Source organism: Netta rufina (genome assembly GCF_964035555.1).
Source record: "Netta rufina genome assembly, chromosome: 1".
Lineage (NCBI taxonomy): Eukaryota > Metazoa > Chordata > Aves > Anseriformes > Anatidae > Netta > Netta rufina.
The window spans coordinates 110311736-110372023 of NC_140123.1; the positions used below are offsets into that span (position 1 = coordinate 110311736).

At 46.3% G+C, this 60288-nt stretch overlaps 3 protein-coding genes across 3 annotated transcripts; 2 read left to right on the plus strand and 1 right to left on the minus strand.

Annotated features, from left to right (window-relative positions):
• Positions 1-7299: 7299 nt before the first annotated feature.
• On the plus strand, positions 7300-22974 carry POGLUT1 (protein O-glucosyltransferase 1). The gene is made up of 11 exons (XM_084281577.1): positions 7300-7420; positions 7569-7659; positions 10118-10261; positions 10707-10842; positions 13462-13583; positions 15124-15183; positions 16102-16201; positions 16989-17047; positions 19367-19534; positions 20062-20118; positions 20750-22974. The coding sequence occupies exons 1-11, from the start codon at positions 7324-7326 to the stop codon at positions 20904-20906; spliced, it is 1191 nt and encodes a 396-aa protein (XP_084137703.1). The 5' UTR covers positions 7300-7323; the 3' UTR covers positions 20907-22974.
• A 529-nt stretch (positions 22975-23503) lies between these two features.
• Positions 23504-31007, plus strand: TIMMDC1 (translocase of inner mitochondrial membrane domain containing 1). Its single transcript, XM_084287602.1, has 7 exons — positions 23504-23611; positions 23869-24034; positions 25356-25444; positions 27262-27329; positions 28283-28361; positions 29357-29467; positions 30016-31007. The coding sequence occupies exons 1-7, from the start codon at positions 23535-23537 to the stop codon at positions 30113-30115; spliced, it is 690 nt and encodes a 229-aa protein (XP_084143728.1). The 5' UTR covers positions 23504-23534; the 3' UTR covers positions 30116-31007.
• Positions 31008-36728: 5721 nt separating this feature from the next.
• On the minus strand, positions 36729-56004 carry CD80 (CD80 molecule; the record flags this gene model as incomplete). Its single annotated transcript, XM_084292575.1, has 5 exons — positions 36729-36835; positions 39608-39733; positions 41767-42048; positions 44598-44939; positions 55938-56004. 5 exons carry the CDS (start codon positions 56002-56004, stop codon positions 36729-36731), a joined length of 924 nt encoding a protein of 307 aa, XP_084148701.1.
• Positions 56005-60288: the final 4284 nt, after the last annotated feature.

Below are 60288 nucleotides of genomic sequence, written 5' to 3' on the forward strand. Positions count from 1 at the left end.
GCAATGGGCATTGTTAAGGAACCATTTTTATAAGACAAACACCGAATGTGTGCACATTAGAAGAGTTCTCCCATGATTAGAAATCACAGCACAACTCATTTTATCCCATCCCTAAATTAGAAACTTAATGCCTCATTTTATTAGCAGAAGGAAATTCTATTACATCCAAGCAACGTTAAGATAGAGAAATGCACTATTTTTTGCAGAGCTGCAAAAAAAAAAAAAAAAAAAAAAAAAAAAGCAGTTGAAACAAAGCTAGTCAATTACAGTTCAATGCTTCAATGATTTAACAACTTGAATGAATTAACATCTCCGGAGTCACAACCATCTAGGAATTCTCCAGCGACAACGGTTTGCAGGAAGGAAAGGAGTGGAAGCAGCAATGGCAGTGGGAGCGACAAGTGCTGGGGCCTGAGGAGGAAGGGCAGCCCTCTGAACACACCGCCCTGTGCAGGAACACGCCGCTTGCTGTCAGTGAGCTAGCAGGCAAGAGGTCCCACAGTCCACACTGTTAAGGATTTACTCCGAGCCAGAACCCTGAAGAGCTTCGCATTAATCACTGTCTGATCTCGAGCTATCAGTGCTGGTCTGCACAACGGCACCTCCTGGGAGAGCTTCTGAATATTGCAGCTCCCCGGGCTTGAACTCGCATTCAGCTGCGCTCACCTAATGGGCAATGCCAAGTACATACAAGCTGCCTACTCCCTCAAACAGCCCTGTCCCAGATGTCTGGAGCCACCTCCTGCGTCCTCTGGAAATCCCACAGCATGGCCAGTTAGCAGAAAGCCCACTGTTTCAAGTTGTTTGCTTCTCTGGACTACAGCCACCCTAACCTGATGCATTTATCACCCGAGACCACCACCATGAAAGGCAGCAATTTACACCCTCCCACTGCCCTCTGGGGTTTGGGAAATGAGAATCTATTTCTCCACAGCACACACTGTCTGCAACAACCTCCTCACACGAGCATGAGGCCTCCACAGAGCACACCTTGTCTGTAATTGCTGCCTCTCGCTGTCACACAAACCATCTGTGAAGCAGCGGCAGTCCCAAGCTACAAATCCCCATGAAGTTTTTCGCTCGACTTTCTGTTTACTCATCTCAGCAAACCCACACAGATGAGATCAGTTTCTGCTAACACAGGCATGACAACCCATTGCAACTGAGTAGGGATGGAAGTGCAACAGATAGATGGACACTGCCCCCTTTCTGGTGGTTTTTTTTTTTTTTTTTTTTTTTTGACACGGCTTTCCACCAGCATGGTACATAAAGGCACTGGGACCAGCTGCCATAAACCTCAGCTTGTACTAAGCTGTGGTCCACTGATATATACATATTGAATTGCACACCCACACGTATATAAAATCCATTGTTAGCAGATACAAGAGTCCTGCTCCCTTATAGTGCCTTCCAAGAAAGGCTTCCCAGCGATATGAAAACGGCTGGGGAGGACTTTCACATCGAGCTGACATGAGACAGTCACCTTCCTTCTGGAGGATGAGAGTTTTCCACCAGCATATGCTCCTCCATCTACCCTCACCTGTATTTCTGACCACGGAGGGAGGCAGAGATGGCTCGCGTTGCCTTCAGGCTCTAAATGGCTTTCTGTGCCTTTAAACTATTTTCCTGCAGCGGGATCAGTTTTCTTCATGCCTCAAAGAAGTGGTATCTAAATCGTTTTAAACTGAAACAGGGACAGAATAAGCTGTGCAAATCATTTTCTAGCAGAACCTTAATTACATCCTGCAGTGTCTCGTCCTCAGCAAACCACTGGCAATAAAAGTCTGCATTTCATTTGAGAACCGACAGGGCTGGGTTTTTTTGTTTTGTTTTCCCCAATTGACATATACATAATCTAGCCTGGGACTTTGTTCCACAGCATTTTTGTCAAAGGCACTAGAGAGTACGCCTGCAACTACTAAATCTTTCTCAGGTTCGCATTCAATTTGCAAGTTATACAACTCTAGCTAAAGAAAGAGACGTTCTGTTTGCAGGAAGGTGTTTGCCAGATCCCCACTGGCAATGGCAAAAAGTGATTTATGATCAGCTTTAGTTAACATGGCCTCTCAAACAGATCTTAAAAAGTCTTTACAGCCATGGCCTAACGCCAAGGCCTTTTCTATAGGAATATAGTCGATTTTAGTTTGTGTTGGTGCCATGCGATGCAAAGGCAAATGGGTTCAATATTGAATGCATCCTTTTGATGAGGGGAAGGACCCGATACCTTCTGAATCTACCACATCTCTCCCCATGCCCTGCCATTACACACCCATACCTTTTCCAGTCTGTTGTTCATTCAGGAATGATTTAATCCCTCATCCATCCCTTGTACAAAATAAATAATAATAATGAAGTCCTAAATTCTTTCTACTCAAAGTAAAGTGGATTTCCTTGTTACCTTTTTAGGGGTACAAATAAAAAGGCTCCAATATATGCCTGACCCCACATTTATAAGTGCACTTACACATACAGTTCACACTAACCAGGTGTCTCCCTTCCTTTTGGGGGCTGCTGTAATCTGTTGCCATTGTGAGAAATTCTTTATAATACTGTCATCGCTGTCACAGGCACCCCCTGGCACATACAAATTCAAGGGGTGAAACCACTGAAGCTCTTGCATCTTCTCTCAAGCAAGAGATGTAGCTGGTTTATTGCTCCCAGCGCATACACAAGCCCTTAGATTGACCCCAGGCTTGAGCTGCTGATGCCTCGCTTTTTCTTGGATCCTCCATCATTTCCATTCCTAAAGCCTGGCCTCTCTTCACAGGCCCTTGGGCTAGCTGAGGGCTGAGTTAATGACTCTCTTTGCTGGCAGATTCAGACAGGGCTTCACCAAGACTGAACTCTGGGTTCTCCTGTGCTTGTTTTGCCCCATCCAGCTCAGTAGCTCTGCAGCCCCTGCAGAACTTCTGAATCCTAGTTTAAGAGCCCAGCCTTTACTGGGTCTCACTCTGGTACTACATTTCTCATGCAGTATGCTCCAGTTGCTCTAACGCTTCCATAATTAGCCTCCTTCGCTTAAAATAATTGAATATTCAGTAGCAAACATCCCCAAGCCAGGTACTGCAGATGTGACCAGATTTCCTGAACCTTACCAGCCACAGGGTGGAGTGTTACAGGACACAGCTCAGAGCCAAGGGGAAAATAAGCTCCACGAGCAGCTCTCCAACAGGAAGCAGTCTTAACTCTCTAGAAGCCACGTGGCTTCTTATGGGAACGGCTGAGCTCAGCCCCAGAGGCCCCACTAATGCCAATCACAAATTCTGAACCTCAGCAGCCTGCAGAGCTTCCTCCCTCCCTCCAATGAGTCCACATAACATTTGTGCCTCACTACCCCACTGATGGTCACTGGTAAAAGCTATAGGAAGCTTTTTTTTTTTATACCTTAGCTACTTCACATCTACTTGAAGCTTCATTTATAACACCTGGAGATTTTCCCTTTAACTAGCACCACCTTTACTATCTGCACATAAACCTCCTTTAGTTCTCCATACTTCTGGAGACCTTCAATGCAGGTAGGATGACCAGCCTTCACTCATCATTGTCCTGCTCTGAGCAAAACTTCCTGCACTAAAACTGTCCTGCACTAAACAAAACTTGCTCACAGCAAATTAGTGAGTATGGCACAGCACAAACTAGTGCGTAGCACAGCCAGGTCCAGGCAGCTACAGAAAGTCTTGTAAAGTTACCCGTCCCAGATGCTGGGGCTCAAAGATCCTCTTAGAGCACACCACCTTGACAACACAGGAGGAGAGGGGAAGGTAGATTCAAAAGCTCACACTCTCAGAGTCAGAAGAGGTGGTAGTGATGGAATTCGTCTCAACTAACGAGCTTTGGAAGCTGGTAATGCTCTGCCACCTCAAAAGCACTTTGACAGCAAGTGGAATAGGACTGATAAAAAAAAAATCACTGTTTTTCAAGGAGTTCAGAAAACCTAGGACTTCCACTTAGCACAAAAGGATGAATTGAGAAAATCCTCCACCAACAGCCCTGCACACACAGGGAGTAGCAAGTAGAAAAGCCAGACTATAGCTTTGAGAGAAACTCAAGATCAAGAAAGAGTGCTTTCCTGAGCTCAGTCTTAGAGCCAGCTTAGAGAACCAAACTCTTTCCCAAGCACCCTTCTTCTAACCTATGTTGAATATGTAAAGCAAGGACACCAGACTTACAGCCAAGTGATTTTCCACTCCAGGCATATGGAACACGATGAAAGTAAATTTGTGGGTGTTTGTGCTTGATTTGGCAGGGAAAAAAAATGAGGGAGGGACTGTGATTGAGGGAAGGTATCAAAGATCAGAGCCAGATGCTCCTTCACAGAGCTCTGGATTTGCAGGAAATTAAGAAGGTAGAGAAGGTGAGGCAAAAGGTGTGTTTGAAGTGAGAGTCAAGGGGTTCTGAAGCCTACAACCATCCAACATGCTTGGGGGAAACTGCAGCACATGCCAAAACCACACCACAGTAGCCTGGGGTGCTTTCATTATACAAAGCCTGGGAGAGCAGAGACTGTAAATGTAGCTTCAAAAGGAGCTTCATCTTAAAGTCTTAGCTCTCAGGGCCTATTAAACATTTATGCTGACTACCACTCCTACTCTTTGCCTCAGAGAAAGCACCCGAAATAACCTTTGCTACAGAGCAAACTACAACAGTCCTACTGGCTGTGTAACAGACTAGCAGGGAGCTGTGAGAAACAACCAGAAAGAGTGTTGGAACAGCACGCTGATGTCTCCATCAGTGAGCCGGGGAAGAAGCAGGAAATTCTGGTCTGGAACTTGAGGGAGACAGAAAACAATGCTAGAAATAACGGCTGGATTAGTTTTTGTAGAAATGGCTAAGAGTGAGTGAGACCATCAGAGGCAAATACACGTATTTTGGCAATTTTTGTATCGTGTTACTTACTGAAGGTTCATACTTTTGGGCAAGTCTTAAGGCTAGCCTCCAGTTTGGGATCTACAACTGCTGTAGCTGTAGAAGGGCCAGTAGAGGGAAAAAGTAAGTCCTGTGCAGAAAGGAAAACAGAGGGACCCTAGCAGAAAACAAATTTCCTCTTTCACTCAAAAACTCTTTGGCTATGCAACACAAGTTTGGGATGAGATAGCCAGAAATACTCAAGTTTTTCACTCTAGGAAGCTATTAGTACCGACAGCAGATAATACAACATGCACTTATTCCCTTATATTTCACTCATACAGTCACCCAGCTACCCAGCTGGAGCAACTCTCAGAGGACAATGCCAGCTGTACACTCAGGGGTTGTGGTGACCCACAGGTGTCCATGCAGCTGTTCAGAAAGTCCCTCAAAGTCATTTATTTCAATGGATGCACATACAAGCCACCAGTCTTAGCCTGCAAATAGGATCCCCTGTCCTCTAGTCATGCAACCATCTGTTGATAATAGCATCTACTGGCCTTGCACAGATTTAGGCAATGCTTGGTGCCCATGTTAATCAGCTCTTGCAGAGTCAGCAGAACTACTAATCTCCAGAAATCATCAGTCCTGGGGGAACCTTCAATATTCTTCCTCAGCACATGCTTTTTCTCTTGGGTCTGCTTTCTGGTAACTGCTTCTCCACCCAAACCTACAGTTACCTACATAACCATTTCAGTCTCACAAAAAAAAAAAAAAAAAGCCTTCATACCCAGTTGGTGGCTTGTGTGGCTAATCACTCAGCCTTCACATTATAGATACCAGCTTAATGTAAATGTGTCTCCTTCCTCTTAATGAGGGGCCACAGCACCTCCTCCTGGCATCAAAGAACACCAAAATAAATCTGGACCAGGAAAGATGAAGGTTTAGCATTCACAGTTTGATACAGAGAGACAATGAAGATGGGACAGGCCTTCCCACACTTAACCTGGGAAGAAAGATCAATCAAATGGCCTGGATTCATGTTAGGATAGCGTCTGCTTAGCCCAAAGCACTATAACCTGTATTAATTTGGCTGCTTATCAGCATGGTTATTATATCCAGCAGTGGATTAATGAGCCTGTCTCCTGAAGGCTGGATAAATACGACTGAGCTGACCAAAACATTAAGCAGGAGGTAGTTCTGAAGACTGTATTCTTAGAAACCATTCTGAATAGAGCAGGTCCTACATGGTACACTGGTGGCACTCAGTCCTATTGTTTCCCTCTTTTCTTTTAGTCCACTTTCCCAAAGCTGCAGAAAAGTTTACACAAACTAATCTCAACTATTATCCCTAAGCAGTGACAGCCATGTCTTAATTCTAAATGATCAAATTGAATAAAGCAGAGGCAACAGCATGGGCTTCTATTTTTCTTTCCTCTTGGGTACTTCCCTGCAGCTCTTTTTGGCTTCCTACCGTGCACAAAGGCAGCAACTGTTACTCTTTGGCCAGAACAAGCCTAGAGCTACTGATGAGTGTTAGTGAAGACAGCTGATAAAACCACCATCTCCAGACATCCTCTGTGGTAAAACCCACCTCCACTCTCTTCATCTGAGATTGCTTCCCCCTCCCCATCCACCCCTGAAGTTATAACAGGAGGAGCCTCTTACTTACAGTCTGGATGAAGTGCTTGATGAATTCAGGTGTCCAGGGAAGTTCCAAAAACCCCTCAGGCTGACTGAGGTCTGCTAGGTACGCAACAGCTGCATAACGCTCATGAGACTCCTGAGCTGTAAATGAGTAAAGCTAAGAGGTTCGGAGGAAGTATCATAAACACACACAGCTCTTCTCTAGGCATTGGTTATTTTTTCAGTAGATGGCCCTGTTTTACTCCAAGTAACGCAGTCGAAGTTCCTGCATTTGAGGAGAAACAGACACCGGGATGGCTGCCGTGCAATAGGCAGGTCTCATGCTGGGGAAACCAGGGTCCTGACAACACTCTCTGCCACATCGGCGCCCTTATTCCTGTGGGCTAAAGCTGCCACGACGTGACCCACGAGAGCCCCACAGAGGGTCGCACACACTGGAGGGCAGCCTCCAGTGACAACCAGCAGCTCCACCACCAGTTTCAGGGGCAGCAGCCACCACTCCCTGTAGGGCAGCAGGGGCAGATTGGGCCCAAGCACCTCAACGCAGCCGCCCCATGGCTCAACACCGCGCCTGGCCACTGCAGGCAACCCACTCCTGGGAGCACACGGCAGGGGGAGGCACGCAGGACCCTGCCCACCGGGTCCCGGCCACACTCAGCCCTCGGCTGTGGTGTGGGAGCAGCGCCGCCACGGAGCGCGGCCGGGCCGAGGCACGGCAAAAACTACAGCTCCCATGGCGCCCGACGCCATTTTGAGGGGGGGGCCAGCGGTGGCCGCGGCCGCCATTTGTAGCCGGGCCGTCTCCGCCCCCCCCGGCGGCACGGCGGCGCCATGGGGCGGGCGGCGCTGCCCCTCTGGGCGCTGCTGGCCCTGGGGGCGCTGCGGGCACCGGCACCGGCACCGGGGGTGGCGGCGGGCGGCCCGGCAGGTGAGCGCGGCTGCAGGGGGGTCGGGCTGGGTGATGCTGGTCCGCTGCGCGGCTGCTGCCAGCCGGAGCACAAGTGCTGCTCGGCACCCGCAGGTCGCCCCGGTGGTTTCACGAATGAGCTTTGGCTTTTCCTTCCTGTGTGTTTCAGATGCCAAATGGAAGACGATAACTGACCGCATTAACAGAGCCGTGGAAGCCTATAAGCCATGTGTAAAGGAGAATTGCAGCTGCCACCAGAGGTGAGACACTGCTTTCCTTGTTACCGGACAGGACTCTGGCCACGAGCGGGAATACTTCTGGCAGCACTGATGGATGAGAGTTAGCTGTAGAGTATTTGGGCTCTAAAGTATCATATCTGCAGCCATCGTAGATCACAGTGCTTGCAAGAAGGAGATTATTAACGGCATTGTGTGAAATAGGCCTCCGTAGTTCTAATAGAAGGTGTGTCCAGCTGCAGATCGATCACAGTCCTCTGCAACTGAACAACATAAACTGTGTCAGCATCTCATACCTGAGTACACAGTAATCCCCCACACAGCTGGTGATATTTCTGTGTTAAAAATCCACTTCTGCCTTCTCTCTCAGTGGGACACTGCTAACAAGTTTTTCTGATGGGCTTTTGAAAGTGGAAGAAATCAAGTACATGCAAAATATTTTCAGATAGGTAGGTTAAGAAGAATCATTACAGAAAGCACATTCATTTGGTCTGATGCTGTGTTGTACCTTGTGCACTGCCTGTGCCTGGACAGGGCTTCCAGTGGGAGAAGGGAGGGGAGAACTGGAAGAGCACTCTTTCTGGGGAGTTTAGTTCACTGCTTGTCAGAACTGGAGTAGCAGTGCGTATTTAACTGCCTGACTTTTGCATGACCTCAGATGGTCCAAGAGAAGCTCATTCAGGAAGTATTCCTCTGCCTTTAGGATTAGGCTTCCAAATGTAGAAATGCAGATGTCCCATTTTCAGACTCCTGTTTAAAAAATAGATGTGCTCATTCATTTTGGAGGTGAGATTGAGCACCAGACAGGCTTTTTAAAATCAGATGAGTCATATTGGGCCAACCATTGGTATACTGTTTGGAGGTTTTGATCTTCATTGCTCTTTATATATTTATGACAAGTCTCTTCTAGTTTAGTCTTCCAGTCTTTTTCCTCAGTTACAATTCAAATACAGCCTAAAGACGTCTCCTAATCTTTAAACATACTCTCCACTATCTCCTACCCGCCTTTGGGTATGACTTCCACACCTGCTTCAGAACATGATAATTGATAGTAACAGAAAGTTACAGTTGCTGTGATTCTCCAAACCTAGCTCTCATTACAGCAGCATTTCATTTAAGGGTTGTTTAAAGAGCAGTTTTATTCAGTAGTGACAGGCTTTACAAAAGAATCTGGAAAGATGATACAACATGTATCCACTGTGCAGCTAAAAGACTCTTTTCATTTTGATAGCTGATTTGGAGATATGTAAGTGTGCAGCAGAACACTGAAAGCCAGTACTTTTTCCCAGATAACAGATTCTACTTGTGCCAGGTTTTCTGGTGGCCAAGAACTGAAAAGAACTTTCAGAGACTACTGAAAGGTAGCAATATAGGCGAGAATGACATGGACATGCTATAAAACTCTCCAACTTTCTTCATGATCTCCAGCTCATTAGATTTGAGTCCCTGTCACACAGCTTATCCCCTGATCAGTCCATCTGTACTGGGACAATTCTTTATGTAGTTTACAATTTTGTATCTGATACAGAATAACAGAATTATTGAGGTAGGAGGGGAACCTGTTGAGATCATCAGGTCCAACCTCCTTGTTCAAGCAGGGACACCTAGAGTAAGTTGCCAGGACCATGTACAGCCAAGATATGAATATCTCCAAAGATGTGAACCCCACAACCTCTCTGGGTAACCTGTGCCAGGGTTTGATCATGCTCATAGTGGGTTCACCCCTTAGGTATGTGCAGTGTTGTATGAAGCCAAGGCATTGATGCAGTGTCTACCAAAAAGTAGTGGAGTGGTTTTTGTGGCTCTTACAGTCCAGCAGCACTTACTAACTGCTCCAAGCAATTAGATCTGGGAGCCATTACAGTGAATTAATATAAGCTGTATACTCCATCTGTATTTTCTTGTATAGGTTAGGGTTATATTTTCATACTGCATTCCTGGAGCTCACTGGTAATGTGCAGATGTCACAGAACAGACTTTGCTTATGCTTGTTCTCCTGAACTAGCTTTCATTGCATACAGCATTACTGGGTGATGCTTCTCCTCACAACTAAACTCTTCTTTTCTATGTCCAAATAGCATTTTGTGAGGAATTTGGTCTTGGTTTGGCCCATCATCCTTGGAAATCTTCAAGCTTCAGAACTCTGGTTAAGTGAACTGAAGGCTTTATCCACAACCTGCCAGGGTGTGTGAGGTGTTTTCTAGGATAATGACTACCATTGACAGTGTTGATTTAGCCTGTGCTGGGTTTTCTGTTCAGGCAAACAGCACATAGATCATCAAAGAGCAAAGCTTGGACCTTTGAGTCTCTGAGTAGCGGCTGTTTCAAGTGACTGAAATTGAATCCTCCGATATGCCACGTGTAGCAGAGCTGGGAGCTATATGGAACTTGTCAGAGCTAGAAGCCTCTCCTGTATGTTGCAGTAATTCATGTGCAGTATCCTCCCTGCTGCACTCAGTTCTGGCTGATTGTTTTGTTTCAGTGTCTGGAAGCAGGACCTGGCTCCTTTTCGAGATGGCATTTCCAAGGAGATAATGTCAGATGTGGTGAGCCGCAAGCTCGGGACGCACTACCAAATCGTTAAGAACAAGCTGTACCGTGAGCATGACTGCATGTTCCCTGCAAGGTAAGAGCCGTGCAGAAGATCCTGTCTCCCTTGCTGGGACACAGGAGTACTTCCAGCCCTGCCACATTGAAAGTCACTGAGCACAATGATATTTCATTTCCTTACCAACTCCTTGTCATGGCAGGAGCCTAGAAAATTCTGTATGAGCCTTAAATGTGAGCAGGAAGTGAGTGTCATTGTTGCACCTTGGTGTAGAAAGAGCTCGTTGATTCTGGGGTCCCAGAGAAAGCTGCAGACCAAGTCAGGTTTAAGAGGATGGGTTGCTTCACTGGTGTCTATACTGCACTGCGGCTTAGAGGCTGCTGGAGGCAGTCCCCAGCCTGCACCATGGCGTGTCTCAGGCTCACCATCTCTTCTGCTGCTGCACAGAGAGAGGGGCCCGCAAGAGGCTCTGTGATTCTGCTTCTCCTTATGGTTCTTTGCCATATGTGTCATTTCTCCACAGATGTAGTGGAGTCGAGCATTTCCTTCAGGGGATCATCAGCCGCCTCCCCGACATGGAAATGGTGATCAATGTGCGAGACTACCCGCAGGTCCCCAAGTGGATGAAACCCATTGTCCCAGTCTTCTCCTTCAGTAAGGTGAGCACACTATTAAAAGCTGAGCATTTCTGAGACATGCATGTCCTCCTTTTTCTTGCTAACACATATTTTGGAGGATGGTTCCCCCAAGATTTCCCGTGTGTCAAAATTGCTTGCTCTTTTTCACTCGTTATGCTGCTTTTTGTTTCCAGTTTTCTGGCAGACAGACTTACAGATTTATTTAATAGAACAGTTTTTCCCCTCATTAGCTCCTCTTCCAGGTCAAAAAGTGTACCTCTGCTACAGCAGAATGATGCACAGCTGGATGGGATATGTGCCAGCATCACTGTGATTTGTTACAATGCCTCTGTTAAAATTGTAGCCACAGCTTATCAGCATTGTTAAGGATTTTTCATCATCAGTCAGCTGTCATAGCTGATCTCAGCTAATATGAATATTTCAGTCCTTTTTTTTTTGGCACCACAGATAACTGTTCCTTATCTTCATTTCTGTAATAGTGCTGTCTCCTGTGAACTCCTTTCCCGTGGATTTCTTTTTCCATCTCCAAACATGCTCATACGCACAGAGGCAGACACACACACAGACATTTGCTCTCTCCTTCTCTATTTCCAGACTGGAGAGAACTCATGTATTTTTTCCTGCCTTTCCATTGTTAAACCTGACTGTAGGCCAGTGCCTTTCCAGCATTTCCAATAAAATGTCCTTACATCTCAAACTTCAGGAAATCTTGCTGTGCCTTAGTGCATGCCCAACATGCCCAAATTCTACAGCTTTGCCACCTAACTCTGATCATGACCCTGTCCTTGGCTGAAGGCCAGCAGACTGTAGGATGCAAATAGAAGCAATAAATCATTTGCTCTTGCAAGCTCTGGCTGTACTTTGATTCTGCTAAATTATAGTATCTTACCCTAAACCCAGGCCTTCAGCTCATGCAGTCTGAACTCTAATGTGATCCACCAGTGCCTAATCCCCAGCCATTCTAAAACTATTTCCAGAATTCCAGCACAGCATTGCAAGTGCTGTCATTCAACAACTTTGTTCACTGCTAGATGTATTAGTAAAGGTGTCTGTCTTGCCCCTGAACCATAGCACATCCTTTACTCTCGCCAGCAGAACCCAAATGAACGCAGACCAGGTTGCAGGAGTTTAATCTCTGCAGTCATATTCATCATCCTGCCCCTGGCTCCCTTGCAGGACTCTGCAGGAAACTTGAGTTTCCCAGTCACTGCTGTCCAGTATCTGAACTGTAATCTCAGCCCTGTCCTTAGCTGAAACCCAGTGACCCAGGCACAGCTTTTATTTGCACAGACTGCGTTAGTCCCTGCCAGAATGAGGAGGGTTCAGGATGCTGGTCCATGGTGCTTGAAACATAAGGATTGCAGGATTGTTGTATTCTGCATCTTGTAAGGGTGGTGGCTGGAGTTGTCATGGTTTGTTACCCATGCCTGCTTTTAGCAAGGCTGGGAAGGAGCAGACTGTAGAAGCACACGCTCATTTAAGTTGGAAAGCACCTCAGGAGGTTGTTAAACCACTACACCAGTGCAGCACCTCACTCATAGCAGGACCAACTAGATGGGGGTGCCAGAGGCTGCATCCTGCCCAGTTCTGAGCATTTCCAAGAACAGGGTGTCCATGGCCCCCCTGGGCACATGCCCTAGTGTTTCGCTTCCCTCAGAATGAAAACAGGTTTCCCAGTTTTTAATTGGATTTTTTTTTTTTGTAATCAAAGTCTGTTGCCGCACATTCTGTCTTAGTGCACTTCTGAAAAGAGCCTGCCTCTATCTTCCCTAAATTCTTCCATTAGGTTGCAGAAGACAACATTTAGATTCCTGCAAGCCTTCCTGTGCATGAACAAACGCAGTTCTCAAGTTTCTTTTCATATATCTTGTGCACCAGCCTCCTTACTACTTTCGTGGACTTGGCTCTCCAGTATTTCCAGGTGACAGGCAGATGGAGAAGTTGGATAGTAAGTTTGTTACTAGTGCAGAGAAGTGCCCTGTAATATGGTTTCATGAAAGAATTTACTCTTAGGTACTGTTTTTCCCCTTGATTAAAAGAGAATTTAAGCATCCAGATAGGAATGAGGAATTGAAATTCTTACATGACTGGGATGTTTGTTACAGTGAATTGTCAAGTGATTTCTGAGAAGGCCGGAATGATACGAAGTACTGGAAACCTAAATGTCAAAGGGCCTAGAAGGGCTTCTGTCACAGAGGAGATAGTAATGCCTCATAAGTTACGGTCAGTAGAACACACTTTAGAAAGGTATATGGAGCTCAGGTTTTACAATATTTACTAATTAGCTATATCATAGATCTTCTTTGTTACTTTCTAACATGGAATTGCCGTGTTATCATGTAGCAAGGCACAGCCTTTTTGAAATCATTGAAACATTTTGGTTGGAAAGGACCTTCAGAAGCCAGTGGCCCACTCAAAGCAGGTATGCCTGCTGAAATACACCGGCTCTCTTCAGCTGAGTTGTGTTCATGTGGCCCCTTGCAACCTTGTGGTGACCACAAAGCTCTCACGGCTCTCTTACGGAGGGAGCAGTGAGGGAGAAACCAGACAGAATGCCCTGAAAGGACATCGCTGCTGGTGGGCTGAGGGAACCGAAGTAAATGCTACACTTACTCTTAAATTATTCTCGTTTTTCTTAAGACACACGAATACAATGACATCATGTATCCTGCCTGGACGTTTTGGGAAGGAGGACCAGCTGTTTGGCCAATTTACCCAACCGGTTTAGGGCGCTGGGACCTCATGAGAGAGGACCTCAGAAGGTATGTTTTAGAAATGAATATTTTGGGGGAGGCTGAATGGAAAACAAAAATCACAGTGAAAGTCATCTAGCATTGAGCAGCATTAGGGCAACGTTGAAGTCTTAAGACCGTAGGTCTGTCAGTCTGTTATCTGTCCTGCTGCCTCATTAACTACGTACAGCCTATCTGCTGTATAAGAACTCTCCATGGAAACCTTGGATGATGTAACTAAAAGTTATAATTAGCTTCCCTGTTTCCAACACTTTAGTAAGGAATGCAGAGGACAAAGTATGCGCATCGGGCTGTCAGGGCGAGATTACTATCATTTTCAGTGGAACAGGGTTTGTCAATAAAGCAGGAATTATCTTTTGCCTGCAGAAATCTCCCCTGACACATAGAAATATTTTTCTTTGTTTACACCTGCTTCTCTAGGAGCTGTGTTTTTTTTTGTTGTTTTTTTTTGTTGTTGTTTGTTTTTTTACTGCAGAGGTGATCCAGGCTATTTGTGTAAGCTTCTGAAAGGGTAAAGGAAAGCCTTCTTTAGGTCTGCTTTTACTTGAGTATTGTACAATAGAGGAATCTGGAATCATTCCCACAAAGCAAGAATGATTACTGTGCTGAGAGTAAGACAGAATATGTTTCTGATTGGGAGTCTTCCTTTTCACAGGATTTTTGACTATTAGCAGAGTAAGGGGCTGTTTCCTCTGGAGAGTGACAAATAAAGTATGTAACAGTTAATGAACATGGAAACGTAACAAGAAAAAAAACACACAATACCTTGATGTGAAACAGTTAGCATGAGCGTGTGAGGTTGAATGTTTCCTTCTACAAAATCCTAAGCCAAATGTCCTATAATATAATGCAGTGAAGGTTCAAAGTACTTGTTTATCCTTGCTTCACCACTGAGCCCCGCTTATGTCACTGGGTTACAAGCAGATGCAAAGCTTAACCTGCACGGATCAGGCTGGAGATCAGGATGTCAAGCCAAGTGCAACAGAAACGTACAATAAACAGCTCCCTAGAGGGAGGCAGGTGACTGCATTGGCAAAAATAAAGCGTGTGAACAGTTATTTTGAAGAGCTCACAAATTCAAATTGAAATTTATTTGGGGAAATGACGAGCCCCTGTGTTTTCAAAACATGGGGCTTTTTTATTTCTAAGTGGGAAATGATGATGGCTAAAAACTCTGTAGTCATTTTGCACCATCCATAGTCAGCGAAGTATAGAAAAATAAAGCAACAATGTAAAAAGTGGATTAAAATTTTAGGTTAATTTTAATACCCTTAAAGACTAATGTTTGGTAGGTGTGTGTGTGTGTAATTTATTGTTTTCACTGAAAAATGTTCCGAAAAGTAGCCTATATCATGTGGTCTTGACCACAGTATTCGCAGGAAAACATATTTCATTGGATCTGGCAGAGAAATTTTCCTGCTATACTGAAGAAAATGATTTCCATCAAAAATGAAGAATTGTAAAATGAGACCATGCTGTGAAAACTGATGAGATTACTGTTTCATGGTTTTATTAAATCATTTATTGCCATGTATAAACAATATTTCAGATCTGCAGAAAAATGGCCATGGACGAAAAAAATCTCTAAAGGATATTTCCGAGGATCCAGGTGAGCATATCTTCCTAAAGAAGTGTAATCTAGAATATCTTCTTTAAAAGTATGGAAAGTGAGACATTTTCTACAGCTAAATTTCGCCACAGTAAGACTAGTTTGCAACTAGTTTATTATAGTAAGCTTAATGTTAGAAACAGAGGTTATTATGGATTTGCTGCTTTATTTCTTAATGAGTCAAGTTTCTTAGAACCAGTTCTTTTGTTCTGTGAAAGGAACTGCAGGTGCATAATGTAAATCTAAAGATTTGATACTGATGAGCATGCCTCTTGCCAATGTGAATACTTTATTCTCTATAGAAGTGCTTATCAGTGAATCAACAAGTATTCTTCTGTTAGTTACCCGAGTGATGGGGGTTAAGAGGATAGATTATTTTTCTCCCCAGAGACAGTTTGAACCATATTAACCGCTGCTCCTCTCTGTTCCTCCAACATCATTGAGTTTCAGGGGTGGACTTGACATCCTGCTATTAATAGGTAGGTTCAGGAGATGATGAGGAGTGAGCCTCGGGGATGTCATAACCTTTTTTATCGGTAGGGGTCAGAGGGATCAGATCTGGAGATGCTTACCATCTTTTAGCTCTCTCTGACTTAGGGAGCTGAAGTATTTGGTACCCGTCAGGGTAAGGCCTAAAGGAAAGAGCATCTCTGCTGATATGTCCTGGGAATTACTTAAATAATACTATTAAACATTTACTGTTTTTTCATAAGTGAAACAAAGAAATGTGGCTTCAGATCATTTTTCTTCTGCTAGTATACCCTTGGACAGATGTCTACTGTATGGTAGGCACTCAGTAATGTTTTCTGGGGACACACTGAGGTCAGTTCCATAAAGAGGCAGGGTTTCGAGTCCTGTAGTTGGGTAGCTGTGTCAGGTGAGATGGTTTGGCAATGACTGAGGTCATTTCTTTTGCAGAACAAGCCCTGAGAGAGATCCCCTCATTCTGCTGTCCCGAGAAGACCCAGAACTCGTTGATGCTGAGTACACTAAAAATCAGGCTTGGAAATCTGAGAAGGTGAGTGGGTGTTGCCTCTCCTCTGAGCATGAGGGCCAGAAAGGGTAGCATTGCAAGATGGCTTTGATGATTGAGATGCATCTTGTTGGAGAGCTGAGTGGTGTAGCATGGGGGAGGCTTGCAGGTCTGTTGAGGGTAGGGCTCTCTGGTGAATGAAAGGAAGAGTCTCTAGAGCCTGCCAGGACCACCTTTTTTTTTTTTTCTTTCCATCTATGCTTTTTGTTGAAAAAAGCCAGCACAGATAAGAAAATGAACTTATGCCAATCCCCTCCTCTCCCATTACTGAAAATTTAGCCAACTTCCCCTTCTAGCCCCAAGCTGCTTGTGTGTTGCTGTCAGTCTTTCTAAACCTTTTTCTGTCATCCCCATCTCTTTGTCTTGCTGCTGATAGCGTTCTGATAATTGCTGCTGGTAACTTTTTAGCTCCATATTAGTGCACAGTCCAGCTCTCTCCAGACAGTCTTGGCTAATCCAGTTACACTTGGCTTCACAGAGTCCATTGTCCCAAGCTGTTTTCAGCTCTGTAGCTGCCAACTAAACATTATCATTTAATGTGTTTGCACTGGCATTTGCTTACAGGCAATGTGTAATTTACTGAACTTTTTTTTTTCTTGTTTGAAGGGCTCCAAATTCTTTATAATACTTCTAAAAGCCCACCAGGGAAGGTTTTCTCAGAAGTGAGATGGAGAGCTTTGAGGCTTCAGATTTATTTGTAACTGAGAAGGAAAATGAGTTTGAAATAACCATATAAAACTTACTTATTTTTTTTAATTCTCTTTACTTTAAGGACACCTTAGGGAAGCCTCCTGCAAAGGAAATTCCACTGGTTGATCACTGCAAATACAAGTAAGAATTTTGAAAAGTAAAGCTGTTCAAGGGCTATGGGCTATTTCTTTCCTTGCATGGTGCATCGTCTCAATTTATTTTAAGATCTAATTCCAGCAACCAGCTCTGTGCAGACAGGGAGGTTTGTGAACAGACATAGAGCAGCTGAAAATTTGGGAGCTTACTGTGGCCTGTGTCAGTGTCAGCTTTCCCCTGTCAGGTCAGGAGAAATAAAGTGCTTTGGGGAAAGTAAAGATCTTAGATCACTAATTAGCATATAGATAGAAAATACATTTACTTTTACGTGTTTTTTGTTTTTTTTTTTTTTTTTTGAGAAAAACTTTCTATAAATTTTTCTTTATGTTCCTATGTCAAGCTGTAAGTTCAAAATTGTTGCATTTTGGTGCTACGGGGATAGCATTAGTGTCTTCGAGGACATAAGGAAGGAAGGAATCATGTCTTCATATGCATATTGGTGCAAGGGTTGCTGTTGAATGTATATAGTAAAAGAGAAAACCTGGAATATGACTGAGCAGATATAGTACTGATTCATACTTTATATGTTGCTTGGGAGAATGTGGTTTTGATTTACAAAGGATTTTATTTTTTAACTACTTTGGGGAGGCTTTGTTAGTGTAATATTCTCGTGGCTTTCTCTGTAGAAATACAGACTTGGCTTGCGTGTACTTGTATGTCTAATGTTTTGATTTTTCTTTTGCTTTAAAAGTTTGCATTTAGTTGCAATTCCACCAGCTAGAATCTGCTGTTACAAGAGCTCAGTCACTTGGCTGAAGCTATGTTTTTGTGCAAATGTGATTGACTTGTCTCATTTTATATTTCACTAGACTGTTGCCCAGATTTCTCCCTTCTGTTACACATAGGCTTCCCCAAACTCCTGATGCCTCCTCAGCCCCTCCATACAGTGTGGGCCAAGACATTCTCTCACACTTTTGTCATAGCCCCATTTAGGAATAATCATCAATAGCTGTTGTCAGCAGCATCATATGGACTCCGTGGAGTCTGTTATGGGCAACTGTCCCCTACAGTGGTCCCGTGGCATATTATTGACTTCAGACTGTCATTGGGAAAACACAGGTACGAAAAGAGGGGCTGTAATCACACTACCTAACCTAGAAGCCGCACCTCCATCTGTCCATGGGCTGTGAGACACAGGGTCTGGTAGGCTCAACAGGAATTTCTCACTGTGTCCTTCAGTGCTGTACAGAATTGTATACAGAAGTCTGAGAGCAGCCCTTAGTGACTTGGATGAGGTCACAGGCGATGGGAGACACAGCTTGAAATGGACAGAGGCATTTTCTTGCTTCCACACCACTGTTTACGTTGTTGTTCAGTTAGTGTGCTCCTCATCCCTGCCTCAGGCTCCTATGTAATACAAGGAATGCAAAATAATATCAGATTTACTCCCTTTCACTTGCTGCTGAACCAAGTTTAGCTATAGTCCCCATCTCACCCAAAATAGCTGTGTTAAAGGGAGAAATCCCCTCCCCCAGCCCAAAATGTTTGACTTCAAAGATTAGTTCGATGTACTGCGGGGTTTTACCCACAGGAAAAACAGCTTTCCATATAATTGGAGAAACATGGGTATGAAAAAGCAAGAAAGCAAACAAACAAACATGCCTCTGAGATACAGTTTGCAAAGCAAAATCTGTCCCCCTCCCCCAGTCAAGCCCATTTTACTAACTTGGCAGAAAATACTGAAAACAAAATTGTTGATTCTTTGTTATCTGCAAAGTCCATCTGTTTTGTGCTAGCCTGTTTAACCTCCTAGGGTTACATTCCCAAGTTAATATGAAACAATTAGATTCAGATTAAAGCAGGATCCCAGAAGAAAAAAAAAAAAAAAAGAAAAAAAGGCTAAATAGATATGTCAAAGAAGAACAATGAAAGAAAAAGCTCATTGCAAGACAACAGAATTGGGAAAATCTCCTCATGGGAACAGAGTCTCTGGAGCAGCGTAGAGTCCCAGGAGCAGCATCCATGTTGTGACCTTCCATGCCTTTCTGGCTGTGGTCTGTGAGACAAGCCTTCGTTGGTTTTCCATAAGCAGGTGTCTTTGTTGGAGGTAAAGCTTCACTTGCTAAGTTTTGATAGGCACTGGAAACTCTCCTAGCACCTCCGTAACTCCTTTGCAATGAGGAGCTTCAAATAAATGTGCTCCCTCTTTTAGTGAGAAGTGCTTAGCTTGGTGTGAGAGAGATCCCTATGCCCTCACACATTCCCTGTGAGAGAAGGTTGATCACTATTCAAAGTCCAGTTTCTTACTGTCTTTCTCCATAAAATTACAGATGTGATCAGCTCTTCTCCTTTCTTCTTTTACAGGTATCTGTTTAATTTCCGGGGAGTGGCTGCCAGTTTCCGTTTGAAACACCTCTTCTTGTGTGGTTCGCTTGTCTTTCATGTCGGAGAAGAATGGTTGGAGTTCTTCTACCCCCAGCTGAAGCCTTGGGTCCACTATGTCCCAGTCAGATCAGACCTCTCTGATGTCAGGTGTGAGACCCTAAGAGTGCTCAGCAGGGCACTGCATGCCAGGGGAAAACACTGCTGCGTTTTATTTGGTTTGTATTACATGTACACTAGGAAGAGCCTCCACTCATCAGTCAAATGCTCTTGGAGGTCATTTTCTTCTCTCTTTATTACCACACCCGGAGAATCTTTTGCATGTGGTACTTACACAATACAGTTTCACTGGGGTATGTAGGTCTCAGCCTCACTGAAATCAGCAGGCACTACATCCTTAAATATCTTTGCAAGTGGCCACTGCAACATGGATAAGGAGAAGAGGACCATATTACTGGGCTAAAAACATGTCAGCTCCTGGATTTCAGCATGCTGTCCAGGACTTACATGGAACAACTGACAGTGATAAGTATCTTCTGTGCACTGAAATGAGGAGCACCAATCCCTTGCTCAGCTCTAAATCTTTAATCTCATCCTCCACAATATTTTAGCTAAGTTTAGCAATAGTTCTCCACTGAACTAGTTGTTTCATAGCATTTTTTTTTTTGTTATTTTAGGGAGCTGTTGCAGTTTGTAAAGGAAAATGATAACATAGCACAAGAAATTGCAGAGAGGTAAGTCGTGTGTCCTTTCTGTCTGTCAAGCACTCTTATCTAAAACATTTTCTTAGGCAGCTTTTGAAGGGGTTACCTGTCAAAGACAGCCTGGTATTAATAGGGTAAAGTATATTTTTCTTCTGCAATAACAGCAGGAGGGTTGGAAGACTTAATACAAGCAGGGGGAACTGGATAACAAGATTACATGTTTAGGTCTTCGGTTCAGATGTGACCCATGTCAGGAACCCCACTGAAAGCCATCAGAAGTTCAGAGCTTTCGTCTCGGTGTGAAGCGAGTTGACCCCTGGGAACTGTGTCTGCATTATAACTATTATATACCCAGGCTGGCAGGGACTGGCTTCTGAAGCAGCAGGCACCACTGTAGCTCAGGCTGTATCTGATACGTGAAATCTGATATTTATTATCCCAGATAACAAATACCATCTTGAGGATAACAAAAGCACTGCAAGTGTCAGAGCTATGAGACTGAATGAAAGTTGTGAAATTGAAATAGATGGTACAGAGCAATGCGTGTTGTTTCTCATTTGAAAAAAAGCAGAGGAGTGAAAGTTGATACACATATAAAACAGAACCAAAGACTCTTGCAGGAACTGGAAATTGGTTCTGACTGTGCCTTGTGTGTCTCTAGGGGACGCCAATTCATCACTGAACACTTGCAGATGGAGGATGTCTCTTGCTACTGGGAGCATCTGTTGTCAGAATATTCCCAAGCCTTGACTTACAAAGTAAAAAGGAGGAAGAACTACAGTGAGATCACTTCTGAATGGCCAAAAACCGAACTGTAGAGACTTCTTCGTTTTTCTCTTCAGCTCAAACTGATCTCTGGAAATCTGAAGATTGGTGTATCTTCTTCCTTGTTCTTAGATCTATTATCCTTTGTACTAAGACTACAGAGAACAGCAATAGGCTAACTTGAAAATTGTTCCCACACAGCCATGCAGTGGGACCCAGTTACTGTTGCCGTAAGAACATTAAGTAGGATGTTGGATTATGGCTATTTAGTGGGGTTGTTATGCCTGTGCCTGGAAGAGCATAGTTAGCATTTGGGACTTTGTTACCACCTGTCTAAGAATGATCCTAAATCCCATTCAGTTAATGAGATGCCTTCATGTTAAATTTACTTGACCTTTTGCTGGGTCCTCTGTACTCACAGGCAAGGTAGTATCCGCTACGCTCAGCTGGGAGATGCACATCTGTTTTTGGCAGTGATCAGTGTTTTCTCATCTGTGTGATGACACTTGGGATATTAGGAGTTCTCTGACAGAAGCAGGTGCTGGGATTTGGGGTAGCCTTTTTAGATAGCTTATAGCTTACTTTTCTGATGTTTGTGTCAGGTTTTTAAAGAGGTTGATGGCAAGGCTTTGATGGGCTGTTAAGAGGACAAATTATCCTTGCACAGATAAATTACCTACCTCATAGGAGAACGTCTGGTGATGATAATGTTACCACAGTACTTAGCCTGAGTAGCAGACAGTCAAGCAGTTGAGATAAGCAGTGTTTGTCCTCTGTTGTGGGGGCAATGAGGTGGATGCATGGCTGTGCAAAACTGAGCCCCTGTTAGCAAGCTCTCACCAGTCCACTGGCCAGATGTCCTGGGACCCTTAAGAACCTAGAGGAAGTATACACAGAGGTAGATTCAGCTCTTAGGTTCTTTTTCTTTTTTTTTTTCTTTTTTTTTTTCTTTTATTTTTCCCAGATGTTCACAGATTCTCTGCTCTGATCCCCTTCTGCAACCTTACTAGGGTATTTTACTTTAAAGGGGGTAACACCTCTTCACTCCATCATCATCTTTTCTTTCACCCAGCTGTTATGTTCCTTTTCTGATCTTCCTCAGTCTGTCTGAGGGAATGTCTTCAATCACACAATGGCAGCTATTCGTGATATTATTCATTTTAAGTTCAAGTCACAGGTTCTTTAGGCTGACTGTATTTATGCCAACTACAGGCTGCTCAGCTCATAAGGAGTGCAGTTTCTAAAATGCTCTGTTGCCCCTGAACTGAGAGGCCTGGTATGAAGCAGCACATTCTCTGGCATACAGATAGGCTTAGTTTCTCCTACTTACTGTTTGCTCGGTAATGTCAAAGTCTTGTATTAAAACAAGTTTTCTAGTGGCAAAGAGCTAGACTGTGCTGGTTCCTAGCCTGTCTAGTCCCCTTCTGCTGTGAGCTGCTTGCCCTTATGCTTTGGGATCACTGCTCCTTCTGTGTTGCAGCTCGTCTGTGTGAGCAGGGTCAGAGCGGCCGCTGTCCCAGATATGTCCTTTGGGTGTCAGTGGACATCTGTCAGTTGAGCACAGTCCTTGGCACTCCTGGCATGTGGGTGCTCAAGTCTTCAGAAGCTGGAGTGCAGAGAAGCAAACTGCTCCTGCTGGCCTGAGCCAGCAGCGTGGGATCCCAGTGTGGCCTCTGCAGCCCTGGTGGGCTCCCTTGGTTATGAAGGGAGCCCACTCGTGTCATAGGAAACAGCACAGTAATAGAAGGGATGATAACACCTCATACTCTTGTCTGTAGTCAGTTTGGATCAGAGAACACGCTACCAAGGACAATAATGCCGAGTACATGCACAACAGGAATGCATTTGGAGGCCTCAGCAGCACTGCCAGCCCCTGGTACAGGGAAATAACTGCCAGACCCAGTAGTCAAGCACCAGCTGCTGGAGCAGCGCACCACTTGTGTGACCACTGGCTGGGTTCTCCCAGCGGGCAAAGAAAATAAATTAGGGTATTAAAATAGCTTGGTTTCTGAGGAAGAGTTGAATAAGAGTGGAAGGGGTTTTGTGGTCTTGTATTCTTAGCCAATGAAGAGACAGCAGCCTGAGAAACTGAAACAGCAATGTATACTTTTTTTAAACCATTTTTAATGATGTGCTTTTGGATTAAAATAACCAAAAATGAAGTCTTGTCGGATGCATCATTTCTTAATCAGAATGGTAAGAAAAGGTCTGGATAGCCCCCAGCTGTTTCACCAGAGAAGGTGAAGCGTGTCTTTCTGTTTTTTCCTCTTCGACAGTAACTTTTAGGGTGTCTCAGTGGAATCTGTGAAATACTCCTGTCCAAGCCACCACTGCAAGTCCTGAGTGATGCTGACTGAAAACTTTTCCTGGTGGACAGCTTGCACGGGCTGGGCACTTCCCAGCCTGCTTCCCTCCTCGCTGTACCACAACAGCCGCGACCACTCGATCCCCCGGCCGCCGGGCTTCGTAAACAGGACAAGGCCCGAACTGGCCGGCGGGTCCCTTGTAGAGGTGCTGGGACCTCCAGCAGGGCGGGGACTCGTGTGGAGGAGAGGAGCCTTCAGGCTGGGAGCCCCCCGGCTCCCCTCCCGCCGCCTCAGGGGGCGGGCGGCAGCCCGGGGCCGCGCCGTGCCCCGCCGGGCGGGCAGGGGGCGCTGCCGCCGCCCCGCAGCGCCGCGGCCATGGCGGGCGGGTTCGGGCGCCCCGCGCCGCCGCCGGAGACGGGCTGGGAGCGGCTGCGGGAGCTGTGGCGGCGCGGGTGAGGGGGGCGAGGGCGGCCCCGGGGCGGGGGGGACCTCCCCGCGGTGGCGGAGGGCGAGGCTTGTCCCGGGGCTGCCGCCGAGCCCGGGGAGGAGGTGGCGTGCCCGTCCCTGCGGGTGCTGAAGGAGAGGCTGGAGCTGGCGCACGGGGACGTGGCTCGGGGGGTGACGGGGTGGCCGGGGGCGGCGGGGCCGGGCGGTCGCGGAGCGCTGCTCCGAGCCTAATGCCGTGACTCTGCGGTTCGTGCCCTCGCAGCGATCAGCAGCAGTACCCGGAGGAGGTGGTGAACATCGTCAAGTCGGCCTTCACCGGCGGCGTGGTGGGCTGGGTGTACGGCGGCGTGCCCGCCTTCCAGCAGGCGCGGAGAGCCTTCATCGAGCGCAGCCAGGGCGAGCTCTTCCAGAACCGAGCCGATGCGGTGGTACGGCACCTCGACACCCCGGCCCCGGGGATGTGACCGCGGGGAACGGCACAGCTTGCCCCGAGGGATGCGCTGGGCATCTCCTGCCCCCACAGCGTGCTCGTGGGCCCGCAGTTCCTCAAGGAAAGGTTGGGCGTGTTGGCCAAAGCCAAAGCCTGATAGCGTTGGGCCGCTTGGCTTACCTCTCGTGGGCGCTGCCCCACAGAGCCAGACACAAAATGCAGTCATTTAGAGACTGAAAGCCATCTCCAGCGCCCACATGCTTGCAGGGCGCTCACTGCCTGCCCTTCCTCGTGGGCAGGCCGGGTGTTTGTTACCTGAGTTATTTGGAAAAAAAAAATCCTTAAAAATCTGCCTAATTTTACATCCATCCTTATTTGGATAGGGTCCCTGACTTTGCTTTCTACAAGGCGTTAGTGTCAGACTATACTCAGTCCTGCAGACTGTCCTGTGTATGTGCACCAGTGCTAAGCACTTACACCATAGTCACGGGAAAAGAGAATTTATTTTCTTTCTTGATATCAGCTGCAATATTTTTAATTATTATGAAGCTTCTTTTTACTGCAGTTTTTAAAAAGCATCTTATTGTCAAACTTCGAAGTGCCAGTGCTAAGCTGTAGAGCTTGATGGCCTCTTAACACTTTAACGTAGAAGGTTATTATTTATGTATTTAAAATATATCAATATATATAATATATAAATATAATATAATAAACACAATAAAATACTATATATAATATAGTATATATATTATATCATTGTATTATATTACATATATAATATAATATGTATATACATATATATAATATATATAATAAATATATATTATATATATTTTAATATATCTTATTATATAATATATTATTATATTATATACTAATATAATGATACATAATATTAATATAATATTTATATTTATATAATGTATATAAATAAAAATATATATAATATATCAACTCATAATAATTAAAAACTAGTTACCAGTTTGTCCCCTCTTCTCTATTAGTCCCCCATATCATTCTCAGAAAGCTGTTGCTGTCTCCCCCAGATGTGTTGCAGCACATGCTGATCTTTAGTAAGACCAAGTTGACATTACAAACTGGATTTAATTAATGGTTTTCCTGTTCATGGCTGGGATGAACATGAGCTCCCTTTCCTCTGACGAGGGTTGACTTTGTCTGTACGGGTCAGGGTGCCATTCCCAGTGGTTTGAGTGATGTCAGTCTCACAAACCATCACCTGTACCCTGGAATACAGTGTGGTGGTGCTGGTAAAAAGGAGCAGGTCTGTGACCAGTAACCTTTCTCCTCTCTTGCTCTAGCAATCTGCGCATCGTGCGGGTCTCAGGAGTTTCATCCGCTATGGCTGGCGCTGGAGCTGGAGAGTAGCAGCTTTTGTGGCACTATTCAAGTAAGTGTTTCCTTAGTAGTAATAGTGGGAGGAAAAACTGGCTTAAGTTTGAACATCAGCAGCAAGGAGCCTTCAATGTGTGCAGCTTGTTCAGAGACTGCTCGTTACATCTTGAGGCTCAAAAGACTGTGTTAACAGCGAGTCTGATTGATAAGGTGGAAGCATGAGGAGGATTTAAGCTTTTTTAAATGATCCCAGTACTCTGATGAACCAACACAAAAACAAAACATTGGGAAAGCCCTCTTTGTTACATCTAATCCATACCATTATTGATTTGAACAGTGCTCTTCCCAGTACTTACCGGCTTATGTCTGCTTTTGCTTTATCTCTTCAGTTTGATGTATTTTCACATTTTTATCTGGGAGAGTATTACAAAGTGTTAGCTGTTCCAGAACAACTTTCTATCCCACGCTAATTTTTCTCCTTTATGTTATGTCTGATTACTCCTAGTTTGTATACAGCAGCATTACTCACAATTCTTTGTGCTTGTCCTCAAGTACTTGCAGATGATTGTCTTGTTACTACGCAGTCATTGATCATCAGACATACCATATGTACGTACCACTTTAGTCCTTCAAATTTTCCTATGCAAATAATGCACAGATAGTGTTCCACTTCTCTGATTTTTCTCCCCAGGACGTGTCAGTGTATTTCTGACATTAAAGTGTCAAACTAGGCATGCTCTTCCTAAAGCCCTTTAAAACAAGCAATATCTCTTCCCTGGCCTGGAAAATGGTAGATATTCATGTAGTTCTAAACCTGTACTAACTGTATCTTTAGGTATGTTGTGTTCAAGATCCCCTTTAGGTTTTCAGATACCAGTAGTATTGACTAGCATTTTCTCCCAGTAAGCTGGCTTTATATTTCTGTCTTTCTTCCTAGTTTTGTACCTTTCTGTATTTATTCCTTGGTTTCTCTTGTGTTTTGTCTCCTTTTGCTGTGGTATCTCTTCTTAGGTTTCATTAGCATGCTCTTTGCTTTCTCTCAGGACTTTTGATTACTTTGGATCTTTCTGCACTAGACGTGCAACCTCACTGTTGTCCACCAGGTGTCTCCCCTGCAATCAGATCCATCGTCCTTTTTCACTACCCCTTTTTGTAAAAAGCTTTGAAGGGAGATGTTTGCCAGTCAGTGTTAATTGTTTCCATAAAGTCCAAGTTGAAGATTTTGTCCTGCAGTTGTGTGAATTTCAAGTTACCCATTTTAAAGAGAGATTGTAAGCTTTACATGTACAAAGGCAAGGCTGACATGACAGTGTTGATAAAGAGAGGAAGATTGCTCTTGATGTCATGCAGAGGCTTGCCGATATGCTGGGAAGGATGCAACTACTGAACTGGGAACAAAGAGTGGTTTGGGGCTTAGTTAATGTGTTTGGAGGAGATGGTGTGTCTATCCTGGCTGGAAACCTCATGCTTCAAGAGCGAGTGACCCTGCTGATGCCACAAGTATGACTTAGCTGTGGTGGTAGCTGTATGACTGACTGGCAGGACCTTTGCATTGCTCAGTTCCTTTTAGACTTAAATATATGATGGATTTAAATAAAACTCTTTTATTTACAAAAAGAAAAAAGGCATATCCAAAATCCAGGTCTGGAGGTGGTACTCCCCTGCCTCTGACTGTACAGCTGCATGCAGTGAAGTTACAGAAGTCAAGGCATTTGTGGCTGGTGTGCACGTGCTCTGGACAGGTTGGGAACAGGGCAGTTAGAAGCATCCTGAGGGTGGGCTTAATGAAATCCAGCTTTCTTTCAAGCTGTGGTTTGCTACCTGCCCTGTTCACGTGTAGCTGCTGACTTCTTCTGTGCCTTATCCTTCCAGCTCTGTGAGCGCCAGTCTGTCTGCGTACCGCAATAAAACCACCATCAGTAATTATGCTACAGCAGGAGGTGAGACGGCTATACCTTTGTGTGCTTCTCTGTTTTGGAGCAGAAATCGTAAACAAAATATCCTAAGCAGGAATCCATCTCTCTTGGGTTTCAGCAGGTCTCTAGCTTCTGGGGTTTGCTTCCTGTTCTCCTGAGCGCCTTTGTGACTTTGCTCAGCTGTTGTCTGCCCTTTTAACAAAGATACCAGTGCTTTTCTGAAACCATTCGGGAGTTCTGTGCTTATTAGTTCGTCTTAAATATTTGTTGGAGTTCCTGTGTGAGAAATGCTTGCATGGCCTAAATGCAACGTGTAGTGCATAACCTGCTCTTGCAACCACCTCTTCAGCAGGGAAAGCATTTCTTATTTCCTCTCTTCATAACAGTTCGGTGCACTGTTTATAAACTACCATTTTCGTGCCAAATTTTGCATGTCTCCTTTTGGCAACAGGTAAGCAATCTGCTTGTTGAGTTTTAGAGGCTTTACTGCCCTTGCAGTTGGGTGCGTGCTTTTCTGTTCTTTTTTGCCTTACATGGCAGCTGCTATTATTAGCTGCTGCTGAATAGAAGGGGAAAAAAAGTGGTGGGGAGATCATGCTCCAGCCAGGAGAGAACTCAGTTCTAATCTCAGAGTTAACTTTGACATTTTAGCATTTCTTGGGGAGTCTTTCTGAACAAGAAGGAGCTTCGTGCAATGTTTTAGTGCAGAGAGCATGCGGATAAAGACCTGGGGAAGTACTGCAACAGCAGCTCAGCTCTGGCTGTTAAAGTGCCTGCTCCTCAGGCTGCTGTGACTGTATGGTGAGGGGCCCTCCCACTGGCCACAGCGCTTGGTTTCTGCTCTGTTAAAAGTGGACGTCAGCTCATGGAGAGCAGAAACGGGGCAGAGCAGAAATGGGGCAGAGCAGCTCCCTCAGCAGGTCTGCCGTGGCTGGTGAGGGGGCTGTTTATGGTTTCAGTGGTTTTGTGTTTTTTAGGCTTCACAGGAGCCCTCTTCAGAATGCACTTGGGCCTGCAAGGACTGGCCAGTGGCTTCATCTTTGGAACGGCCTTTGGGTAAGCTGTGACTGCCGGTGCGGGGCTGAGTCACGGTGTGTGACTGGCATGGTAGGTGTTAGCTGGCAGCCTCCCACACCGAGCCTTGAATCATAGGTGGGTCTGCAGAAGCTTTCTTCCTCTCTTGCCCTGAGGGGCTTCCTGTATTTTTCTTGGGACCTCAAGATGACGACTTTCTCTTCCAGATGCTTAACTGCTTTTTCTTTCTGGATTTATGTTTTGTTTTTCTCAGTAATAAGAATTCAGTGCATCTTTCTGCTGGTTGCGTTAACTACTATTAAATGGGAAACTATGAGGATGAGTTTAGAAATGACTTCCATGTCGCTTCCTTGGCATGGTCCCTAACAAGCCAATTGGTTGTGCAGTTTGACACCTCTTTTCTGTGTTGTCTGGGATTAAGGCCAGGAGTGTAAGAGATGCAGCTTCTGGGCTCCCTTCTCAGCATTGTCAGCAACTGCTCCTCTAGCAGCTCCAAACCCAGAGCTGAACACCTGAGGGGTGTTGGATGACCTGATGGCAACTTCTGAACAGCAGGGCACCCAGGGAGCTGTCAGCCAGTAGGTTAGCAATCTGTGTAAAAACGAGAAACAGAAGTTTTCGTTCTCATTTCACTCAGTGAAAACACAAGTACCTCCAGAGCCGGACAGAAGTTAAGCAGGGCTATGACTGCCGAAATTATGGATTAGGTTATCTGTAGCTGTTGTTTGGGCATGTTAAGACCTTTCACCCCCTTGCCTTAGGTGTGCCTGCTGGTGGGTAAATTCCAAATAAAATATCACAGGGGCTACAGTGAGTCACAGCTGAAGACAGGCTGCATTTGGTGGCTGACATTAGAATAGGAGTACCTTAGACTGTGGTGTGATTTGAGTACTGGGGAAAGTTACACTTCAGTGATTTGGTGGCTGGCCCCCGCATGCTCCTTTTACTGTTGCCGGTAAGTTATTACTAATGCGTGTCCCCTGGGTGACTTTTGACTTCTCTCCTTCTTTCTCCAGGATCCCTGCAGGGGGCCTCATAATATTCATCCAAAATCTTGCTGGTGAAACCTTGCAGGAGAAGAGAAATCGTGAGCGCAGGGAGCAGTATGAGCAGAAGTTGGCAGAGTGGTAAGGGACAGTGCTGCCTGTTAAGTCTTGTTAGAGGTGTGTCTAGGTCTGCGTGGCTCAAACGTTGAGAGAAACCGTGACATGCTAGGTTTTGTAAACCTCATTTCTGCTCTTTAGTTTTTGGTTTGTTCCATGTCAATTTGTGAACTGCTGATTTAACCTTCCCAGTGTTTGATGATGCTGTTTACTTTGTAGCAAGTTTTGTTCAGAATTTATGCTCCCCACCCCAGTAACTGCATCCGTTTTTCGCTTTTAGATGTCTGAGGAGACAAGCAGGAGAGGTGGATGTGTCTTAATGCACGTTAGTGTTTCTTTACCAAAACTGAGAGAGGGTAGAACTCTTGCTTTTCCTGTTTTGCTGCCTTCCTTCCATTCCCACTAAACAGAGAAAAAAAGGACAGCTGCTTGGGGAGAAGGGGCTATGACACTGACTGCATGTAAAACTCACAAATTAGTGCCAGTTCTAGAAGAAACTTCTCTCAAAGAGTTGGGATTCTGCAGGGATGCCTTTGTCAGGAATATGCTTGCCTTCTCTTTACCCTCTCTAGGCAATCCAGGCTTAGTGTGACCGAAGTCTTGGGCCAAATGGAAAGCAACACCCTGGAAGGACCACAGATGGAGATAGGAAAAGAATCTAGGAGCTACTGAGTCTTCCCCAAAGCCTCTGTCATAAGCAACTACAAAGTATTTTGATTTTGCTTATAAGCCTTCAATCAAGGGGTCACGGAAGTCTCCTGTGAGTGCAGGTGTATGCATTGCACCTCTGAAAACGCAGTTTGCCCAAAATATTTTTTGTGGACGTGTGTCACTGCACAAGAGCTCGGAAAGGCCAAACCTCTTCCACTTCAGGAAGTGGACGTGTAGACTCTCCAGACTAGCAAGTGCCAGCTAGGTTTGGCTGGGGATGAGGGCAGCCTCAGGGCCTCTTGTAGAACCTATTGCACTGCTGACAATGTCCAAGCCATTGGCAATGTAGAAATACTGAAGGTAAAGGAGCCTGTTAATAGTTCGGATGCTAACGGTACCCCGATTCCAAAAAACTGGTTGTGTACTGGTGTGAGCTGCTCTACAGACAGCACCCGAGGACCCTGCTGTCAGCACAGCACGAGCAGCCCCAGAGCGAGCGTTCTTCCTGCGCTCACCATCGCCTTCCCACACCTGGACTTTGCCTGGCAGGGACCGATTCTCTTTCGCTGATGGTGGTTTCTTCAGGCTTTTTTACAGAAAAACACACTTATCTCCTTGACTACTGAGGGTATTTCACAATCAGTACTGAGGAGGGGTGGAGGAGCTGGGAGAGAGAAGGAAATACCCTGAAAAAGACACGGTTTGAGTTCCTCAGTTAAAGTGTGGCTGAGAGGAGCCACAGAAAGGCTCCTTTTTATTTCTGGTGGTCATGGTGGAAGAATTGGCACCGTGGACAGATTTAACAGCAATAAAAAGTTCTCTAACTTCATTTTAAGGTTGGAAATAAGGGGATTGCCTTTGGGGGAAATGACCTTTGGGGTTCGTGACATTCAATAAAGCCATCTGGCAGTGGTGACTGTGTCCATAATCTCTGCATGCTTAGTACAGCGTTTACATTAGAGAAACACACTGGAGTGATGTCCCACGAGAAGGGTTCCATCTAAGATTCAGCCAGGAAGCAAGTGAGCCTGGTGGCAGTGTCAGACTTCCCCTGCCCAGGCGGTAACAAGAACCAGCAGGGTGCCAGCTCTGTTTATTGTTTAGTACCAGAGGTAACTGTAAGACATTACCTGTGAGTAGGGCTGAAGATAGTTCATCAATGGCCCGCACCTAGAAGGGCCAGGCGGCCTACTGACATTCCCTCAAAGCAGAAGGAAGTCAGAGTCCTGGTCCCCTTTCTTTTTTTTTTTTTTGTTTTGTTTTGTTTTTCTCCTATTAAGGAGAATTACACACAGGCAGGGGGGTTCAGGTCTCCTTCCCACCTGCTGTTCCACATGGACGCTTTCCTCTGTTACAGCTAATTACTGCTGAATGAAATCCGAACGGTTGATTCCACAGAGTGTGTTCCACCCACCCAAAACAAATTTTTGGCACAGCTTGCTTCCAAGAAGGTGTTGTGCTTTCTAACTTCTGAAGTGATCATTTTATTTCTTTTAAACACTGTGTAGTTCATTTTTCCTTTGAAGAAGTGCATATGTTTCAGGGTTTTCATCACCCAGCTTCGATTTCCCTTTTCTGTGTAAGTGAAGGATGTGAAGAAGCAAGCTATGGAGAGGTCTCTGCCTATTCTGGTTTTAAACGCCAAGTACATCGATGTGATTATCCTCTGCCCCCTCAAAAGACAAAGTAGGCCCTTCTGAGTCACATTTTGCCATTGTAGTTAAACAGGAATGTTTTGTCTTTGTTCTCCTTTTTCTTTTTTTTTTCTTTTACATCCCCACCCAGTATCCCACACATTTTATTGTCTGTACCGCAGTTCTCATGACATTTAGCTGTGTCATTGCTCAGTTTTTCTCTGTGCCTCTCAGTGCCTATTTGATGTGATACCTAAGGAATACTAATTTTCCTGTGTCTGTGACCATTGATGAGGGGTGTTCCTCCTTGGGAGAGCAGTCAGAGCCAAGATGTAGCAGTCCTATGTGGTTTTTTTCTCCATGTAAGGAACGAAGGAGTGCTCGATGTCCTTACGTAGCCCTTTAGCGAGGGGAAGCACAGACTTTCCATCTACATTCAACTCAAGATGGGCAGCCATTTTTTGCTCTGTTTCCTGCTAAAGGTGGTTCCTCATTTCTTGTACTCAAAGTCACTGTCCAGACTGTGGGAAGAGTTGGTTCAGTGTTCTTCAAACACGAACATAAGTGTTTCCTCACCCCCCCACCTCCAGAAAAGCACAATGCAGAAGTTACCAGCTGTCCACTTGCAGGGTAGGTAACAAGTAGCAGGGATGCAGTAGGAACGTTTTACGCCAGATTTTGCTTTTGCAGAGAAACTCTCTTTTTGGGGGGAGAAAAGAAAGACCTGCCACACAGCTAAGCTCCTCAGTTAATCCTTGGCAGATCCACAAACATGAGATGTGTGGAAGTTAGGAGTTGGGTACCCAAGTGCTCTTTGTCATCGCTGTTGAGCACACCAAACAGAGTTGGGTCTTGATGCCAGCTGTAGCCAGTGTAATGGTTTCATCAGCCAGCTGCATCACCTACCTTTGTGCTACACAGCCCACGTTTTTAGTAGCTGAGACATGGTGGATGGGGCTTATGAATAATTGAAAGGCTCTACCACTTCCCAGGATGTAGAACAGACATCTTTTATGACTGAGGAAAGGACACCAAGTTCACCATTTCACTTTTAATACAATTAAAGGAGAATTCATGGAAAAAAAAATGTTATATACAAAATACCTGCGATAAACAAAGCAGCTCACCTGGTACAATGACCCAGATATAAAGCTGAAAAGGTCTCATGGAAACCATTTGTGTGCAATTCACTGAATACAGCACAAAGCAATAGAAAACATGTTTCATAATGTAAGTGCTTAAGGAAAAAAATAAACAACCTGCCCATCAAGAGTATAAAAACAAACTGATACTAGACATATTTGTCAGTGAAGGTTTTTGTTTCCTTTTTAAGGAGTTATTTAAAGTGTCACTGGAGTCTGGTGTGATGTAGAAAGGTTTGGCACTGTGCAAAAGACAAACCCTTCTCAAGAGGCCCATGCTATCAGCCAGGAGCAGAAGCAGGGCATGGGACGGTCGCAGGGAAGATGCTGTGCGGGCACCGCTGTCAGGTCTGCAGGGTGGGTGGCAAGGTGGAAACATTGGAAATGATTGAAGTTAAAAAGAGGGCATTAGCCTGCAAGAAGCTGGTAGTTTGTGCTGGAAAGAATAAATGTAGGCTGAAAGAAATGGAAACATGAAAAGCACAAGACCGCATTTCCCTGGCAGCCTTCCTGTGATAAGGTCAGGTTGCTGTTTTGGTAGCGCTGCCTTCTGTGCCACCCCTGTCCTGCCTGCAGTGAGTGCACACGTGCAAAGAACATTGGTTCCCTGTCACCTACTGAGGGCCTTGTGGCAAGCTTATCTCCTTTTATCTGTCAAAATCCCCTCAGTACAAATGTTCTGAAGTTCCCATTTCACTTCATAGAATGGGAAGGCAGAAAAATGCTGATGGGGCAGCATGACTCTGCAGGAGTAGAAACAGAGCAGTGTCTTATTTTTCACTAGTGACTCGCCCTGATCCCTTCGCCTCTCATAGCTCAATCCTCTATAAACTGCTGTTAGTGCTCCTGCTTCCTCCAACCATTTTTCTCTCAATATTTACCTGCTAGAAATAAGTGAAATTAATATTTCTGTGCTGCATCCTAGCAAGATAGAGAGTTTGAGCAACAAAATCTCCCACAAAGATGATGGAGTGGCGCTTTCAGACTTTGGTCTACCCTGCTAAAATACGTAAATGAATGAAGCAGTAAGGTAACAGGTACAGCTTGCAGTAGGACAGAACAGAAGGAAAAAACAAAACAGCACTATCATACTTGGGTATAAGTTAGGTTAGCATGCATTGTTAGTATGCATACTCAGGAGTACGAGTTCTCTGAGTTAGGTTAGTATGCATAGTTGCTTAGGAAGCTTGCTGGGGCTTGGGGTTTTTCTCCTCTTTTCCCCTCAAAATGAGAAACCACTTTTTCCTACACAGTAGGCAAGAATATCACCCAGATCAGATGAGTCCTATCCCATGTTAGCATCCTGCAGGGAACTTCCTTCAAGTCCTGGCTGGGTAGAGAGAACGCTGACAGAAAGCAGCAGCATTCAAAGCAAAGTAAATCCCTATGTCACTGTGAGAGACTCCCCCCCAAAAATGGAGACCCATATAACTATTGTTAGGCAAATGTACAAACACAAGCAGACCCATATTTATGGAGCAAGGCCCTGACTTAAGTTTCATTCTTGTAGGTACATGTAAGTTAACCGCCGAGTGTTACAGACCTTTAATCTGGGCTTTACAAGTGCATGTAGGAAGCATATAAAACAAGCATATAAGAGCTTGTATACTTGTACACGTGCGTGTGCTCACGTGCACCACCACCAGTGGGGTGGACTGTGTCAGAAACCGAGTAACTTAATGGAGGAGCTGCGTCTTCATACCTGGCTTGGCAGGGCCATCCTTTCAGGGGAGAAAGGTTATGAGAACTTGTGCCACTGCTGTAGGTAAGCAATATTAGATATCTGTTAGGTGTGCCGTCAGTATTTGTCATTCCCTACAAAGTCTCACAGCGCTGAAAATGAGCATGAGGTGTGTACTTCCACCTCGAGGTGCTTTTTCCTGAAAAGTGTGTGCATTATTGCCGCTTTGGGGAAGAAGGAATATCATATCACATATCCGTAATGGTCAAGTCTAAATCCAGACTCGTCCAGCACAAAGAACAGTACTGGCAAATACCGGCGCGAGGCTGAACATAAGGAGTTGTAGCTGCTCCCAGTTGCACCGTGGAGGTGCAGCCTGACTTGAGACTGTGGTGGGGTCTGGGGCCACCTCTGCATTATTACAGGGGTAGGTGGATGGGGGCTACCTTCTAGGTCTCTGCAGGCCCCCTGATTTTCGTAGAGGCAGCGTCAGAGTATCCCAAACTCTTGCACTGGCGTGCTGGAGCAGCACAATGCTGACGGCATTCTTCTTCTACTTGTTGTAGGAACATGGAGGGTCCTCCCAGTTGGAATTCCAGCAACCCCATTGTAACAGGACCACCCCACAGCTTCTGTGGCATAGGTGGGTTTTTGTATTCGGTCACAAAGGTTATGCTGTCCGTCTTCTTGAGCAAATTTTTCTACTGCTGTCATCCCCTTCCAGAGAGCCAAAGGGTCAACGCAATAAGCATTGCTGTAGAGAACGGTGGGGACTGCAGTGCAGAATACACAGGATAAGAAACCTGAGGGACACAAGAAAAAAACATTTTACTGATTTTTTCCCCCTTCTTTTTAATCCCATATGTAAGTCAAAATGTTGCAGACAGGAAAAACTGGGATCACCTGCTATAGTCCACAAGAGGGCTCCTATTACAGTAAAACCAGCTGGTCAGAACTAGACAGCTCAAGATGGGCCCTACTCTGAGCTACCGACTGGCACCTGCTTGCTGTGAAAACCTTTGGACCGTACAGAGGTGCCATCCCTCAGCGGAGAGAGGGTGACTAATGAATGTGCTGCCCTATTTAAGCAGCAATAGGACATGGCTCAGTGCATCGCAAAGTTACGAGATTACAGTCTGCCACTGAGGAAGCAATACGTTGCCCTGATGTACAGCTTCCATCCCTGTCCGCAGACAGCAGCTGTTCCAGTCAATGGAGTTGGGAAATAACAGCAGCTTACAAAAAAAAAAAAAAAATGTGTGGAAAACTTTTATGACAAAAGAGGAATGTGGCAGAATGGATTTATCCAGTAGGTGAACTCCCACCCGTGAACAGCACTCACAAAACCCCCCAGGATTCGTGCTAACCAAGGTTTTAGTATCTGTTCCAGATAGGGCCTTCCCCAGAGGAAAATATGAGTGGGTGGTCAAGTTTGGAAATGAGAAAAGTGGCCTGAACGACAGTTTCCCCTTCTTTCAGTCTCAAAAAATTCTAAACCTTTAGATTACTGCAACACAGCGTGACAAATTCATGACTTCTAGGACTCTACATCTGCTACTCTATGGCATCACCCTGGCAATTCAGCATGCTGAGGGGAGAGCAGGAAATACAGTTGCCTGGATAATGAGACAAGCAGTAACAGTTAGCTGTTAATCTTTCCTTAAGCCTCCTGATTTGGAAAATGTGTTTTTGGAGGACACAGCCCTGAACACAACTGAGTTTTCAAAACAAGGTGTATACAGTCATAAACCCTCGGTAAGCCAGACTGTTCCCCAGTCATTCCTGTACCATCCTTTACAACACCTCATAACAAAAGTAACTCCTTTCAATATTACCGTTTAATATTAGTTAGGGTTTTAATACTAGTGGTTCCTGGGGAAGTCTTAGAGAGGAACAGCAGATGATATGCTACTCGCAAATGAGTACATTTGTATATAAGTACATCTAACATTTTTCACTAGATAATTTCTAGGAGGCAATGCCCCACAAGCAACATGAGCCTCATCCCATGGCTGGGAAATACCATGAGTCTGAACTGGCAGTAGAGCCCTACCACTTTTATGCTAAGGTGCACACTCATATCAAAACCACGCATGGTTTTGTGAGCTAACATTGCATGAGAATCTATTTTGCCAAGAGAGGAGTGGTGAACAAAATTACCTGCAAATGTGATCTGGTCATACTGACGATGTTTCAGATGTCATTTTAGAGATCGTGGGTGGCTTCATACTTTCCTTCTCATCCTCATCCATTGGGTCTTGATTCTTAGAACAATGAAAACAGGCTGAAAGAGAAGATCCCTCATTAGCACTTGGAATTCGAAGTCAATTGCCATAAGGGGAAGAACTTCTTTACTGTGAGGGTGACAGAGCACTACAACAGGCTGCCCAGAGAGGTTGTGGAGTCTCCTGTGGAGGTATTCAAAACCCGTCTGGATGTTATCCTGTGTAATGTGCTCTAGGTGACCCTGCCTGAGCAGGGGGTTGGACCCAATGATCTCTGGAGGTCCTTTCCAACCCCAACCATTCTGTGATTCTGTGAACTGCAGATCAAAGTGTTTGATGCAAATGTCTTCTTCAAGAAAGTAAAGCAAAGAAAACAAAAGTCTTTAAAATCTAGTTATGCCTATTTTTCCTTGGCAGGGCTCATCCCTGCAGTACATCTGAATATGGTTAGCCCACAGACATAGTCTGATCTGATAGAAAGGTCCATTATATAGAGCTGTTATCTATATAGTGTCATGTGGATAAAACTGTTCACATTAGCACAGATCTAGAATGTCGGCCTGATACAAAGACAGGTCGTCACGTGCTAAGATAATGTCTGTAGGGAAACAATGGTAAAAGGTACACGTTACTAAATGCCGCTTACCAAACTCCTCAGATTAGGGGGTGTGAACCTCAACAAAGCACCTACATGTTTTGGTCACCACCACAATCACACATCTGAGAACCCTTATTTCCGTTTTGCTCTCTCTTTCTATTCCCTCCCACACTTCAGCTCCTTGAAGCATGGCTTTTCGAGCTCCGAAGTGACTCTGAGCACCACGGCAGCTCCTGGACCAGCTTTCCCTATGTCAGAGCAGCAGAGATACTCTCAGACCTACTCTGAGCTCCCACATCACCTCCTGAAGGGTGATCTGCAGCAACACCAGCGGGAAGCACTCTCAGGACAGACATTTCCCTTCCCAGACAGGTGGTAGTGCACAGCAGCGCCGAAGTGCAGCAAGCTGTACAAACTGGGAAGTTGGTTTGAAACGCTAGCCTTGGTTTCTTACATCTCACATGGTCTGGAAAGTGACTGTGCCACCTGACTCGGCAGATCTGCTCCCTGTGAGTGTTAGGAAAATGGGACTAAAAAGGAGTTTATGCAGCTGAGTCTCCTGACAGTGCAGGTGATGTCATTCTACTGCATTGGTATGCTTCCTGCATCTACCTTAAAAGCAATCTGGTTTATATATAAAAGGCTACCTCAGAATGCTAATAGCAGGAGACCTTTTAATTTCCATCCTGCACTTATTTAGAGACAGATGTTTCAATTCCACTTCATTTTTTTTTCCATAACTAGCAGTTCATTGTCCACGCAGCAGCTAACAGCACAGGCTGTGTTGGGTTGTGGTTTTCATGTTTTCAGCATGGTTACTGCTCACCCGTCGACGTGGCTCCAGGGAAGAGCCAGCACTCTGGAGGTGCACAGGTGTGGCTAAGAGGGTTCCTGCCTTCCAGATGCTCCCTTTCTTGGTGATAAAGCGCCAAAAGATAATCATCCCAGCCTGATGCAGCGGTCACATTGCTTTTTGAAAGGGTGTGTTTGGCGACGAGGGGAAGAGCACAGCAACACCACCTCCATGCCCTGACTTGTGAGTGACCTTGCTTGAAATTGTAACAGAGGTAGCGGAAGACAGGAACATGACAAACTCACATGTTCCCGAGTGAACCAAGTCCCTGTTGCCTAATGAGCGACCTCTTTCCAGCAGGGGGATGGTTACCGCTGTGACCGTGATGGGCTGTGACGCGCAGACTGGTGGCTTTTGGCCCAAGCGCGCACTGTGTGCTCTCGGTATGGGATTCTTGTCTCCTGCCTCCACTTCCCCAGAGACCTGGCAGAGCTCGATTGGGTGATATTTATAGCACGTTGCACAGCCTGCTGTCTTCCTGCAGGACTGCTTTTCAAAGCTACTAACAGGGCACTGACAGGACGTGTGCTGCTGTTGAGTTTCAGTACCGGCTGGGTGCCAACTTGCCTTTGTACATCCTTTAGATGCCTACCCATGTCTTCAGGGGCTTTCTGGCTAGGCCAGCTTAGACAACACTAGGAGCAACAGCTAGCAGGTAAGATTTTTGAGCCACAAACAAACAAACAAATCTGCTCAGCTGCCACCTAACCCTGAGATGCTTGAGGTCCCTTTTGCAATCAAAAAAATCATGGACATGTTTCAAGTTATTGAAAATTTCATAGCATAGGACCTGGCACCTCACCTCTGCTCTTTTTGGACCAACAAAGAGGACAAATCCATGTCTCCCGATTGGGGTTCTTCTAAAAGTGAGATGTCGCTGTACTAAAGTCCTTCCTGTGGCCCAGCACCATACACTTTTGTAACTTTGGCTCTGTGACTTTTCTGAGGGATTGTCCAAGTAGGGTATGTGGACAGATCGATCCCATTTTGAAACTGATAGTGCCCAGCTGTATGTATGGTGATGACCGAGATTCTTGGCATCTTCAAGCATCTTAATACATAAAAATGGACCTTTGTGAATCCAGCTCTGTATACCCCTGTTCTCTGGAAATACTCTGATCTGCAGACAAAACCCCCAACAGCTCTGGACTCTCAAACCAGAACGCTTAGTGCTGCATGTGCACAAAATGTAGGAAAGTCCTGAGCTGGACTTAGGTTTTGTGATAGTAGATGCTGCATTAAAAAAAAAAAAAAAAAAAAGGAAATGAGAAGAGGTACAAAAATACCTAGTGTGTCAGTACAGTTTCTATAAAAGTGTATTTTACATAGATACTCCATAAACAGAAAGGGACTGTTTCTAGATAAAGGAGCTATACTTACCATGCCTTGGGAAGTATCTTGCTGCTAGGGCGATAGCCAAAAGAAAGATGATAAAGATGATACTTGTAGCAGTAACGACATTATAGGATGGAGGCATGGTAGGGGCAATGCAGTCATTTGTTTTTGCTGAGACAGAAGAAACAAAACATAAGTAAAGGGCCCAACAACATTTTGTCATTTTCATGTAAGAGAAGGTATATGAATTTTGGTGGTTCTGGCCAAATCCTAACTGGGATATCCAACCTGGGATATTCAGCACACATTCAATAAACAAACAGACAAAGCTGGCGCCTAACCTGTAGAGGCCCTCCCATTCCCCCACACTTGCTTTTTGCTGAAATTTTAACACATCCACAGCATCCAATATGCTGGATCTCTGTTCAGGGCAGGACTGAGACAGGCTCATAAGCTCCTTTTAAAGAAACTGGTTAGGCTTGGTAGAAAAAACTGAGCCCACATCCAGGAAGTTTCCATTCTTAGTGGGACTCTGCAGTTTTTCTTGCTGCTTTCACCTGGTTTTTGCCTATTTTTTCATCTCTGAATTCACAGGCGATGGAAAACAAGAGGTATTTAATAGGCTGGAGGCGTCAGTCCCATCACAGAAGGAAAAGGGGTTGGGGAGAGAGTTCAGTTTCAGCAGATCTGTGTCTTTTTCTTTTTCACTGCTGGAGATAACTGTTCTGCTACTCAAAAATGAGAGTAGGTAACAGGCCGTTTGCATACCACACAGGACAACCCTAATTCAATGGAAAGGACACACTAGGTACATGTTCACAGTCTTCAGATTTTCATCTTCTGCTTCTAGTGCAATTAAGCTTCATTCAACTCCTAAGACCCTAGCCTGATCCACTGTACAATCTGGCCCCACTTGTCTCCCACTGTAGGTTTTGCCTCCTGGGTTTACCAGAAGCTATATTAATTCTGTCTAGAACTCTGTGTTCATGGAAAACTCATTTGGCAGACCATTTGCATTGTACCAAAGTGGGACTAGTTACACTTCTTAAAAGCCAAAAGGCAGGGTTTTTGTGGCTGCTGTTCTCATTGCCGATTGCTTCCTTTTCTGAGAACGTGACAACAGTGTATTGTTATTACTACTATTTTTTTTTTGTTGCTCTCCATTTCTATGCAGTATGGTATTTGTAACCTCCTTCTATTATGATCTCTAGGGAGATTATGCGCTACATTCAGTAATAACCAAAATTCATAAAGCACTAGTTTCTGGCATTCGTCCTGAAACTGAATGGCACCTTTCCTCACAAGCCCCTTTGACTTCAGTAAGATTGATGAATAAGGTACCTTGATGAATAAGGTAAAATTCCCTAGGATAACCAACAGCACTTCACTAGTTTCCCTTGAAGATGCCTGTATCTCTACAGTGAAACCATCAGACCCAGAGACATATTTTAAAATACTTTTTCTGGTAACAACATAAAAAAAAAAAAAAAAAAAAAAAAAACAATCCTTTTGGCTTTAAGAATTTTATTGTGCATCTCTTTCTACTGCAAAAACATGTGGACTGTAGCACGCTGCTTTGCCTCATGCTGTTTCCACTTGTCCCTCAAGTTTTTCAAGGCACACACTTACCTATTATTTTATCAATTTTAAGCCAAGCACAAGCAATTTTATCCATATGACTTAACCCTATATTTAATATATGTATGAAAGCAGAATTTTGTCTAGACCACAGCTGATGGTTTCTGTCACTAAAGCAAAAAGAAATACGCTTCTTAAATGAGGAAATTGTAAGCACAGCCTGTGGCATTTGAGGCACACACGTTTCTCAAGTTCCTCCATTCAGATACCTGGTCTGTGTCACGCAGTTGGCAGCAAGACCATGCTGGTACAGACAGGCACTGAATGGAGCCGATCCCAACCTGTGTGAGCCACTGAGGCTGTGGGATCTGGCCGCCCTGTCAACCCAGCTGTGGCCCACCACAGAGCAGCAGGAAGCCAGAGCCATGTCTGCTCACCAGAAACAGCTATAACTGTTCCACCATCCCTGCTGTCTTAGAGCCATTGAAATATTTTGGTGTGCAGCTCACAGGTGGGATCATTGGTTGTCCTTGCATGAACAGGTATACAAACATCTACTGCTTTCTCAAAGAGGCAAATTAGCAGGTTCAGCAAAGCATTTTTGTAATACAATTATGGAAACCTACTTAGAAGCAAACTGGTGGACTTGACAAAGCCATTGTATTCAACGGAGCAAGTGAGGTTGATGTCTTTGGTCACGTTGAGATGCAGTTTCCCAGTGACATTGTACGGGCTGAGGCTGGACTCAGACACCCAGGTTGTATTCCAGACGAGGGACCCGTTGTTGAAGAATCCAGAGATTTTGGGTTTGGGGAAACCTCCATAAGAAGAGCATGTTACCACCATCTCCGTTGATTCACAAGTAGTATTAATGACATTTGATGTTATGTTTGGCTCACTGAAGTCAGCTGAAGAAAGAAAGATTGAGAAACCATTCTGTCAGATTCCCCACAGTCCTGGTCACCCATGGTAAAAGTAAAGACTCCCCCATGGGACACTCTCCCTCTGTGGTAATCTGTTTGGCCTTTCTTGTGCCCTAGCATCCTCCCAGCAGCCTTGACAGGATATAGTGTTGACCTTTGCTTCTTTTCCTTCCTGATCACTATCCCAGGTGTCACGAACTTTGTGATGCCACCTCTCCAGTGCTGCTGTTCCTCTCTACATACAGCAGTTTGTGGAGCAACAGAGTCATAAGACTGGACTGAATATGAAGCAGTGGAACAAAAATCTGTATTAGAGGCAATGGCAGACTATTTCCTCCCCCCACACACTCTGCCCTGTCCTTTCTCACCCTGGAGCTCACAGAGGGTCCATCTCTGGTGGGGGGGGAGAGTTAGTCACACGTTGGCCTCTCAGCCACAATGGCCAGTACCAGAATAAATTATAGTTTCTTTATGAGAGCCCCCAGACGGCCCAGCTGAGAGCAAGACCCAGTCATACTGCTAATTGCAAAAATGCATAGCAATCCATAGGTCCTCCTCTGACGAACACAGACCGTGTTCCCACCAGACTTCTTTTGGCATTGCCATAATTGGTTTTTGGAGCTTTCCCACCCACCCACACAGCTTGTTCCATGCCCTCCCTCTGCTTTAGATGTATTGGTGCAAGTGTTTCTGAGGCTTCATGGTCAAATAGGTGAGAAAACAGGTATGGATGAAGGTGGAGAAAAAGCTGGTTTCATTGTTAGCCTGGATCCCCTTGCCAGTCTGGCTCATTGCATGACTAAACAGTTGCATCGGCACTACTGGGGATGCCTGCGGGTTGCAGTAAGTAGCCTCAGCAGAGGCAAAAAGAGGCACGGGGACTACTTAAGGCAGCACTTCCACGGGACAAAACCTCTGTGGGACCACAGATTGGGCAAGACAGGGACCAGTCAGAAGCAGCAGTTCAATGTGTGGCTCCTGGTGGGTGTGCATCCACTAGTACCACTGCTTCCAAAGGCACCAAACTGCCCCTCTCTCCCTCCCACCCCTGCCAGCTCCAAGTCTGACCACTCCCTACAGCCCCAGCCATGGCCAGGCTACACAGAGAGCTGCAGCATGTTGCTTATTGCACTGCAGAACAGCCCTTTTTGGAGCAGCTACGGTTGTGTCTGCAGTTGCTCCCTGCCTGACTCACACTTTGGCCACATGACTGACAGGACCTGCAGAAGGCAGCCTACAAAGGCAAGGAAATGGGGAGCAGTCCCTTATGGTCATAACATGTCTTCCATGGCCTAAGCTGACCATGAAACCATAGCCTAGGCTACCCAGTAGCTAGTGAAACAGACTTGCTCAACATTGCATGGCCAACCAGTGGCAGACACAGACCCGGCTCTCCTTCCAGGCCCGCTGTTGAGCAATACACTGTTGACATCCAGTTTGACATCTGGAAAGTCCCTTCAAACCTCCCAGTCTGCTTCACCAAAGCTCCCGGATCAGTCATCAGGGCATAACACTGCTCCACCTCTCTCGCTCAGGGTAGCCTGGCTCCAGCTGTGGCAAAGGGAGCTTTCCCTTTGCTGGTTCCCACAATAACTGGTCCCCTCAGCAATACTCTCCTCCACTGCTAGGGAGGGTTCCAGCAGTGCAGCGCCATTTTTTACTTATTGGTTCCCAAAAGGATCACTGAATTTGTCTCATTGCGTGTATGTCCAACATTCATTCACCCAAGTAGGCAGGCAGTGGCCAAACCTCAAGAACTTGTGGTGGCTTTTTTTTTTTCTCCTGACAAATGTTCATTCAAGGTAGGGAATGCTCATTCAGTGGTTGTCTGGAGGATTTCTGGAGCTCTGCTGCTAAAGGTATTCAAATCTGTTTAAATATATATATTTACACACACACACGTTACCAGTATCTCTGCTTTTGGTTGAAACCAACCACGACAAAAACAAGTGGCGCAAGTGGAAAATAATGTCAGCGGAACTTTCTGCAGCCTCCAACAACAGATTCAGATTCGTTTTGAGCAAAGGAACTTGGTTTTTGCCTTTGAGGTAGAAAGCCTCAAGTCTCCAACCTCAGGCTGTGGAGCTGCCGTGCAGCCCGCGCACGGACCAGCCCCACAGGAGATGCCTCTGGGGCCAAGGAGAAGCAGCACCACCCCGCTCCACCTGTGGCTTGGATGCTTCCCATGCACCGAGGGTCTCAGCTTTGCCCAAAAGACAGCAGGGGGCAGAGGTGGCCCAGGGCACCCAGTGGCAGTGGGACCTGGGAGATGGCCTTTCCCAAGAGGGCGTCATCAAGGGGAGTGTGGTGGTGGGAGAGGAAAGGGCAATTTTCTGTATCTGGGGTGGTTTTGGAAGGACGGGAGGAAGGCTGCCTGAAGGGAAATACAGGGGACTTAACAGACTTTCTGGTGCTGTTTTAGGCTTCCCGATGAAAAGCTACCTGCTACACTATGCCTAAAGCTTCAAGGAGTGCCCTTTTCCCCTAGGGGCTGGTGCCAGAAAGCCTCAGGTGCAGGGAGGCAGCCCACCTACCTGTAACAGAGAGGGACACAGGCGCATCACACACAACACGGGGTGAAAAGTCGTGTGAAATTCTGAGGTTCTGAACCACACACTGGTAAGTGCCATTGTCCAGGATTTCCACAGGGTAGATCCACAGGGTGAGGTTCTTGCTGTCCAGCTCTGTCCGGTTCACGTACTGGTTGTAATCTGTGATCTTCTCCCCCTCCGAGTAGGCCAGCACCACCTCCCTGGTGTTCCTCTGCCAGTAGACCCGGTAGTTGCGCAGGCTTTCCGAGCTGGGGATCTCATAGCAACAAGGCAGGCCAACCTTCTCCCCAACTTTACTCTTGACTTCCTTCGGCAGCGCGCAGCCTGTACGGGGGCAAACAGAAGGCAATGAGACAGGGGTGCAGCCCTGGGGCAGGGCCTGCTGTGGAGAGCTCGCCTATCTCAGCTCTGTCTGCACCCCCTTATCTACCTCACCCCTCGCCCCACCTGCAGCTTCAGCTCTCCTTGAGGGGAGGACTGTCTGGGCGGTGCCTTTTTATGTGATGCTCCAGCCCTTCTCATGATCGCCAGCAGGCACGCAATGATTTCAGCATGAATTACCAAAAGCAAAGGCAGGAGACTTACTTGCCTGAAAATAAGCTCTGGTGCTGCTTTCAACACCACACCTCAGAGTGAAGAGTTGCCATGATTGTTGGATGAAAGGATAAAAACATACGTGCTCCAGCTGCTGGCTCCTCTGTTCTCCCTTTTCAGAGCTCAGTGTTGGGAAAGTCTCTGCTCTAACTTTGTGGTCCCTGCATCCCAAACATGGCCACAGTGGTTGATTAGACTGGGGGATTTGCTTTTTGCTTTTTTTTTTTTTTATAAACAACACACAAACAGCCTTTTAAGATCCCAGAAGCAGCCCTACGATAACAAACTGTGGTTAGAGCCACACTTTTATCATGATATTAACATGGTATTAGCAAGTAAACATGTTTTCCTAGACTAGCTAAAATGAATTAATATTTTTGAAGGCCCATGGGCCTCCCTTGGGATTACCTGTAAACCAGCACAGGTATTCCCAAACTCCCTCCTGGCACTGTGTACAGGTGTGCACCTTCAGTGACAAGCTGGGGCTCTTGCAAGAGGAAAATACACACGTTACTGCTGACCTTTGACCAAGCTGGCAGTAATCCCACTGCTTCACATTACTACTTCCCTTCCTCTTTCCAGTGGGTGCTCACAGGCACCGGGCAACAGACAACGCAAGGGAGCCACCGAGCCAGGGGCTCCTGCAGCCCTGTGCAAGGCCAGGGCAGATGCGTCTGCCTTTGCCTGGGTCTGTGTAGCCTCTGGGGTGATGCTCATCCCCTGCACACCCTAGTCCAGAAGGCCGGGTTGTTTTGGGGTTGCCCTGCTTGCCTAGGCCTCACTGCCTCAGAACTTATCTCCAGTAGAAGGGGGAGACAGACCGACCTCTTGCACTCCACTGACTGACAGCAGAGAAATAAGGAATCAGGCGGATGCAGAGAAGATTCAGACTCCCTCTTCCTTCCCTGCAGAGACCTCAGGAAACACATCTGAGAGGTGCTGGGAAGGCCCTGAACAGGGAGAGCTCCCTGAGTGCAGTGCCAACCACTGGCAGCTGTGAGCCTCAGTTTAGCAGTCCCGAGCCCTGACAGAGCATGAAATGAGCTCCCACCCCGTCCCCCGCGGCACAGCTCTCCCCGTCCCTCCTGCACGCTTCGTGCCAGCTTCATCTCACCACTTCGCTCATCTTCCAAAGGAAAGGAGGTGATAGTTTCTGACACGATTTCCCCCCACCTGTACTTCCCCTTACAATGCATCGTAGGCATGACTACAGCCAGACTGGGGCACGGCGTGGGCCCACTCAGCGCACTGACCTGTGGCAGAAAGCCACTGGCCCAAAAGCATAGAAAAAGCAGTTCTTGCACGCTACACGGGATGAGACCTGGCATACCCCAACATGTGGCAGTCACAAATTTAGGGGCTCCCTGACGTTGGCAGCTTATTGCTACTGCTGGAGCTATCTTCCACAAATAGGCTCTGCCCCTTCAGGAACACACGTATATTTTTGGCTTCCGCAGCAAAACTCCCATGGCGGTGGGTTACATGACTTGATTACATGCTGTGTGAAAAAGCATTTCCTTCTGGTTACTTTAAAAGCGACCCATTTGGGACAGTGATTCTTGAAGTTCCTCCTGCTGTGCACTTGTGTGTGTGTCTGTGTGTGTTTTTCCTTGACCACTTCTTTGCCTGTTCTCACAGTTCAGCTCTTACTATTGCTGGCGAGACCTCCAGGAGCAGCCAGGAAAGCTTTGGGACTGTGGATCCTGGTGATAACAATGTAGTTGAGTGTGTATTTTCTATTTTCTTTTGCAGCAATAGGGGAAGAGTAGGCGTACAGTAAATGTCAGTGAGACATCGCATCATGAGTTGCATGAGGTTCTCCGCGCCTTGCCCCAAAGAGTCTCCTTTGCGACCAAAAGGAGAACAAAAACCTCCTCGGCAGTACATGTGCAGGGGCTGGAAACTCCTGCTGATGTCACATCTACCCTTACAAGGCTCTGCACCCTTGAAACTGCAACCTGAATGCTGCAGGCCTGAAGGAACCAAGGTCCATGAAGAGTCATTCAGTCCCACAAAAGTCCCCTTTCACTTTAAAGGTGAACTGCAAAGCAAAAATGAAAACTCAGTTCTGTCCCATTTCTGCGCTGAATGCTCTCCATAACCAGGCTGCGGGGGAGGTATCCACCATGGAAATAGTTTTTAATGACTTTTCTAGAAAAAGAAATAAACCACCCTCCTGCACACCGCGAAGCCTGCCTGCTCACTGGGCACTCGCGTTGCTCCTCCGCTGGCAGCCCACGGTGCTGAACCAAGGAAAGGGCTGATCAAACAGCAGAAAAAGTGTGTTTCATTCAAACTACTCCTAAACACAACAGGGCTGATTAGAAGAGAAAGGTGAATTTAGAGGAAAAGCATCCTTCCTTGTTCACTCTGAAATGGAGGGCGGAAAGGCTGTTGAGCTCCCGTTTTTTAAGAAGAGTCTTTAACAATCTTTAATTCTTAACAAAACCTTTAACTAGATTTCCCCCTTTCCTTCATCCCTTGCGGCAGCCAGGTTTCAGAAATTCCCCCGGCCACAGAGAGCTTGGTTCTGCTGGCCAGGCTGCACAGGAGAGCGGCTTGCCTCTGGGGCAGAGCGCTGCTGAGGCATTTGCCTGTAAAAGGCAGCGAAAGACCACACAAGGCTTTAGAGGAGCAGGGTCGGGCTGCTGGAAACTTCAGTTAATTCCCTGGGAAAGGAGAGCCCGAAGCCATCTCCTTCCCTTCCACCCACCACTTCTCTATCCTGCTGAGCCATTTTGACATTTTTTTTTGGCCTCACCTTGTGTCACCTCACTCCACACACAACCCACAAGGCAAGCCACACAGAGGGAAAGGTCCTTCGTGGTGGACCTGGAGTCCCTTGCCCCTCTGAGTAAGCAGCACGTAAGACAGTGCACCTGTACATTTTTCCAGATGACACTTCTACAAAAAGCTCTGTCAGGTTTTTATATTAGTTTAAAAATTGAGAAATTTTGAAGAGCTGAGTCTTTAAAGGACTGGACACTCCCCGTTGGTCTTTTCTTTACCCCAGGAAATTTTACCAGTGAGCGATCAGATTCTTTCAAGGATTTCCATGAAGATAAAACTCAGCAAATATCCTGTGCTACACTTGAACACTGGAAGAAATACCTTATATGTCATCTAACCCACACTGTGAATATACTGAAAATAGCCCAACAGATGCTCAGATAACTCCTGCGTGGAGACACTGGGACAAAATCACTGCCTCACTCTGCATTTCACTACAAAGACTCCATGAAATGAGAAAGACCAGATGAAACAGAGAAAAGCAGGTGCTGCCAGCCCTCTTCAGGGAGCCTGGGACTGGCTACTAACCTGCACACAAGTGCCTGGGAAGCCTCTGAGGGTCCTGCTGCCCAGGCTTGATTTCAGCATGCAGGAAGGTCTCAGCACACAGAGAAAAGAGCAATGCTCCTTTCCCCTTTCATAAACTCCAGCCCAGCCCTCGGTAATGAATTAATTACTGCTGCTATCCATCCCTCAGCTGTTCTGCACTGCTCTGGCAAAGAGAAGCAGCTGTGAACCGAATTTGGTTCACGGTGTCACAGTTTAGCTGGTGTCACGGTGACCTTCTGGTAGGTCCTGTTCACTTACTCATCCCAGATGTGGTGAGGGAGGAGGGTTAAGGGCATCCTGAAGAAAAGCTGCCACACACTTCATCTGGCAGCGGCTCCATTCCAGCTCATTGCCTCACACATGCTCACACTTGGCAAGTGTGCCCACAGCAGGGCAGAGCTGGGATTGATCCTACTTTACGATGTCATGTCAGGCCTGAGACAGGGAGCGGGGGCAAAGAGGTTTTCTAAAAGTTCAGCTCTGCTTGGTTTTGAGCCATAACTTGGGGGTGCCCTGCTCAGCAGTTTCAGCTGTGCTTCCTACCTTTGTGTGCTTCCATCCTCACAGCCACGCTCCTGCTGAGCAAAGCACCAACCTTGCTTAGCCCAGCCTTATACAGCTCAATTTGGCAACAGCATTCATGTCCCTGGCATATCTTTTGACTTCTTATGCCCCACTCCTTCAGCTGCCTTTTTTCCATTTAATGTTATTATTATTTATTATTTTTAATTTTGTTTCTTTTTCAGAGGAGAAATCCTTGGAATCATGAAGCAGCTGTGAAAAGCAGAGGAGACCTTTCTGCATCTACAGACAGCAAGACAGCACATCTCAGGGGATGTGCACTAAGCCCATTTTTCCAGCAGGCTGTTAACCCGGGGCCCTAGTGATGACGAATCGGAAAGTATCAATCTTATTTGTCTCCCTGATGACACCTTGGTAAGAAGTTATGTGCTGTGGGCAACGCTCGCTTCAGAGAAGCTCACATGGCTGTCCCAACACGTGTGCTGTCAGGTGTGGGCTTGGTTTCTCGGACACGCACCGCTCCCATCAGGTCCTGCCAAAGCCTTCCTCCCTCTGACTAGAGTTGCATTGGCAGGTTCCTGACAAAAACACCAGAAACTTAGTTTCACTCCCTCTTGGTTATCGTTATGCCATGGAAACCAGGCAGAAGCTGAGAGGATGCTCTGCGACTAAGTCGCTGCTCTGACAAAAACCTAGCCTTGAAGAAACTCCACGGATCATGAAAACTTCCACTATCTGCAATTAGCAACTGAGAAGGTGAAAGGGAATCTGAAGTACTTTGGTGAAGGGGCTCACTGCAACGCTGGGGCAACTCCAGCCAGCCGGTCCTCCTCCCCCCTGCTCCTGCCCTGCCCGAGTCCTGTTTCGGAACTTCTCGAGATAAAAATCTGCTGCTCTCTGAGTCACGAGTGCCTCGCGCTGGGACAAGCCCACCGCTTGGGTATGTCCAGTCTGCTTTGCTTATAAGATGAGTAAGATTGCAACTCTTCACATCACAAGTCAGTTGGCAAATTTCTGATTTTGGTGCTAGCCAGGAGGTCGCCTCCGAGCACGGAGCTGGAGAGGAGAAGTCAAAGGACTTGGGGGGGACAGTGATGATGACTAAATAATTTCTGAATATCCTCCCATTTGCCGCAGAGCCCTCTGCATGGATGTTGCTTGGGGAGGAAAAGAAGGAGGGCTTGCTTACCTCCCGTCGGTGCATAGCAGGAGGGACGCTGGGGATTGGGACATTTCTGACTTGGGGAAAGGAGGGAAGGGAAGAGTCTTTCCAAGCCTTCCCCCTTTCTCCGTTCCCTGCACTGGGAGTGGGTGACCCAGCTAGATGAAAAAGGGCAGGGGAAACACAAAATCTGGATGTCCTTGGAGGATTTGCATATTTTAGTTCCTTTCAAGCTCAGATCCGTGCATCTGGCTCAGCACTCTTACAATTTCCCAGTTCGGGACAGAAACTAGATGTGGCAGTTGTGTAAGACAGGCCTTTGGGGGAGATTTGTAGCACATGAAGACAAAAATAAATTTGTTAATTTTTTTTTTCCCCTGGAGCCTTTGTCCCTTGCTGACTGGATCTCTTTGTACTTCCTCTATATTTATCTCCCAGCTGAAGATGTCCTCAGATCATTCTCTGAATTCCTCCAGCGCCCCTGCCATCAGTACTGCTGTCCTCACAGCAAACCTTTTGAAGTCAAGGTCCCCCCACTGCTTAAGGCCCCCATTTTCTTCGGTGCTCACTAAATGTCGCTGCCTCACATGCTCCCCACGTAGCCAGCCCCTCTTGAAACTAACAGGAGGTGAAAACGCCCAGTGACCAGGAAAATCAAGTGTTACACCTCTCACATAAGAATTAGAGAAGTCGCAGTTTTTATTTGTCTGAAGTGCTTGCCTGTCACCACAGCAATATGTATGTACCTGTGCTGTGACTAAGCCGCAGGCCTGCCAGCACAAATCCTGTTCACACACCGCGGTCCCTGCTCCGGCACTAACTCAGCAGCGCTCTGCAGATGGTGAGCTTGTCACAGCCCCTCGGCTGGAGCAAAGATTGAACAGCCCTGGATAAAAGCGTCGCCTGGCAAGCGGATATTAAAGAGAAGGATGGCTAACCAAAGCAGAACAGAGCGGCCCAGGGGTGTCTGAAAGCTGCAGAAACCACAGAGGGAGTGAAATGATGCTTCGGCAGGGACTGCTCGGGCGCTGCAGGTAACAGCCGGCAGCATCGCAGCTCAGGGCTCCCTGCCGGTGGCAAGCAGCGGCTGACAGCACGGTCTGCTCGGGGAGCAGCGTGCCAGGAACAGGGATGAAGTCTCGGTCTGTCAGGCACATAAAATTACACCAGAGGGTACCTGCTACGGAGAGAGCTCAGCAGTGTGCAGAGGGACCGGCCTCGATGGTCTTTTCTAGCTTTTTATACAACACAGGGGCATTTGGGGCACGGACAGCTTTTGAGCACCGTGTAGCTAGAGGTGCCACCCAGCAGTCAGCAATTTTATTTTCAGCCAGGGAGTCCCCTGGGACGAATGATATTTTAAAAGCATAACAGTGAAAAAGCAGAAGCAGAGCCCGTGGCATTTCCGCGTTGGGAAAGATTTACACATTCTCAAATGACCTCCTGAGACTCCTGATATTGATGCCCCTCCAAGGGGACAGAATGGCTACAATTCAACATAAAGTTCATATCCTTAAAAGCAAAACCAACTTCCTTTCGTCAACAAACAGATTTAAGTGTGTCTAATGCATCTGTCTTGCCACATCATGAAGAATACCATGTTGAAGACACGCAGTGCTTATGGGAGGAAACGTTAGAAAGGATGGAGCATTTCTGTGAAGGTGGAAATTCTCCTCCAGCCTGGCACAACTTTGGGGTGCAGCTGGATGAAAGGGAAAAAAGGAAGCAAGAAGGATAAAAAGTGGAAAACGAAAATTAAAAAAAAAAAAAAAAGTAAAAAAGGGGAAAAAAAGAGGTAAAAGGAAACTCTGCCAGGCGCAGCGGGGAGAGCAGCAGGGTGTATGCCCTATTACTTATGCCACCAACCACACCTGTATCTGGGGCTTGAGGCAGCACCAAGTGGGAAAGGTGTGAGGACGTGTAGGGCAGCCACTTCTGCTGGTAATCGCCCTCAGTGTGCACAAATTTCGGCCCCAAACTTTGCATGTTTAAATGCAGGAATGTCTGACATTCACATCGTAAAAGGGCTGCAAAGGCCTTGGCAATCCAAGAAATACAAAAAAGGTTTTGGCCTCAGAGTAATGAGCTCACCGGAGGTATTTGTGTTCATTCTGCTCTAACTGGAAAAAGGAAACAATATGGGTGAAAGAAATGTTGCACAGCTAACTTTACGAACTCTATATACGTGCATATAACTATAATTTGACTGTGTAGGAATTTCGCTTGTCTGTTCAATTTATTTTTTCTCCCCCAAAGAGCGCTCTCATTAAAAAAAAAAGCCAGAAATAGTAAAGCAGTCTATAAGCAAAAGCCTGTAGATGGGTTTCTGTTTCTCCAGACAGGCTGTTAGAGCAGGTTTCATTCTGGATAGACAGACAGACAGAGAAAGGAGTTCCTCAGTTCCGCTGCCATTGCTATTTAACCAAAGACATTTATTTTCTGCGTATCTGGAATGGGGGGAGGAGACAGAAACTCGTCCGAAAAAAGAAAGAAAAAAAAAAGCTGAAGACAGCAAGAGTGATAAGATAGAAACTCAATTTGCATCCAGTGTCAAAGTGGGCAAAGCTTGTACATAAAGAAAAATTTCTGCCACCTCCACCACGCAATCTGCCCTCAGCACAACCTGTACCAGAGCTGGCACGGAAATCAGCTGCGAAGCACCTGGAGCTCACTACTTGCTGCTTTAATATTTGGGAGAGGCTGTGAAACAGGTAACCTTTCTTCACCTCAAGGCTCATTACCCCCTTCCAAAACCTAGCTCCACTCTGAGCACTTTATCGGTATTAACACACGAGAGGGGATTCCCAGAGTGAGTTACTTGTGGGCAAACATTCGTTTGCGATGCCGAGGGAAGTGAATATTCCCCCCTCCCCTCCCCAACTCTCCAATAACTCAGAAAAGCCGTAGGGATTTTCCTCAGAACTTCCCAAAAATTTCACGGCTGTGAAGAAACCGAGAACGGGACTGCCTCCAGTCAGATGAAAAGACTCCAGGGAAGCCAAAAAGGAATGCTCCACGGACACAGGCCAGGGGCGGCTGGGTCCCAGCTACCAGTGCCTACGCCAGCTTCATGCCCAGGGCAGGGAAAGGTCATTGTGGGTGACTTCAAGCGATATTTTCCCATTATAACAACCTCAAACAGGGCTGGAGAACATGGCCATCCTGCGATTAGTAGGTGGGTGTGAAGGTGGAATGGCAGGAGAAAAGCAAGCCCATGAGGATACCATCATTGCATTCAGACCATAAATAAGTAAGTTTGTGCTGTAATCAAGGATGTAATCAAGGCTGTTCTGCCCCTTTTCCACCGTGCTGAGACGGCAGGGCGTTCGTGCTCATCAGTGTCTCCAGCAGCAGACAACATCTTGGGAGCAGCTCTAAATTACAGTGTTATTTCAGGGGGTCACCTCAGGTGAACGCCAGAGTAGCAAAATTCAATGTAGGGGGAAACAAATACATCAAGGCAGCTTGGGCATGCATCATTTCCTATACAGTACAATCTTCGAATCATCCTTTTTAATTAATCCCCACCTCAATACCCTCTACTGCCACCATGTAAAAATTCAGCCTGACATTCCCAATATTACCATTTTATGGACATACAGCATAGGGAGAGCACCTGCTTTCACCCCAGCGTGCTCTTTGGCCTTTCAGAGCACTGCAGCAGGAAGGTGTGCAAGCACCAGGACACACGGGCCAAGCCCGAGGATGCACAATGGAGCCACAGGCTGTGGGTGCCCATGCCATGCCATGCCGTGGTGATCAGCAGCTCCAGACAAGGTCGGTTCTGAAGATGCTGGCCCTGGTGACCTGCTCAACAGGGCAGGGGAACTCACTGGCAGGGCCACGACTCCCAAGGCTTCACAGTTTTGCCATGAGAAGATCTGAGGCCAGTCCTTGCGGTCCCTATGGGTGCCATCAGGAAGGCATCTCCTAAAAATCCTGGTGAGGCGTTTAGAACTGCTCATATGTGGATACTGTACCATGGATTTTTAAGCATCACTAATGCAGGAATACCTCTTTGGGAGAGAAAGGTGGCAGGGTATGTATGTGTGCATAGGGAGGGAGAAAGAAAGTGCATCGGCTGTGCCGCCCTCATCAGTCTGCCAAGCGACCCGCTCCTGAGGCACCAGGCCCCCCGCCGCCTCACCGCGTGGGAAGCATCTAACAATTACACCCCAAAAGCTTATGCAACACTTCCAAAATAGCTTTTTGCCTGCTCTGCGTCTTGCCATGTTAAACCCTGGAATTTTGAAATCAATCAGATTTAGAGAAGTAACTCAGCTCAGCCGCAGGCTGACCAAAGCCTATGTCTGGTGTCTCCTGGCCCAGGCACCTCTCCCCACCGCTCCCAGCTGGTCCACAGGCCCTCGGGGCTGTTGTGCTGCCTGCTTCAAGCCACCTCACAGCCCGCTCCCCCTTTCTGTTGGCTGGGCACAATGTGGGGCCTGCAGCTTCCACGCAGCAGGCAAGAACACTGCAGCTCTGCCTTCTTGTAGGATTTGGTCGAAACGGGGCAGAGTGTTCCAAAGTTATAAGCAAGGGCCTGAGAAACAGGTGGGGAGACAGCCAGCGGGATGAACTAGTGTTCCCTTAGTAAACCATGCCAAAAAAAGTACAGTAACTGCAGGGACTCCTAGTTTGCTAATATTATCAACCCCCTATTTCCAGTACTGCTTATTAGCATCAAGTGATATATCTGGCTGCTGCTCGTCTTTGGTCTTGGAATCAGCACCCCTTCTAGAAAAACTGCAGGGCTGCCAAATTATCACCTGCTCATTACTACATTAAAACACCAGGTCTTAAATTACAGAGGGAGAGGCAGTTCTGCACGTGGCAGGTTATTTGCCGACTGAAATGCGGGCACAACATGCCCATGGCTGACATGTGCTTCGCAAGCGCAGAGGGCAGCGAAGGAGTGCGGGGGAAAGCGTCGAGCACAGATCTCACGAGGGTGCCCAAGGCTGCCTTCTTCCCAAGCAAGCCCCGTGATTGCATCCCTGCTCAATTCTCCGAGTTTTGTTTTAAGATTCTGAGACTGAAAGTCAAAACGAAACCCAGCGGAGAGCATCAGATATCTCACAGTTTCACAACAGCACCATGAAAACCTCCTAATTCTGCATTATTTTTAATGGGAGCCCCGCTTCAGCCCAGGTTGGCCCCCAGGTATCGTTAGCTGCCGTGAAATACCAGGACCGCCGGTAAGCACAGCCTGTTTCACACCCGTAACAAATCCCAGCTCAGGAGTGTGCTTTTTGTGGTTTCGGGGTTAACATTTCATACAACATAGAGGACTCAACCCCAAGCCTCCTGTGCTCAGGGCTATCTGTGGTCTTTGGCGAGCAATGTGGCTGGTTCATGGGGACAGCCCTTGCTGTCCTCCAACACGGAGCCGTGCTGCCAGAGGGAGCCCTGGCATGCAGCAGCGCAGCCCACCACCCTGCCCCGTCTCCCCTCCACAAACTCAGTTTCAGCCAAAAAACTGCAGAAACCACCGCACTGCAGGAGCCGGCAGCTTGCTCATCCCCTCGGGGCCAACATGCTGCTTCCTCCCCGCCGGGGAGGCCGGGGGGTCCCACCATGTGCCCCTGTGGGCATCAGCCACCCCGCCAACACCCAACGTCCTCCCACCCAGATGGGGAGACCGCCCGGCACCTCCAGCCTGGCACCTGCAAGCATCTCCCTCGGTGCTGGTTGATTTTACTTACCCAAAGTAACCAGGTGAAGCAGGACGAGCGCGAGTCCGAGCCACCTCTTCAGTGGCCATCCGGCCATCACCGCCAGGCACCCCATCTGCGTGCCGCGCTGGGCTGGCAGCCACAGCACCCGTGAGCTCCCGACACCTGCTGCCTCCCCAAAAACCCGACTCAAGTCAGCTTCCCACTCTGTCCCCGTCACTGTGGGGCTTCACCAGGCGAGCGAGGCCTCCCGGTGCTGCAGGGAGGAGGCAGGGGCTCAGCACCAGGCCATGGGCACCCGGTGGCCGTTGGCCTCGCCCGGGGACTTTGTCTCCCCACCGGGGTGCTGGGGGAAGGCCGGGCGGCGCGCAGGCGCTGGGCCTGATAAGCTGCCTCACGCCCGCCCACGGCTTCCTCACAGGGCGTGTGTGAGGCCAAGCGCTCACCGCCACGGCCCCGCCGCCCCGGGACACCCCCAAAAACAAAGGGCCGGGAGGTGTTAGGACTCGGGAAGGAAGGAAAGGGCCCCAAAATGGGGCATGGGGCGACGCTGGGCTCCCCCTCCTGCCCCAGGGGAGGGTGAGGGAGGCAAGGGCTGTAGGGTCGTCCTGAGTCAGGGTCAGCTAGCTCTTTCCTCGCACTGCTTCTATCACTCTCAAATGCGAAGCACGTTTTCGATAAATGTCCCCTCCTTGTGCCCAAACTCTCTGCAGGCACGAGAGGCGTTGTTTCACTAAAGATGTCTCTGATGTACATCTTAGCTCAACTTCGATTTCCAAGCACTCAGAAGCAAATTCTGAGTATAAAAAGAGATAGCTTAGTAATAGTAAGTAAGAGCCCAAATGAGTAAATGTGTGCTGAGTGACATAGATTTGTACAAATATAGTGCACCTGCCTATGGGAAAATAAAATGAACCCAGATATAGCATCAGAGGTTATATTTAATGGTAATAATCACAGTGAAAGGTTTACACACTGATGGAAACCTGCTTTTCTTCAGGGAAAAAAAAAAATAATGTGCATACACAAAACAATTAAAAGCAATTATTTAAATGAAGATTTCTGGCTTGCTGATTCAGATTACTTTGATTTAAAGGAAATGCATCTTTTTTATCAGAAATGATTTGCCGCTGCATTGCTCCAGTTTTTCTCCAGTATAGCTGCCTTGAATTAGGTAGGTGAGAGGGACTGATGTAGAAGTGAATCAGGCCTGTTGCGCCATAATACAAATCAGTTTTATTTTGACATAACTAAACAGGTGGTATTTCTACAGAGAGACCAAATACCAGACCAAGAACAGGTTACACCTTTTTCATAGGGAAAAATATATTCTATATGAAACAGCACAGAGGAGCACAATGGTGAGTCAGAGTAGGACTGTGCCTGTCCACTGTGGGGTTTCTTGTACACGTGTTTCGTGATTTGGGCTCTGAATTCAATTCTGTACATTTGCACTCTACCAAGCATATTCTAATGGGGGCACCAACACAGTTTGAAAATACAGATGACATTAGGACTGTACAAATGCTTACAGACAAGTGTTTTCTTTGTAGGCAGAGAAGGAAATACATACCATGAACTCAGCTGTACATAGGCTGTTTTCCTCAGTCACAGTCACAGCTCTCCCTTCACCAATCCACCTCCCCTCCCCACCACTCCCATACAGCAGTGCAGCATTTTAGGCAAATAAGGACTGAGCTTCTCTGCAAGTCAGATGGGCCCCCACAACTTTCTGCTCCTGGTCTAATCACGTATCCTGCATCATTATACAGTTACTGGCAGCCCTGCTCTAGCTGCGCAGTTTACCATCTCACTTTCATTTTAAATTCAAGCTTTCAAAAAAATTTTTTTTTTTTTTGCCATTAGCATATCACAACTAAAAAGAAACCCCAGCCTGTTACATCGACATCTGCATTTCTTCCTTGGGGTTTAACCTTGCTCTTAGATGAGCAGTCCCAGGGAAAGTATCTGAGCTTCCCAGCCCCTGAAAAGCCTTGCTCCTGGCCACCCTGCCTTTTCTGCTGGGTCCCCCTCATTGACTGCCAGCCTGTAGCAAGAAAGCCTCGTGCCCCTTCTTACCCACCGAGCAATCCAGAGCATCTCAGTGCCTCATTAAGGCTGTCTGGATTGGATACAGAAACCTGAACTCAAGGATGTTATTCTTGGCCAGGGCTGCTTCTCCTTTTCGAAGTATCATGGCTGTTGGTATCCTGTCGTATAGACAGCTCCCTGATTGTGAGGTGATTGCAACAACAGAAACAGCACAGCAGTCAAGTGCTTTGTTCTGCTCTGATCAGAGGCAGAAGTCATAATGCGTCCATCACTTAAAGCTTCCCTAAGCACATGTCCTTGATTCTCAGAAGCCAGCCCTTCAAGCAAGGGGTGTTAGGCAGTCTTAGTCAGGAGTGCTAACAAAGTTGAAGGACTCGTATTGAAGTCCCAGTTCAAAAGAGGCTGCTTTATGTGAGCATGATAACAGGTACTATAAGCCCAGTAATTTACAGGGAAAGTCCCATTGGAATAAGCTTTCTCATGCACTTTAATAAGCCTTCAGCATTTTAACTATGTGTGCTCCAGGGTCAAGTTTAAACATGTGTAAGAAGCATGGCAACTTGAAAAGGGAAGCTTGTATTTAATAAGAAAACGGACTTTAAATTCTGCTAAAAACAATTGCTGTGGAAAAGAGGAAGATGTGAGAACATCATACATACCACATTTTTCCTTTGCTTTCACACAAAACGTTGAGGAAAAAAAGCAGAAAAGACAAGTGAAATTTTGCAGCGTATGTGCTGTGTGGAAGAAATTAACTTCACTAATCAGCACTTGTGGTAGCAATCATTGACACTGGAGGGAAAGACTGTTCAGTTACATCACTACTAGATTTCTCATGTTGACCCACTGAGGATTTTTCCGAATGGCAGGGCCTCCACTGCAGAAACAGCACAATCAGACTTTTGCTATTTTCATCACTTTCTGATTACTGAAAACAATCAAACCACCACCTCCTCCTATTTCTCAGTCAACATCTCACAGCAGAAATATATCAGAAAGAGCAGAAGTGGGTAAATAGTGAAAAACAACACACAGCACATGCTCTCCAATGAGGATTCATAACCACATGCCCTGCTACAGCACTGGGATCCCTTTGGTTGGTGTTAACATGAAGAACGGACATTCCCACCTTTGTTAATCTGAATTCAAAGCATGCCTGCATGCTGTTAGTATAAGGACGTCCAGGCTGAATGGAAAGTATCCAAGATGTGTTTACAGAGATGTACGTCACCAAAAAATCATTGTGCAAGTGCCCTAAAAACATTTTTGTCTGAGAAATGACCCCCATTTCAAAGCAGATTAACATTTCTAGGAAGTATTTTTTCTCAGCATTCGATAGCTCCAATATTTTCATGTGAAATAAAAGGTACACAGAGTAATGAACTGAATTCTGCTGGTAACACTCATCTGTTCATTAGTGGAAGTAAATGACTTTATAGGTTTTTCCTGTAAGAGAAAGACAGAAGGCAGCCTTACTAAACAAGTCCTAATGTCTTGAGAAATTAAGCTGTTCAGACAAAGGTAGGCTGTCTCCTACGCAGTGGCAATAACAAAGGGAAACACTTTGTGGGGAAAGAGGAAAATCCAGCAGTTTCGGGTTACAGAAAATCACTTAATCACTTTCGTCTTACAAAGGAAAATAACAATAACAAAAACCCCACAGCTCAAGAGATTTCTTGCTCTCATTTCTCCCCCTAGCCATCCCCAGCCTTCAGACCATAAAGATGCCAAGATTGGAAGAAGTTAAATGCTTCAACCCAGCACAGATTAGAGTGTAAGTATGATCTTGTTTACAGAAAAAAAATAGAACTCTCAGGAAACAATGGCAGGCTTCACTTACACAACCCACTTTCTTCAAGGCAGGACAGATGGCCCTGGCTCCTCAGAACATGGGAAGGAACCACACCTCTCGTGCCCTAGACCCTTTGCTGAGAGGTCTCCAAACTCATTTCATCCAAAGATCCCGCTGGGCTATGGCCCACTTCAAGGGGGTTGGCATTTGATGTGCACTGGCCCTCAGGCCAACTGAAGGAGGAAAATTTGTATTAATAAATTAAAATTGCTTAGCAAAGGTTGCACACATTTACTGGGGATCCCTTCCCTAACATCACCCCTTAGATACTGTGCTTCTCCACTGCCCTGGAACCAAGTTCTCAAGGGACCTGGGCTGAAAAAACAGATTGCTTAGCACAGTAATTTGAAGGTCCCAACTGTGCCCTAGTAAGACCAAGACAGAGAGTTGCGGCTATCAGAGTGTGCTGGGAACAGGGGAATTACCAGAAGTACAGCGCCTGACCCTCACCAGAGTCCAGCATATGCAATAACCAGC

Excerpts from the sequence above, each read along its gene's own strand:
- TIMMDC1 (XM_084287602.1), top strand. The coding sequence starts at position 23,535 with ATGGCGGGCGGGTTCGGGCGCCCCGCGCCGCCGCCGGAGACGGGCTGG. Across the intron at positions 24,035-25,355 it reads AGAACCGAGCCGATGCGGTG|CAATCTGCGCATCGTGCGGG; the intron begins GTACGGCACCTC and ends CTCTTGCTCTAG. Across the intron at positions 28,362-29,356 it reads ATCTTTGGAACGGCCTTTGG|GATCCCTGCAGGGGGCCTCA; the intron begins GTAAGCTGTGAC and ends TTCTTTCTCCAG.
- POGLUT1 (XM_084281577.1), top strand. The coding sequence starts at position 7,324 with ATGGGGCGGGCGGCGCTGCCCCTCTGGGCGCTGCTGGCCCTGGGGGCG. Across the intron at positions 7,660-10,117 it reads AATTGCAGCTGCCACCAGAG|TGTCTGGAAGCAGGACCTGG; the intron begins GTGAGACACTGC and ends GTTTTGTTTCAG. Across the intron at positions 10,262-10,706 it reads GACTGCATGTTCCCTGCAAG|ATGTAGTGGAGTCGAGCATT; the intron begins GTAAGAGCCGTG and ends ATTTCTCCACAG.